The following is a 72,089-nucleotide window of genomic DNA, read 5'->3' as shown; positions in this document are numbered from 1 at the left end:
CAGAGCTGATCTTTCATAAGAAATACTGCAAAAATGACATACAACATCAAGGACAAAAAAAAAAAAAAAAAGAAAAAAAAAAAGAAAAGAGCAAGGAGCTATGCCAAAAGGCTTTGGTATACACATTATGAGGACTTTCACTGTGTAACAGCTTTCCTTCACTGCTGGCTTTCATATTTTGATGAAGTAGCACTTTGTCCTTATTATCCGTGAGATTAGGTTTGTGAGACATTCATAGCTGAAGTCTGCAGACCAGAGCATTCAAGATTTTCTGTGGGACTGATTCTGCACCAGGAAAATTGATGTGAATTTTATTGCTGGCTTCTCAGGACATCTGATGCTTTTATCTTAGAAAATGTTCATATAAAACAAAGTTTAAAGTATTTTTGATATTACACTTTATTGTCCTAATATACTAAAAGAAATGAAATGTGCCGGTGTTAGGATAGGCTTAGATGTATATTAGACTGTCTAAAATTGTAGCCTTTGAACAGTAGCCTGCAAGTTGCAGGCAACAGTAGCAACAAGTGGCAAGAAAAACTAATCTTTAAAAACACATTTATATTTATTGAAGGAGAGGTTATTTGTGCTGGTAACATATCAGACACTTTTAGAATATGAGAAGAAAACTAGTGAAACATTCTCTGAATACTACTGAAATACAAAAGGCCTGGCCCAACTCCTTCGTTCCTCCTTCCCTGAGCAAGAAATAGCAATAAATAACAATGAAAGTTTCTTTACTCTCCTAGTCAGAATATAGCTTTCCAGAGATATTTTGAAGTGGTATATACATTTGAAACACAAAATATTCGTCTCTTAATATTGATTGAAGAGTAACAGTACAAAAAGATATTTCCTCTAATTTTAGACACATTGTTCCCTGTTGTCAGCTGGTGCTTTTCTGCTGATTTCTGGGGAGATGGGTTGAGAAACCATTCCCTGGGCTATGCAAAATGGGCCAGGGTATTGCATTGTCTTCAGAGATCGTTCTTTTATTCCTGTCACTGCTTGTATTGTATTGTATTGTATTGTATTATATTATCTTTATTGTATTTATGATATTATATTTATTATATTTATTATATTTCTGGTGTTGCACCCATTAAAGTGTTATGGGCCAACTGAACAAGCACCAATAATACCAGTGTTTGTGACAATGATTCAATGATTAAAACCACAAATCTCTGTTTTGCTCTAAATTGCATTTAAAGGGCTCCTGCTGTGCATTAAAAAAAAAAAAAAAAAAAAAAAAGAGACTTGTCATGGTGACACAGAGCCACAGAACAGACCTTGCAATAGGTCCTTGCTGCGGCACTGAGTATGGGAAGGGCTGCAGGAGATGAGCAAGCAGGGCATCTGGAGCAGCAGCCCAGGGCTCCAGGGTTCCCTCAGGCACTGTCTGCCTGACTGTGCCTTGGCAGAGTTTCCCTAGGCCCTGCTCAGCTCCACCAGCCCTGACCTCTCTGGGCAGACACCATGGAAGAAAAGTGAAGTGTCAGCAGTCAGCTGGCTCTGGTCACTTTTAAGAAGTCCCTCTGTAGGCCACGGAGTTGGGTTTTATTGGCCGTGAGCGTCTACCGGTCATGCACCAGAAACCCCCTTAAAAGCCTTGATAAATATAAAATTTTGAGCAGCACTACAGAAATGCTGGCAAGTCATATTGAGACTGACTGTGTTTCAATGTGGAAAAATAAATGTTTGGAGATACTTATTCTTTACATGGAGAGCTTTGTTTTGAACCAGATACCCCTGAGATTCATTTCACATCCCAGGGTTTCCCACAGCCAATGCTCAGTCTCCTGATGAAGACAGTACATGATTAAGGGTCTCTTAAAATAAAAGAGGTTACAGGTATCACTCTTCATCTTTAGCATGCCCACATCTCTTGGGATACAGCTTCATGAAGATGATCTGAAGAGCAATCAGGTCCTTATAGAGCAAAAGGCTTTAAGCATGAAAAACTGAATCTGACTATTTTGATATTGTCCCTAGATACCTGCAATTTGCCAGAAACTCCCTAGATACAGTTATAATGGCCTCCAAAATGGATGCCATTATCAAACCCTGACAGGTTTCCAGTACTGAGCATGTTTAATTTTTCTCACATAAAGTATGTATGCCATTAAAGGAGCTCATGCCATTTTGTGATTGACAATGATATAGGACAAACCAGCACGCTTCACAAGAGCTCTGCCATGCTGTTGAGGACCAGAGTTCCAGCAATAACAACCATTTATTTTTCAGACTAAAAAAAATAAAAAAAAAACAAAAAAATAATCCAATTGCAATTAAAAAGAATGACATCAAGCAGTAAAATCCTTGTAAAGCCAGCATTAGGGAATTGCAGTGACAATGACAGGGTATTTTAGTCTGGGAAGGTTGCTTGGGCAGTATTGATAATGCTCCTTGCTAACGTAAGCAAACCCCAAGTGACAAAACCAGACTGAATTCACCCAAATTAGAAGCAGGTGGCACTCCGTGGACTTCATTCTCTAAACCAGACTACATCTGTCTCGGCTCATCTCTCATAATAAGGCTGGATATTGCTGACAGGTCATTTTATGCCCCAATCTTTCTACGTGCAGAAGACCCCCTCTTTCTGTATGCATAAACATCCTTATAAAAGTCAAGAGAATTATCCTGGCCAAGTTCTCTGGTAGGTTTGACTTTATTTCCCTGAATCACAGTACAGCATCAGAATTAGCTCCTAGGTTTACTGAACCCTGAATTGCATGCTGGGCTCAACATCAACCCAAACCATCCCAGCAGCCACCAGTCAGAGTACCACCGCCTCCTGTGTTGCTCTATTATCTTCAGTTCTCTAAGGCAGGTGTTTCCATCTAAGTGTTTGTGATCTGTGGAGAGGTTAAAGCAAGCTAATGCAATCTGGTTCCAGTTCAACAGAGCTTGTAAGCACATAGCTTAATTTGATTGGAGTCCCTGGAACTATTACACCATGTGTTATTAACCATGTGCTTACGTGCTTTGCTACGCTGAGAAAGGACTTCCCAATTTTGTATACTGCTAGTAGACGGTAGCACTGTCTAGACAATGCCCAAAGCAACCACTGCTTTTCAGTAGCTGTTTAGTGGGAGACTTGCTTCCTCCGTATGTTTTGTGATGAGACTTTCCCTGAATGTTGCAGTGATCCCAAGAGCCCAGAATGCACAGGATTTGCACAAATTGTATCACTGGATCCTGCAGTCCCAAGCCCTCTGCTTTGCCATTTCTGATGGAAGAAATTTCAGAGGAGGCTAATTATATAGCAATTTCAACCAGCCAGCTAAGCTGAATACCTTTTTCTGTTCTGTATTGCACAGCACAACTGAGCTGAGTTAGCACAAGTCTGTGTTGCCTAGATGTTCTTATCAGCTGGGTCAGTTGCTTACTTTTCTCTGCCCCACAATGCCAAAACTAAAGATGGTGAATCCTCTAGTCCATGGATCTGCCCAAGGACTGCTCTACCTTTTTATCTTGTTTTCAGTTTTCAATTATTCCATGCATAAAAAAATGATTGGGAAATAGCAGCAGTGGAAGAGCTGTTCTTGTATCATTACAGGACATTCCTTCATGCTGAGCCCTGATGGGCCTTGTTACACACTTAGTAGGTGTTCTTCATCATGGGTGCCTTGACAGCATCATGAATGCCTCCTCATGAATGCCTACAATGAGGCAAGCAGGTGTTACTGTGACATATGCACCTCCGATGAACGTTCAGATTAACAAAGCATAAAAATTACAACAGTTCCTTGAAACCTGCCACAGGCTTTTACACTATTAAACCCTAATACTGGAGTCTTTCCATGGAAAACAGTTTTTTTTTTTTTTTTTTTTTTTTTTTTCAAGAGAGTAGATGTTAACATTACAGATTAAAACATAACAAAGTCATAAATCTCCATCAGAAAACTGATTGAGCTTTGATCATAGAGCTGTTGTGCTAGAACACTGTCCTGTAAACTGGAAGAGAGAGTGATATAGTTTTCAAAAGCAATAGTTATAGCATTTGGGAAAAGCAGTGTATTTTTTCTCTTCAATGTACCAGAAAGTGAACATTTCAGTGTGCATTTCTTGGTTGCTTGTGCCATTTCAAAAGAGCAATTAAAATTAAAGGAACATATGACTTTATTTTGTCCTCAAATGAGATTCCTGTAGTCCTCTGGTGTAATGCAGCAGGGCATAACAAACAAAATCTTGTAAGCCATTTATCTAAGAATGGTGTTATATGAAATCAAAGAAAGTTTATTCTAGCCATGTGTGCTGGTGCTGGACATAGGGTGCATATGAGAATGTCTAATACCCATAATTAAACTCACATGGTTCAGCACAAAAATGGAAAGTGTAGAAAAACTCTGGATATTTTGCTACCCTTTGGATGTTGTTTCTGATTCAGATTTGTCCCTGACATTGACCTACCTAGATTTTTGATGAATGTGTCACTCATTTTCAGTAGAAACAAAAGCCTATAAAGCTTTACTCTTATGTCAGCACAACAGTTGCCTCCCAAAGCAGGTGAAATATAGCACATAAAAATGAACCAGGGTGTGTCAATGTGTGTGCACTTTTGTATGCGTGTGTACACAGAGGTGCACTACAGACTGCTAAGTGATTCTTTGCAGGAGGATCACACAGTTCACTTGGAAGGGCAAGCTCTTGTTTATGCCTGATTTGGAAGGATAAGGCTAGGAGAAAAATGAAGGAAACAATGCTGGAATATATGAATTTCAGAATTATAGAAAGTCGGGTAACTAAAATTAAATTACACACCTTTGAATTGATGCAGATAGGCTCCGTTTCCAAGAGGCTTTTTGCAGATGCTGCAAACCTATGGGAGTAGGAGAACTGGAGCAGACACAGGAAGAAAAAAAAAAAAAGCAAACGGGTCTCTGTGTCAGGTCCACGACATTTAGATTCCAGCAACCCCTTTGCAAGAGATCTTGCACCAACAGCAAAGTGTAACATAGGGGAGTGGGAGGGTTTCTCCTATTATTTAAAAAGCAAATCCTAAGGTGGTTTGGTTCCAGTCTGAGTCAGCCAGATCAAGGTAACATAGTACACAGGGCAATCAGGAGTAATCATTGAATCATAGATCGTTTAGGTTGGAAAAGACCCCTAAGATCACCTAGTCCAACCTTTACCCTAGCACTGCCAAGTCCACCATTAAACCACGTCACTAAGCTCCACATCCACACATTTTTTGAAAACCTCCAGGGATGGTGATTCAGCTGCTTACCTGGACAGCCTCTTCCAATACTTCACAACCCTTTCAGTGAAGATATTTTCCTAATATCCATCCTAAACCTCCCCTGTTGCAACTTAAGGCTGTTTCCTTTAGAAGAAAAAGGCCAATGGGATTTTGGCTATAGTTTGCTCTTTTAAAATGGGAGAAAAATGAGAACTGCCTTTTCTTCAGTGTGTTTTCTGCTGGAAGTAGCTGAGACTGGGAGGAGTCTCAGGAGGGGAGATGTCTTCAGGAAAAGCAAATGGTTTCCATTGCATGTCTTGAAGGAACAATGAAATGAGAATAGTTCCTTTTCAATTTCCTTGCCACAAGAGAAAGACGAAACAAAACCAAAACACAATAAAACCAACAACAAACCAACAAAAATAACACTAGGGTAAGCGAAAAGGGTACAGAGAAAACATCATTTGGCTTTCTCATGGCAAATTTTGCATCTTTGAATTTGCAATCGGCTCATGCTGCAGCTGGAGCTGCCCCGGGCGCGGGGCGGTTCGGGGCGGGATCCGGAGGCTTTCCCGAGCCGATGCCTCCCCCTAGCGGGCTGCGCCGCCCTGGGGCCCGCGGCCGATGCTTCCCAAGGCGCAGCTGGAATATATTAAATAATAATAATAATAATAATAAATTAATTAATTAAAAAAATAAATTAAATTAAAAAAAAAGGGGGGGGGATGCTACGCCCTGATCTCCAGGCAAACCCTCAGAGGCTTACGCATGCAGACTTAGCAGAAACAGCACTTCTTTCTTTCTTTCTGTTTTCCTTTGCCTCGTGCATTCTTGCATGTATTTGCAGATCTATTCGATTGTGCCTCCCGCTGCTAGGATATGCCGGTGTCATAACAACTGCTGGCACAAGCAAAGAGCTCTTGTCAGAGGCAAGCAGTGTGGGATATCCAACTGTAGGGCTGCTGTAGTGTCTAATTAGAGGTCTCTCTAAACAAACACGCTCTCCCTTCAAACCTAACACCCACCAGGCACTGGCTGTCCCACGTAGCTTGCTGAAGAAAGATCCTTGTGTAAGATGTAAGAGCTTTCCCATGAGATCATGTTGTCATTGGTTTCAGACGCTAAAAAGCCCTGCAAAAGCTGTCCTGCAGACCCATCTTGGTGTTATCTTGAGTAGTTCTTACGATAAAGAAATTCTCCCTTTGGTACAAAGGCGTAAGAAGGAAAGCAGCCTGGAGCTGGTCTGAGATCTCAAACACAGGTTTAAATCATGGGACCTCATTTGGTCAAAGCTACAAAAGCAGATCATATCCACACCCTGCCAACGATATTTTTTGTGTGTGTGTTGATTTGGGCAATGTCTTCGTTGCTGGGACATTACCTCTATGCCCAGACATCTCTGAGATGCTGAACTGGGGTCTCGTGTCCTCACCTGGAGAACAGGTAGGATTATACCTCCCTGCTCTGCTTGCGTGTACAGGAAGAGTGAGAGGACTCAGCTGGTGTGAGACTGGAGCTGTGAAAATTGCTGTGACAAAACCTTGAACATCACAGACTGAAGTATCTCCATAAGCAAATGCACACCCTACCCTAGCCCTGGCTACCTCCTCCCTCTCCCAGAGACCACAATAGGTGAGTTTGCACTACAATGGAGGGTTTACGTTTTCCTAATTCACCTGAGCAAAGATGATCCATGCCCATTATCTGAGAACCTAGACTAAGCACAAATTTTGCTCAGCTACTATTTGTATATAAGTTGGATGTACCTATTCCAACATCTGGCAGTGCTGCCCATTTCTGTGAAGAAATCTGCTTTATCCCCTTGCTCAGCTGGTTCATCTCTCTTTCATCTGTCAGGGTAATGACAAAGCAGAGACTGCACAACAAGCACCAACAGAAGGACGTGCACCATGAAAAGCCTCCAGTGATGATGCTACAATCCTTAACTCTTAATCTCTTCTAGTGGTCAATTCACTGTGCACAGTACCCAGCCTGAACCAGTGATCCAAAACCCATCTGTTTATAACAGAAATTTTCCTAGTGGTCCTACACACATCCTCCTTGCCTCTCAAAATCCAAGAAAAGAGAAACAACCTGTTCTTCACTCACTCACCCTGTGCTGCCATAGGTTCAAGGCCACCAAATTCAGTACAGGGGCGCTGGTGCCACCTGGTCAAATGAGCATATGGTGAGATTTGGAGCCTCTAAGGACATCTCCTGCATATCAGTCACATGTCAGAGTTTGGCTGACCCACTGCTAGGGTTGCAACAAGGGTCTTTGTAGTACTCCCTCACAGAGGGCACTCTCTAGGGCCCCTCCTAACAGACCATGTGTGCCCTCTTAGAGTTTGACCCTAATGGGCTCTTGATGACCACTCACCCCTCAATTAAACTTTCCATGGAAAGGTAGAGCAGGAGCTCCTGAGGCTTCATCTCATGAGCAAGACCTATCTGTAAAGTTCTTCACAATCTCCCTGTAGTAACAGCACCCAGCTTTCCATTTCTAGCTCCTAGCAGGTTGCTGGCCTTGAACAGCACAATGTGGCAGGGTGATAGGAAACAAATGAGTGTTAGTACAAATAGTCTGGAGGATATAGCCATGGGCACTAGAAAGACCTGTTAGCATTTTACACTGTTATTTTTCCCCAGGAGTAAATTTAGCCCAAATGTAATGTAAGAAGGGTAAGAAGGCAGCACAGAAATAACTCCAGAGCAAACAAACTCCTGCTTGCCAGTGCTGAAAATGCTCCAGGAGTGTGGAGGCTCTTCTCAGAGAGTTTATTGCTTAGCATAGGCAATAACGATTTATTTCAGTGTCTTCACAGTTAGGTATAATAGCCAAACAGAGGTATGGAAGACCCAAGCTGACACTCTGGTTGAAATCTATTGCTCTACCTAATCATTGTATAACCAGTCACGGCTAAACAAGAAATCACCAGTGTGGCTATAAATTATGTATTTGCATAAATAAATAAACAGGCAGTCTTACATATTCAGTTTTCCCATTGCATTATGTAGTTTCCATGAGATGCTTTTTGGGGCTTCTGAATATTGTTTCTCAAGCTCCCAAATCTTCAATGACATCAGGATCATTAGCTTTCCAGCAGGTTAAAAAGCACCAACATTTTGTTTTTCTGAGTCCAGAGAATATTTGTGTGCAGTTGGGCTAGATCAGTTTTAGAGAAAGGGATCCAAACTACATGGAAGAGGAAAGATTTTGGATGTAAGACAGAAGAGATGCCCTGGACATCTGCGGTCATGAAATAACCAAGTATCCTCGTTTACAAAGATAGGAGGACTCACCACAGTGTTCTGGGCACTGCCCAGTACTGTCTCCCAAACCAAAAGCTCTCCTGCAGCTTTATTGTAGTGCATGGTTAAAAAGCACCTGCTTTCCAGCCCACTGTGGACATAATTATTGCCATATATTCTCCTTTGTAACATGCTTTGGTATCTTTGGAGAACAAAAGAAAAAATAAATGTATACAAAATATGATGTTTATCCATAGATTTCATATTTTCTGGATGAACAGAGGGAACAGCAGATAACATGAAGCTTTGCTATATGAACCTTTACATTTTGTTTCCTCCATCTCAGTCTCTTTGGTGTTTGTGGTGCTTTCCATTTCTTCTGTTGCTTCACAGAGTGGACAAAGCAGACTCTGACAATTTGTGATTCCTTTTACATGTTCATTGCAGCAAAGTGCTTTCAGCTCAGGCATGCCTCTCTTGATTTCAGGGAAGGATAAGCAAAGGTAAGGGCATCTGCACTAGGGACTGACTCACTCCTTCCAATTTTACTCTGAATACTTGTAAGAGTTCATTTACTTACATTGAATGTGGGCCTGTAACCATCTACTCACCTTGGAAATGGCCGTTTGCCACAATTTATACCTACAGAGTGAAGCATATGGCTGTTTTTCCCATCTTCTTTCAAATTTGTTGTATGAGAGTGCCAGGACCTGCACTTGTGGAAACACAAAATAGCAGGAGAGAAAGGGAGGCTGGAGAGATCAACATTAAAAAGATATAGCGAAAGAATTAAAGACTTGGCAAATCTGTCCAGTTCACAGATGCTTTTTGTGGCGGAGCTTCAGGACCAAGCACAAATGTTTTAGTTCCTCTTCAGTGCAATCAGCTGCATGTTTTCTAATGTCCTTATGCCAGACATTCTCCTTTTCCCCTCCTTCCCCCTAGGCACACTAACATAGCCTGTGATCAGTGATAAATTCTGCAGAGGACAGGGCCCGGTTGCCCATCACACAAGTTCAATCTGAATGTCTAGTTCCTGCTGCCTCACATCCACCTCAGTCCAGGAGACAGCCAATACCTTCCACAAGTGTTGTATCACCACTTTCTGCCTATCCTCTTGAATTCTGTCATCTTATGCCAAAAGAGCATTCAATGGCCAATCAATGACAAAAACTAAAAGAAGGCCTCAGGTCAGCTTTTCAGCTTCATCACATCATATCTTCCTGATGAACCTCCCCAGTGCCAGCCATTTACTTTACAGATCACTTTAGCTCTCACCTGTCTCAACTTCTTTCACAGCTCCTTCCAGTTGGGGCTGATCATCAAATGAGACTGATTAACCTTCAGCCCGTGGAGTAGACCATCTGCAATAAACATTACCATGTTCATATGGCCAACACAAAGCACCTCTACACTTACTGCGTCAGATGCCACTACTTGTTGGGGTTCTTGGTCACTACCTTGCACTCAACTGACTAAGCAGGGAACTTCAATTGTTAGTACTTCTGCTGGTACCTTGAGCCCCAGCTTGGCTACAGTCTCTGACTGGAACCACTTACATGACATGACTTATATACCCCACTGAAATAGAGAATTTGGTATAAATGAAAAGCACAAAACCATAAAACAACAGAAAGCCCATATCACATTTATCAGTCTGATAGAAACCAGTCTTAAGTGATAAACATTTCATTTAATACTGTCTCCCATAAGATCCTCCTAGAGAAGCTGATGAAGTGTGGGACAGATGAGCAGATAGTGAGGTGGTCTGGCTAAACTGATTGCTCTAGAGTGTGGTGATCAGTGGAACAAAGTCTAGTCGGAGCCAGTTAAATGTTGCACACCTCAGGTATTTATACCAGGTCCCATCCTATTCGACACCTTCATTAATATTCTGGATGAAATGTGCCCTCAACAAGTTGGTTGATGATACAGAACTGGGGGGAGTGGTTGATACATCAGATGGGTCATGCTTCTATCCACAGGGACATGGACAGGCTGGAGAAAAGGGCTGGCAGGAACCTCCTGAAGTTCAGTAGGGGAAAGTGTAAAGTCCTGAAGGTGGAAAGGAACAACCCCAGGCACCAGCACCTGCTGGGGCCACCCAGCTGGAAGGCAGATTGGCAGAATATTCTCTGGGGGTACAGGTAGACACCAGGCTGAACATGAGCCAGCAATGTGCCCTTGTGGCAAAGAAGGCTAATGGTATCCTGGAGTGCTCGAGCAGGGGTTAGAGCGGGTGACTTCCAGAGCTCCCTTCCAGCTCCAACCATCCTGTGATCCTGTGAAACCTGGCTCCTCTTTGTAAGAGTGTAATCCTAAAATGACTTCTTCAAAGGAATAATTTATAACTCTGAGAGCAGACATAATGGAAGTTTCTCACACACCTGCCATGTTAAAATCTTGCAGGTTCAGAACCTTAGTCTCAGCTAGTACCAGTCAGCATCACACCTCTATAGGCAAGCCTAGTCAATGTCACCTAGAGCTGGTCCGGTGACTCTTCTCAGGTGGGTGCTCTATTTTTTCCCATTAACTCCCTATTCCTTTGTGTTCATACAGTTTTCTTCTTAACAGCATTTGAGAAGGGACAGGGTGAATTCCTCACCTCTGGTTCCTCATACATTGGTTACTCCTTCCAGATTGTCCTGTCAGGTAGATTTAAATAAGATGCACCAAAGAGAAAGCTATATTTTATAGTTTCATTTTATATTTTATTGATCCACGTGTTCAGTGACTACATAAACATTTGGGCAAAGTCAGTCAGAGATTTTTTTTTTTTCTATTTTTGTCCCTTTTCTTTGTAATCCAAGTCATGCATGTGCAATAAGGGTTAGGAATGTAATTTCATTCCTAATGAAGCTTGAAATTATTGGTGGTGTCCACTGAAGAATTAATAGTGGACATTGATCCAATTTGTGAAGTTTAGACATTTTTAGTTCAGCAATTCATTAGCAACAATTAGCATACAGCATGCGGGACATCAGGCATTCTTCATTAAAGCAACCAGTTAACTTTCTGTATAGCCTGCCTAACAAACTATCTTAGTGTGCAGTTCTGACAGCACATGTGGGGAATGGCCTGAGTCTAAATATAAACCAACAGAGCTGAGGAGGAGAGAGCATGCACAACAACCTGACCCTGCATTAATTAGAGCATTGCTACGTAACTGCCACATTACTCGATGAGGACAACATCTAATCCAGGTCATCCAGGGTATGTCCTTCCCTGTCCTGTTGTCCTGGTTTCAGTTAGGACAGAGTTAATTTTCCTCCTAGTAGCTGGTAGAGCGCTATGTTTTGGATTAGGATGAGAAGAGCGCTGATAACATGCTGATGTTTTAATTGTTGCAGAGCAGTGCTTACACCAAGCCAAGGACTTTTCAGCCTCTCTCTGTCCTGCTAGCGAGCAGGCTAGGGATGCAGCAGGAGCTGGGAGGGGACAGACCCAGGACAGCTGACCCAAACTGGCCAAAGGGGTATTCCATACCATCTGACGTCATGCTGAACAATATATAGGGGTGGCTAGCCGGGGTGGGGGGGGCCAGCTGCTCGGGGATAGGCTGGGCATCGGTCAATGGGTGGTGAGCAATTGCATTGTGCATCACTTATTTCGTACACATTATTATTATTAATACTATTATTATTATTATTATTATTATTATTATTATTATTATTATTATTATTGCTATTATTTTTCCTGTCTTAATAAACTGTCTTTATCTCAACTCACAGGCTTCACTTTCCCGTTTCTCTCCCCCATCCTGGAGAGGGAGGGGGGAGGGTGAGCGAATGGCTGTGTGGTGTTTGGCTGCCAGCCGGGCTAAACCACAACACCTGTTCTTCTTCATGTTTGACTCTCATGAGGCATTAAGTCACCCCAGAGACATCCTGAGACTTAATGATTGGGGACTCCTGGCTGTGCCTTGACCTTCAGCAGGGACATTTCTCAAACTCTCAGGTCAGCACAGCCCAATTTTTATGCCCTATCTGCCTGAAACTAAGAATACAACAGGACTCAGAACATCTTCAGTTCAACAGCTCTTTGCAGAAGTCTTTCAACAGCGCTGAAGCATCTGAGATGGGTGCACAGGCTTATGTACCCATGCTTTTTCTAAATTCTTCCCCAGCAGGATCTGTTTCTTCACCCAGGCCCTACACTTTGCTGTCCTCTTGCATGAACAACTTACAGCTGGAAGCATAGAACTGAATTTTGTTTCATAGCATATTTATTCTCAGGTACATAGTATATTGATTTAGCATAGCCTAGCCTACTTAGCTGACCACCACTGTGCGGTGAAGTGACCATGAAATATATGTTAGAAAAATGCCCATTTTTTATGCTTACTCCTCGTAACCCCAAATAGAGCTCTTCACACAAAACAAACACTGCTGAAAACCTTAAAACGTGAGGTTAGACCGCACAGATAACACCACACACTAAACACAGAATTCTGTGGGAAAATTTTCCCTGTTCCCTCCCCGAGGGAGCCACTAACCTCTCACAGCAATGAAAGCTAAACAGGCAGAAGTGGCCAAGGAGCTTCCAGTGCATGACCACAGTTTTTTTTTCCAAACCTCTCTCCATCCCCTTGCCTCCCTCCACTCACATCTCACATCCCTCCCTGGGCTACTCAGCACTGCCACAGCTGGAGTTTGGCCATGTCTGTCCCCCTGCCCAGACCCCTGGTGAGCACCTTCACTCCAGCCAGACATGGCTAACAGCTTTTTCTCTGCAGCATCCATGCTCCTGGAGGATCAGCTAGTGGGAGTGTACATCATGACATCAGCCTAAACTATCCCTAGACATTCTCTATCAACATTAAACATGCTGTACAGGGTTTTTCTTGGAGCACACCAAAGTGGTAAAATAATATCCAAAGTGGAAGCAATCTGTCACCTGCTATTCAAGTTTTGTTGTTGTTGGTGGTGGTGGTTTGTGTTTTTTTTTTTTTTTTTTTAAATCTGTGGGAATTAAATGTTCAATTACAATAGAGTGGGGCTGTGTCAGTGATATTGGAGGTTGGTCAGGCACAGTGTTTGAGAAAACATTCTGATGCAGGGTACCCCTGGCAATGGTCTACATGGTATGCAGGACTAAGAAATGCCATCTGAGTGGCTTTTGATGTCTCTAAAGAGCACTGTCCAGGAGGATCCACAAGAACACAGGTTCCCATAGACTTCCCAAGGAAAAAAAAAAATCATCAAGTTTTTAAAGTTATAAAAACTGTGAAGTTTTTGTGGTATTAGAAGTTAAGATACGTTTTGAAAGAGATTATGGCATTTTGTGTTTAACTATTGTTTATCTGATGTGGTTCTGTGCAAGAACTCACTTGGGAAAGGAGTTTGACTATGTTAACAGTATTATTTTTTTTTTTAGGAAAAAAGCAAACAAACAACAACAACAACAAACAAACAACGTTTTATGTCCATTAATGTCTAAAATCTCAATTTGAGTTTAAATATCCTGTGTTGTTAAAGATCTGGTACAGCTCTGGAGTTCTGCTTTTCAGGCAGGCAGCCATGTGTGAAAAATTATGCCATTGCCTTTACAGAACTATTTCTGAAGCTTTCAAAGAATCACACTCTATCTCCTGAAAACTTGCAATAAAAGATGCCGGGCAGCAAAGTATATCCCAGCAGCAGAAAGTTGCAGGATGTTTAAAAGCCTCATTATACAACCCCGTTCCTCATCCATCAGCCAAGGGGCTGAGTGCTGGAGCATGCCTTTCACAGCTGAGAAGTGACCCATTGGGAAAGCAAATGCCTCAGTTTTTCCAGCCAGTTGGTCAGGAGCAGCATGGGACCCTGCAGCAGCCCACTCAGCATCTGGGTACCACAGGATGCAGCTCCCCAAAACCCAGCTTGGCTGCTTTCCCACGTGGCACGGAGGCAGAGCACACAGGGCATCCCACAAGCTGCCCTCCCATATGGGATGGTGCCATCCTTGCTCCCAGCTTACTCAGCTAATTGCATCCCTAAGGCCATTTAAAGGAGTCTGCTCAGCAGAAGTGGAGATGGCATAATGTGTCCCTGGTCCAGGTTGCAAACACAAACTATGACCACATCTGTGCTGTCCTGGGGAGCCCAGAACTGGACCCGGCACTCCAGGGGTGGTCTCACCAGGGCTGAGCAGAGGGGAAGGATCACTTCCCTCCACCCACTGGCAACACTTTGCCCAATGCAGCCCAGGATACCGTTAGCCTTCTTTGCCACAAGGGCACATTTCTGGCTCATGCTCAGCTTGGTGTCCACCAGGAACACCAGGTCCTTTTCTGCCAATCTGCTTTCCAAATGGATGGCCCCCAGCATATTCCCAGAGAGTGAGAATCAAAATCAAGTTGAGACCAAAATCTTGATCCTTTGCTTTCCTGGAGTGCATATTTTGTTTTCAATTTACTGCTTTTAAAAAGAAGCAAGCTGACTCTGAAAAAAAAAATAAAAAAAATAAAAAAATAAAAAATACAGGAGTTACAGTTTACTTCTTCGGAGGCATCAGACTAAACAAAGCAGGCATTTGCTTTGCATGTCTGCCCCTAGGCAAGTGGGGGAATCCCCCTTTGTGGAACATGACTGATCACCCACCAAACGCAAGTTACAGCACACAGACTGATAGGTCAAGGACCAAGACAAGGAGAGAACGAGGTGGTGAATGACAACCCATGACTGGATAACTCTTTATTTTCACTGCTTTGGCTTAGATAGCTTCCTTGCTCCTATTTAATAACAATGGTCTAACCGCCAAGATTTTTATTCATACTCTGGACATTGAACAGCTGATTCAGGATGACCACAGGAATGTTATTCTTCTTAGCCTGTGAGGTATCTGTCATCTGCTATTCAAGGTTTGTTACAAGGAGCAGCTACAGCCCCTGATATTAATTCTATAGGTTAAACTGAACCAGCTTATGGTTTTATCTTTGGTTAGCTACATATAAGTCACCAGTGTCTCAGCTGAGATGGTGGCTGTCACACAAGCACATATTCTATTGTATTTCTCTCTCCAGATACAACTGAGATTGAAAATTCCCTCAGAAAGGTCATGATGCTGGCTAAATCTTTATAAAGACAACTCCTTTCTGGTATGTTTAACAGTATGAAGTCTGTCACATTCCTGCTCACTCCTGTATTTTCAAAATGTCTCAGCTGCATGACACTGAAGCCAAGGAGATGAGCATCATTATTTCAATTAAAAACTTATGTGGAAGACCAGCAATGTCCTCTGCTGCTGCTGGTGAAATCTGCAACCTCAGAAAGCTTGTTCCATGCCTGTGAATCTTAGCACTCGCTGGATTTAAATAGAAACAAAGGTGAAGCTCCACCTCCTGCTCACTTCTCCCAGCAGCACTTCTGCTACACCTGTGTTACAGCCCGCACCCTAAACACAGGAGCACCCCGAGGAAGGGAGCCTGGTGGCTGTGAGAGCTGCCCCCCAGGTTTACACAAGGCTTCTGAGGCTTTGGGACAGGAGTCCCCTGGTACCATGGGGTTCAAACCAGTGCAACAGCCCTTCCGTGGGCAGTGTCTGTGGGCTGGGGGTGTACAGCCTGGAGAAGAGAAGGCTTTGGGGAGACCTCATTGCAGCTTTTCAATGCTTAAAGGGGGCTTATAAAAAAGATGGAGAGCAACTTTTTGCTCAGTCAGATAGTGATAGGACAAGGAGGAATGATTTTGAACTAAAAGAGGGGAGATTTAGATCAGATGTTAGGAGAAAATTCTTCACTGTGAGGGAGGTGAGGTGCTGGCACAGGCTGCCCAGAGAAGCTGTGGATGCCCCATCCCTGGAGGTGCTCAAGGCCAGGCTGGATGGGGCTTTGGGCAGTCTGGTCTGGTGGGAGGTGTCCCTGCCCATGGCAGGGGGGTGGAGCTGGGTGGGCTTTAAGGTCCCTTCCAACCCAAACCAGTCTGTGATTCTATGATTCTATTAATGTCAGCATTGGTTTGTCTACTACCCAGCCCCATGGCCTTATATTCCCACAAACCCACACCACATCTTGACCTCCACCGTCATGGCGGTGCCCAGGGGAAGAAGCATGGGATGTTGCAGGACTGGCTCTGACAGGATCTGTCTATCCAGGATACACAAGGAGTAGATAAAGGACAAGGAGATAAGTGAACACAGTGAGGCAGCCAATGTCCAGATGGCCTGGGGACCTGTTCTTGCTGCAGTCCCTGGGAGATAACTTGCTGTTTGTTTTGCCAGCTGTGTCTGTCCCTGTCTGGAAAGCAACACCTGCTTTATAGTACCTGTCTTATAATGCCAACATAGTGCATTAAGTGGATCTTGCAAAACATATTTGCAAATCTTTTATAAATATTCCATATGTCATTCGGCCTGTGACTTGGTCTAGAAAGAAAGAAGGAAAGCATTTATTATGACTGAGTATTAGAACAAGTACTGTAGATCGATGTGGAAGGAGATCCATATTTTTACTTGTCATAAAACATCTTGTTTCCAGAAGCTTGATCCTGAGGGTGCCATAAGTTTCTGTATAAGTGATTACACTTGGGCAGAAATCATAATTGCATTACTGGAAATGCTGTATTTTTGTACCAGCTGCCTCAAGCTTGAATATAGAGAAACAGGAATAAAGAAAGCCACACTTGAAAGCTCAGGATTTCTCTTCTAAGAGGCATGCCAAATATCTGGGTTGTTACTACAACTGCTGCATTCTCCACAGGGGCATATAACTGAGACAGAAAGCAAGTACTGACAGTTCTTGTGACTCCCCCAAAGATTTTGTGTTTTCTATACTTTGTCTTTAAAGCTTCAGATTCCAGGTTCTTATGATTGTATGAAAATCTCAGACTGTGCTATTTTTAAAGAAGACAACAATGCAGAAGAAACAATAGAAATGCCTCTTTTCTTTCTGGGGTTTTCCTTTTTTTTTTTTTTTTTTTTTTTCCTCCTAATTCTCATCAGTTTTAAGCCCATTCCATGACTTTGTAGGTCCTATCGGATGGTGCTTGGACATATGCAGTCTAGAGTCCTGGAAACTTTGTGAGAATGAAGCCACATGTACCCAAAGATTCAGGGGCAACTGCTGCCCGAGTGGTTCTGTTGTGCCACCTGCCCACATCTCTGCTCATCAGGCTTCATCCATCAAATAATCTTTGTACTAGGAACAACAGAGATGCCTTTACAGCAAAACCCTTTCCTTGTTCTCAGCCTCGCCTTCATGGGTAGGTAGCTGGAGGGTGACTGCAAAGCCACGAGGAGAACATTTCTTTCAGCTAACAAATTGTCAGAGGGGCTGGAGCGGCAGGGCAAGGAGAACATCACTTTCACGGGTAGTTAGGCTTCAGAAACGCTTCCAACAATCCTTCCAGAGTACTGATGAAGAAGAGGCACGAGCAGATGCAGAGTATCTGCATGAGAGGTGAGGTGACCCTCCTCGTCCCCAGCCTGCAGCCTGACCAAACCCGGTGCTGGGAGCTGTAAAGCCTCTGGAAGTAAACGTGGAGACAGGCTCCTGTGAGAACAACCACCTCTGTGTAATATCTCAGCATTTTATATCCCAGCTTATTCAGATGGAGCATGGCAAAAGATGCATGAAAATGGAAAATAATAGGGGAGAACTATTGCGTTTACAAGCCTCAAAGGCTGGAATTACCATGAAATCCGACTTTGTGGAAGTTCAAACAGGTTCATCAGAAGTGTTTCACCCCCCCGCACTGGAGCTGCACATCTGCTTTTGCAACAGAAGCTGTGAGCGTGGCAGTCACACCAGCAGCCACAGGTTGTCTCTGCATCAGGCCTGTTCTGACAGTAAATAAAAGACTATGCCATGAACTGTGTATGCCAAATTATACAAGGAAAAGTGTCACCTTATGGCACTGCATCAATTAAATCACAGCTTTGTATCACCAGTATGACGATTAGATTTTAGCCTTGCCTGTGCAGTTCCCAAGACATTGGGCTTGCTTCAGAAATAAGGAAGGGTAAGAAAAATACATTTTTCTTGCTTGCCTACCTTTGCAGTAAGTGTTGCAGGCACCTAGTTGCTATTCATGATAATGAGAAAAAAGTTCAGCTAAATGCTGCATTAGTTGTTCTAAAAAAAGCTCCACAGCTGCTAACAAAAAATCAGAAATAATGTCTTTTAGGAAACGAAATTATCAGTTAATCAAATGTTTAACAGGTACTCCAAGATTTTGAAGTTTTCTATTTTCATGCCACCACAGCTGCAATCCTAGACAAGGGAAAAGCATCCTAGCTTTTTTTTTCTTTTTTTTTTTTTTTTTTTTTTAAATAGGTCTTCAAAAATACCTGCTGCCTTCTGGAACAGATTTCTGCTAGATAGCCAGAAAACACATTTGTTAACTCTTTAAGTATTCTGTTAGTTAATGCATTGGCTTATATATAATGAGCTTTTCTTTTTTTTTTTGAATTAGCGTTTTAATTTTTAAAGGCATTGTCAGCTTCTGATGTAATGAATTGTGGAAGTGATCTTAGTACATGGACATCGTTTACTCTATATTACTTCTGTCTAATGTGTGTTCGAACCCAAGGCTTTTTGTGTGCTTGTGTGTGTACATATACACATACACAAAAAAATTTATGTGCGTGCAGTCCCTCTGCTACAGGGATCTGGGAATGAGGATGAGATTTTGGCTGCAGTCATCACTGCCAAGTGTTTGCTAGACATAATCTTATCTGACAGATTTTGACAGGCTGATGGTTTGCAACTATCAAAACACAGGTAAAACTAGAAGCATGGAAGTTGTACAGTTACCTGAGTCATCCGTATATCTCAAACTAAAAAACAATCCTACTTGATATATTTAGACAAACATGGTACGGGCTCAATAAGAAATTTCCCAGAGGAAGCACAATAAAGCCAGCAAATATCCCGTGGGGATAATAAATCGGGAAATTTTTCTCTTGGGATCTCAGCACTCCCCTTTCCACTCTCAGCCGTGCTGAAGAAGCACCAAGTGCCCCAGAATGTAAGCAGCAGCCTTGAGCCTGCCTCTTGAGCTCCTGCACCTCATCGTTCTGTATTCCTAAAGTCGGCAGGGAACCCGGAGGCAGCGTCCCTACAGGCTGTGCAGGGACTCCTGGGGTCACTGCTGTTTCCCTCCCCATTTTTAATGATGCTGGAAGGAAAGGTCTTATTTTCCTGGAGGATCTCTATTTTTTTTGCAAGAATGTATTTATATTGCCGACCAATGTCACACATTTACCTGCAAGTACAATTCAGGAGGGATAAATTGTGCTTACAAAATATACCCCTCTCTCTGAAATGTAGAGACAGCCTCATGTCTTCCTGGTAGACAGGTGAGGTCAGGTGAGATGGGTTGTGCTGGGTCACTCTCTCTTATTTGCCTGGACACTGAAAGAGGCTTTTGATTATGGGTGTCCTAGAAATAAAGCAGTAATGCCTTTTCACATACAGGGTGGTTGAAATTGTTTAGTGCATCCAGGCACTTAAGCAAAGTCATGCAGGCTGGAGATGCAAGGCAAGGCCACAGCAAAGTGCCAGAGATGCAGTCCACTGGAGGACTGTCCCTACTCTGACCCGATGGCTGAATGGCCAGGTCAGTAGCAGGTTTCCTGAGAGCCAGAGGCTCAGCCAAGGATGGGATGGGGGAAGCAGGGAGGCAGCATGAGCAGGCGATGGAGGAGGGAGAAGCTGCAAGGAAACCGCATCCATCCTTGCACGTGGGAATGGCCCCTCTGCTTGAGCTGCCCAGTGCAGCCAGCCCTTATTCGTCTGGCCTGGGCAGACAGAGTGACACCCCAACAAGTCCATCCATACCTGTTTCCTGGCATTGGATCACTGCAAGGCGCTTCCCAAATCATCGCCCCGTGCTGCTCCACCCAAGCAGCTGTTTGCTCTCAGACCGCTTTAATGTCAGCTCTGCATCTGCGCTGACCACTGGCTGCAGCAAGGGGGATAACCAAAGCTTGTGTAACAAGGATTTCCTATATCGTTGCTTAGTCCTGGATAATATATGCACGCACACACACACACCTAAAAAGCATATGCACATAATCTATGTGTTTAACTCCATAAGTATATAAATTACATGACAAAATAGATGAACAGCCATTCTTTTTCTGTGGAAAATAAGATAAAAAAGACCAGAGGAGTCCTGATAGGAGAATATTTAATAGATGGGATTATTTGCAATCAGATTAGTCACCAGGGGATCTGAATGTGGTCAGCACACCTCAGACAAAACAAGGAGCTTGAGGAGATGGCAAGCATGGACTAGAAAAGCATACCTACTGCAATGCAAATAGCATGGCTCTCTCACAAAGTTGCTGTTCAAACAGGCACAGAAAAAAAAAATGTAATAAACTGTTCTGGGAGTGGCTCACACTAATACAAGTGTCATAGCCCACTAATACACAAAAATCATACACCCAAAGATGTATTGTAATTTTCTTCTGTGCCTTTCCTAAAGGAATCTCCTGTCAACAGCTGTTCCATTATCATGTGAGCATTTTCTCAGGAAAAGTTTGTAAATGGGTATTCTCTCCTTAGGAAAACATTTGAAAGAGGAGGTAAAATTCTCCTTTGAAGAGATTCAGTGATTTACTATTGTGTAACTTTCAATGCTTGCAAACAATGTTCTGCAGGTAAAAAGTTCAGGCAGATATAAAACTTCATGTATGTGATAATTCAGCAGTTCAAAGTACGCACTTTCACGCTAAGAGGAAACATGCCAAATTGTTTATTGTTATGGGCTCATTTTAATCTCTATAGTATTAAAGATAGAGAAAATAAAAACTGCCAGAAGGCAAAATCCAGAGGGCACCACCTAAGATATATGCTTATCAAGCATTGTACAAGTGATATGCAGAAATTGTCTTTACGATGATGTTGCCTTACTTGAGGCAAGCTGCTCAAGGGTTTGAAGGGTTTGGCACCCCAAATTGCTAGATGTTCATGAGGCTTCAGGAACCAGGCTCAGGGCCCCTGGCCTCTCCTCTGATGCACGCATGCTGGTGGACCAGGCACAACCTCCAGTCTGCAGCAGACCCCAAAGCAGCACCTGCCCTGAAAAAAAAAAAAAAAAGTGCCTGTTGACTCAAGGCAAATGCACAAGAGAAGATGCTCTGAATCACTCCTCATGGCCAGATGCCTCTGTTTCCAAACCCTAGGATCAGGTGGACAGAGGTTTTCGCCGTGAGAAGCGGCCCCAGCAGGCACTGCTGATGGAGCCATCCCCATGCCTGTCCAGATTGGGTGGCCTTTTGTCTCCTGCAGAACTGAGCAAAAAGTAGATGTACATTCCCATATGTGGTTTTCCTTCAGTCTTCTTTTCACGTGTAAGATGAGTGTTGATCATCTTTTCTCTTCACAGGTGTAAGATGACAGTTGATCTACTGATGATGCTTATATCTTATAAGATATGGTATACAAGAAAGAAAATCATTTTTACAGCTACTTAACAAACACCCAAAAATATTTAGAAGATTACACTAAGACTGCCCTTTTGCTTCAACAATTAAGGAAAGAGACAACAGGCGATGCATTTTCCTAGTGACCCAGGAGCAGAAGGTGCCTGTGAAGCTGCCCACTGATGCACCCCACATTTCCAGCCCTGCAGACAGATGTGCAGCTTCATGTCCTGGTTGCACAGAGTGACAGCAAAGCATTAGCTGCCCTGACCAGGCACCTGGTACCACAAGTACTGCACTACACACCTGTGCTAAAGAGAGAAGCAGCATATAAATAAAGTGGCCTCCTGCTGCTGCTGTTCATTAGGCTTGTATCTGTGCATGGCGTTTGAACTTTGAATTCCTTTTTGAATTGAACCTTGATTCCTTTGCCCTCTGTACCCTAAAAGACCCTCTGAGGCCCTGCAGACTCACACTGCTTGCTGTCTAGAGTTGCATGCAGCAGGGCATCAGCACAGCTGCATGCGCATTTATTAATCAAGATTTGTGCAGCCAGGCAATGCCATTCACCTTCTCGGATGATCTTTTTGGAAGCTGGCAGCTGAGAAACTATGTGAAGTGGCAATGTCAGTGGCTACCCATCATAGGACACAGTCAGGTTTTTGTTCTTTCACAGGAAACATGTTGCCAGGCTTGCCTTAAACAGAGATTCAATTCAGTATTATTATTATTTATTTATTTTTCCTATTTTACAGCCATATCTGAGACACTTCTTCTCTAAAGCAGTCAAAAAGTTTAATAGTTTACCAGATGGCATGAAGCAAAGCAATTAACAATATTCTAGATCAAGTTTTGATATCACCAGATAAGTGATAGTGACTATTGTAAGTACTGCTGAGGTCAAATGTTTTACAACAGAGGACAATAAAAATTACTGTCAATTCTTTTTATTTTAACCTTAACCATTTTTTTTTCACAATTGTCAGTAACGAAATCTGTTAATTTGTTGCTTTGGTCAATTACTAGTAATTTATTTAAATTTGAGTAATTATTCCGGGCACAAAGATGCACTTCTCTAAGTTAGTCTTATGCATGAGCACATTGCAATTTCCAGGGCCTGCTTTAACACCCAAAATTATTGTTTGCAAGGTTAAAACGGTTTTAGGATCAGAGATTCTCTGTTTGGGTTTGCAAAAAGGAAAACATGTAATTGACATTATTTATTCAATATAGAAATGTGAATCCTCTGGTCACACTAGAAAGAGTGCTCAATCCACAGGGTAACTTCCAGTCAAGGACTTGTCAGAAAAGCTGAAATGAACCTTTCTGTCCTTCGTAGTTCAGCTGCCTGACAGAGATGGGAAAACGTGTCTGTGTGCTGGATTTCCACCTGATGGTACTTAGGGCTGGGTCCAACTGCAAAGTGCCCAGGGTCACTGCACAGACAGAGGAGAAAGGGCTGAAACCTCCCAAACCCCTGCAGTGAGTTTGCTTCTTGAAAGGCAGTGAAGGTTTTGTGTATACAGTGAATTCCTCACTAATGTAAAAGGGAGACAAATCTCTCCACGCCAGCTGCCTACATCCCATACAGGATTTGCAGAGGAGAAGAGTCTTTAACTATTTCTGGATGCTTTCAATATGTTTCCAACTCTGTTTTACCTGATAGGAGGTGAAAAGACATAACTAACTTCTCTGACCTACTTCTAGCAAAGGTTTTTGATGTGTTTTGTTGTTGTTGTTGTTGTATCAAAAGCTGGAGTTCAATGGCTCTAACTGGATACTTTATTCTGGCTGGTGTTTCTAGCAGGCTTTTCCTTACTCTCAGATCAGATTTTATTGTACTTATTTGCTTTTTAACTGTCTCCACTAATGGTCTTCTCTGATCTCCCAATATCTCTCTAATGGCTGCTCTGCTTCTAAAATCCTGTTCAGACTGCAGTCAGGTTCTGTGATCTCTAACCAACTCTCATGCTTCAAATGTACTATCATATTCAGATTGTAGTTATATCTTATGTGAGCTTTGATCTAATCTTGAATTACACCAGCAATCCACGAGCTGTGTACGAACTACTTTTCTATGGAGCTGGTAATCAGAGGAACGTTTTCTTAGTATCACTGAAAGTGCATTGTAAAACCTGATGCATAAAAATGATCTGATAGCGTGGTGGTGGTGAAGGGCACACAAAGAAACTTGATAACAGCTGTGGCAGTGTACAGTATAGCCTGTTTCATGTGCTTTAACGAATGTGAGCAAAGTTCAGATCCTCACATAAAGCCGTATCTACTAGCTGGTGCGTACATTGTGTAATACCAACACTCACCCCTCCAAAGGTCAGGAAGCACTTACAATGCATATGGTATCTGACGTGTGAGTCTAGGCAAATCAGCAGGGTCCGCAAAACTAAGTATGGAATTAAGTCAATTTACTATGCCCTCAGAAACAGAGCAGTATGAGTTTGGTACACCTAAAACGTACAGGTTAAATGTTAAACCCACGTCTGGTTTAACATCTCTCCTCATTTCCAGAGGCAAAGGCTGCACTACCACAGCTGCTCCTTGCCATCACCTACGCACCCGATGGGGTCTTTGCATGCATTTTGGTCAAAACCCTTGTAGATATCACCTGCTGGCAGCTATTTGGGCAGCTCCTTTCAGATGCAATCGAATGTTCCAAGCCACTTGCAGTGCCACTTCGCCTCTATTTTGCTCCTTCTCTTGTGCAATAAAAGCACTACAGCTGCTACCTTGTCAGCTCCTCTCTTGCGGAGGTAAGCAGAAGTTGCTCCAGCAGCCTGAGCACAGTCTGGAGCCCTGAAAGCGTTGGTAGAACTAAATATCCTGATGCATTTATTTAATTTCAGCTTGTTGAAAGCATTTCAGAGCTCCTTTTACTTGAAAGCAAACAAAGACATGCATATATATTTGAGATCCCTATTTCTACAACCAGTGAACATATTTTATCTTGTAGTTATTAAAATAAAATACCTTTATAGGAAAATGAGTCATGAAGATAAATTAGAGAGAGGAAGAAAGGCTTCATGTCTGTCTTAACACCAGCAGTTGAACTAACATCCATAATTAAAGACTAAGGTTAGAGAGCTAAAGAGATTAAAAATGAGCTTCCAACGTAATGTTTTTAGTTACACATACTAACTTTAACTTGAATCGCTTCTATTTGTGCAGTTAGCATGAGTCATATATCTGAAATTACATTTCTCTCACATCTTATATTAAAAAAACACGTGGGAATTGTAAATTTTTAAAGGCATCAATAATACTTTGAGATCTGCTAGTACAGCCCCCGCCAGATGTTTATCGAGAGGTTGTCTGAAATCTGTTGGTGCCACTATAATGGAATGTAGCTAGGTATTAAATAAAGATACCTAAAAATAGTTGCTTTCTTTCAGAAAAGCTGTAAATAGGAGGGGGCTGAGTCCTCACAAAGAAAAATGAGCTTATCACACTTCATCTACTTCTTCCCAAAGTACTGTGTACACGTCTTTTAATACTAAGAAGCAGATTATCCTTGCTCTGCCTGCAGCCACATCAAAGAACTACTTCTTTGTGTGAGAGCTGCTTGGGAATATCGGAGTTCTCCCAATATACAGAGATTTTAGCTTTGTTTCACCCACTGGTGCAGCCTGCCCAGTGCTCATAATATGTTTCTTAAATTTTCAAGATCTACATCACTTAAAAATATTTGAAAATTTTGAAACTTATACAAAGAGGAAAATTTGGTACTGTTAAAAGATCAGACACAGACACAGATTTCTAGGTTGGAAGAGACCTCAAGATCATCGAGTCCAACCTCCGACCTAACACTAAGCACTCCACTAAACCATATCGCTAAGCTCTACATCTAAACATCTTTTAAAGACCTCCAGGGATGGTGACTCCACCACCTCCCTGGGCAGCCCATTCCAATGCTTAATAACCCTTTCGGTAAAGAAGTACTTCCTAACATCCAACCTAAAACTCCCCTGTCGCAACTTTCGCCCATTCCCCCTCGTCCTGTCACCAGGCACGTGGGAGAACAGACCAATCCCCACCTCACTACAGCCTCCTTTAAGGTAACTGTAGAGAGCGATAAGGTCGCCCCTGAGCCTCCTCATCTCCAGGCTGAACAAGCCCAGCTCCCTCAGCCGCTCCTCGTAAGACTTGTTCTCCAGACCCCTCACCAGCTTGGTCGCCCTTCTCTGGACTCGCTCGAGCACGTCCATGTCCTTCCTGTAGCGAGGGGCCCAAAACTGAACACAGTACTCAAGGTGCGGCCTCACCAGAGCCGAGTACAGGGGCACAATCACTTCCCTAGACCTGCTGGCCACACTGCTTCTTATACAAGCCAGGATGCTGTTGGCCTTCTTGGCCACCTGAGCACACTGCTGGCTCATATTCAGCCGACTATCAACCAATACTCCCAGGTCCTTCTCGGCCAGGCAGCTTTCCAACCACTCATCGCCCAGCCTGTAACTCTGCTTGGGGTTGTTGCGCCCCAGGTGCAGGACCCGGCACTTGGCCTTGTTGAACTTCATACAGTTGATCTCAGCCCATCGCTCCAGCCTATCCAGATCCTCCTGCAGAGCCTTCCTGCCCTCGAGCAGATCGACACACGCACTTAGCTTGGTGTCATCTGCAAACTTACTGAGGGTGCACTGGACGCCCTCATCCAGATCATCGATAAAGATATTAAAGAGGACCGGCCCCAGTACCGAGCCCTGGGGGACACCACTTGTGACCAGCCTCCAACCAGATTTGACTCCATTCACCACAACTCTCTGGGCCCGGCTATCCAGCCAGTTTCTAACCCAGCGAAGCGTACGCCAGTCCAAGCCCCGCGCAGCCAGTTTCTTGAGGAGAATGTTGTGGGGAACGGTGTCAAAAGCCTTACTGAGGTCAAGGTAAACCACATCCACAGCCTTTCCCTCATCCACCAAGCGCGTCACTTTGTCACAGAAGGAGATCAGGTTCGTCAAGCAGGACCTGCCTTTCGTAAACCCATGCTGACTGGGCCTGATCGCCTGCTTGCCCTGCAAGTGCCGCGTGATGACCCTCAAGATAATCTGCTCCATGAGCTTTCCTGGCACTGAGGTCAAACTGACAGGCCTATAGTTCCCCGGGTCTGCCCTCCGGCCCTTCTTATAGATGGGTGTCACATTGGCTAGCCGCCAGTCAACTGGGACCTCCCCCAATAGCCAGAACTGCCGATAAATGATGGAAAGCGGCTCGGCCAGCTCCTCTGCCAGTTCTTTCAGTACCCTCGGGTGCATCCCATCGGGCCCCATCGACTTGCGCACATCCAAGCTCCTTAGCAGGTCGCCAACCATTTCCTCATGAATAGCGAAGGCCACATCCTGCTCCCCATCCCCTTCCGCCAGCTCAGGGCACTGGGTGTCCAGAGAACAACCGGTATTGCCGCTAAAGACTGAGGCAAAGGCGGCATTAAGCACCTCAGCCTTTTCCTCATCCTTAGTAACCAGGTTTCCCCTCGCATCCAGTAAAGGATGGAGATTCTCCTTAGTCCTCCGTTTCGCATTGATATATTTGTAAAAGGATTTTTTGTTGTCTTTAACGGCAGTAGCCAGGTTGAGCTCCAGATGAGCTTTGGCCTTTCTAATTTTCTCCCTGCACAGCCTCGCTACATCCTTGTAGTCCTCCTCAGTGGCCTGCCCTTTTTTCCAAAGATTATAAACCCTCTTTTTCCTGCTAAGCATAAGCCGCAACTCTCTGTTGAGCCAGGCCGGTCTTCTTCCACGCCGGCTCGTCTTTGGGCACATGGGGACGGACCGCTCCTGTGCCGTTAAGATTTCCTTCTTGAGGAGCGCCCAGCCTTCCTGGACTCCTCTGCCCTTCAGAACCGCCTCCCAAGGGACTCGGCCAACCAGCGTCCTGAGCAGCTCAAAGTCAGCCCTCCAGAAGTCCAATACAGCAGTTTTACTGGTCCCCTTCCTGGCCTCGCCAACAATAGAGAACTCTACCATTTCGTGGTCACTCTGTCCAAGATGGTTTCCGACCACCACATCTCCCACCAGTCCTTCTCTGTTTGTGAAGAGAAGGTCTAGCGGGGCACCACCCCTGGTAGGTTCACTGACCAGCTGCATCAGGAAGCTATCTCCCACACTCTCCAGAAACCTCCTAGACTGCTTTCTCTGTGCCGTGTTGTGTTTCCAGGATATATCCGGGAAGTTGAAGTCCCCCACGAGGACAAGCGCCGACGATTTTGCAACTTCTGTCAGTTGCCTATAAAACTCCTCATCCGTCTCCTCATCCTGGTTCGGCGGTCTATAACAGACCCCCACCAGGACGCTACCCTTGCCGGCCTTCCCGCGGATCCTAACCCACAGGGATTCAACCTCATCATTCCCAGCCTGGAGTTCCACAACATCAAAAGATTCTCTAATGTAGAGAGCCACGCCACCACCCCTTCTGTGCTGCCTGTCCCTCCTGAAGAGCCGATAGCCAGGCATTGCAGCACTCCAGTCGTGAGAGCGGTCCCACCACGTCTCCGTGATGGCAACCAAGTCGTAGCCCTCCTGCTGCACAATGGCTTCCAGCTCCTCCTGTTTGTTACCCATGCTGCGTGCATTAGTGTAGATGCACTTCAGCTGGGCCATCGCCTTCTTCCCCAGCCTAGCCATTGTTTCCCCCGGCACGGCTCCAACAAGCCTTCTTTGAGCCCCGTCCCCCTTCTTGCCTAGTTTAAAGCTCTCTCTATGAGCCCCGCCAGCTCCTGGCCTAGGATCCGTTTTCCCCTTGGAGATAGGGACCCGTCTGGGGCCATCAGGCCAGGTGCCGAGTAAAGCTCCCCATGGTGAAAAAAAACAAAATTTCTGTGCTGGCACCAGCCTCTGAGCCACCTATTAACCACGTGAGCTTTCCGTGTCCTCTCCGTGCCTCTCCCTTCCCCCGTAGGGATAGACGAAAACACCACCTGCACTCCCGCTCCCTCCACCAATCGTCCCAGCCCCCTATAGTCCTGTTTGATAGCCTTCAGGCTTCTCTTTTCAAGATCATCACTGCCAGCCTGGACTATCAAAAGCGGGTAATAGTCAGAGGGGCGAACCAGGTTTGGAAGCTTCCTGGTAACGTCTCTGACCCTGGCCCCAGGGAGGCAGCAGACTTCCCTATGCGTGGGGTCAGGCCGACAAATAGGGCCCTCCGTTCCCCTGAGGAGGGAGTCGCCCACAACAATCACCCTTCTCTCTTTCTTGGTGGAGGCAGTCCTGAGGCGTGGAGCCAACTTCCTCACCTCAGGCATCCTCCTGGGTAGGCTTCCTACCTCGTCCTCACCCACCGGTCTCTCAAGCTCCAGGGCCTCAAACCTATTGTTCAAGGGCACCTGGGAAGGCAGCGCCGGAAGGGGAGGGCATCTCCTGCGAGGTCGAGAAGGGACCTGTCTCCATTCCTCCTCAACTCGGAGGTCCCCTCCCTCTGCCCGATGGCAACAGGGCAGGGGGTCCACCCCCCTTTGGGGCATCTCACCCTGGTCCCTCTCCCTCCGGTCCTGCAGGGAGTCACTCCACCAGTCTATCTCCCGCTCGCACTCCCTGATATCCCTCAACCTCTGCACCTCCTCCTTGAGTTCTGCCACCATGCGGACCAGGTCGTCCACCTGCTCGCACCTCACGCAAGCAGTCCCCCTGCCTCCCGCCGATGGCAGCAAGAGGCTCAGACACTCCCCGCATCCGGAGACCTGAACTGCCGCATGTTTGGACGGGCAGTCGGTCTGGGCGTGTACTGACTTCCTAGAGAAAGCACCGTGCCTGGTGGAGACCATTGTAGCCCAGCTGACGGGAGAGCGCCCTTACAGGAGGTGTCCCTATGGGCGGGTGTGAGCGCTACGCCCTTCCTGCCCGCCCTGCCTCGCTAACTGCCACGTCACTCCCTGTTTGCCCGCCCTGGTCGCCGCGCTCCTGGTCGCTCGCGCTCCCTAAGGGCTGCCTTTGAACGGCCGGGGGGAGGAGCTGTCGCTGACGCTGCTGGCTCCGCCTACGCCTCGTCAGCCTCCCTCACGAGGGCTGCCGGTGCGTGGCGGCTCCCTCACGTAGGCTCGATGCCCGAAAAATAGCCCTGCCTGTCCCGATCCCGCGCTCCGCTGCAGCACGCGTCTGCCCCGGAGCCGGTCGCCTCGGCAAGTCAATAACCACCTTAGTCAGACTGTATAACCATTCAGGAAGGTTACTTTTACATTTTTTAATAAGATAATTCATTTACTTTCCAAACTATTTTTTGAATCTTGGTGCCTCATATGCCTAGGTATGTTGTATTATAAAATGAAACGTGGATTTGGAAATATTTTACAAAATGAAGTTATTGATGGTATCCTCTCACAGAAAGAAAACATATATTTGACTCTGTTGGCTAAAAATACCTAAAAACTGTAACTTTAAATCACACTTTTGTGAAGACAAATTATCTTTTGGTGGCCTGAGGTAGTGAAACTTTATCCAGTGAGTATGTAAGAGTTTTCTTTGGGGGAACAGCAAACTTCATTGTGTGTGGCTGATGGCATTCCCCTGTAGGGTATATGTCTCAGTTTGTATTTTGTTATTCTGTTTCCTCTGTTGTAGAGTAGCACTTTGAAATTTGGATGAATGTTTTAAATCTAATCTAGTAGATTTACTTAGGGACATCAAAGTCAACCTTTTCTTCATGGCTTTAAGAAAATTCCTGACATCCAGTCCCCTATTCTCCCCAACCCCACAAAAAGTTTCCAGGCCCTCAAATGCAGCACAGCTGCATGAATGATTCATTCTGCATCCAGCACTGCAGCAGGGACCAAGATCCCTGGAACAGTGCAGGAGATGGAAAGCAAATAATTAGGTCTAGTACAGATCTGTCACCAAAGAGCAGAAGCCTTGCCAGAGGTGAGGGCTGGCTAGAAGCCTCCCTTTCCCCATAGCCCTGTGGGCTCCTCCATGTCCCACTGCCACCACCTTGCACTTGGGACAGGCAGTGCACCAGAAGGTCTGCTGGGTGCTCAGGAATTGAGGGAGTGGGAAACATGAGTCAAGGAGAGGGTGAGCACTGAATTTTTAATGCCTGCATTTATTCTTCAGAAGGTTATGACTATAAGGTAAAAAGAACTAATCAAATGTTAATAACCACGAGCGATGATAAATTGCTTCAAGATGCTTATTCATTGATTAAAGCATAGTGTGGTGCCTGAAATAGAGCTAGCCAGGAAGCATAAAGCCCCCATAATTGCTGAAAACATGCCAATAAAAATGAATAATGATGAATAAACATCACAGTCATCTTTGTGTACAAAAGCATTTTTCATACCAGTTAAGACTATTTTACCATATGAGATTGGTGATTGTTTCCTGATAGCTTTGAATATATGCCTGAGTAAGAAAGTGGACTTGAAAAGCTAAGGATATACATCACAGTCAATAAAAATGTTCATTAATACTCTACAACACCATTCACAGCTTGATTCTTACCAATTTTTACCAACCTCTAACACAATCTCTTTGCAAACTCCCTCTTGAGGTTACTCCAGTTGATCTACTTGGGAACATGTTTTCCCTCCTGCTTTCATAAATCCCTTGGATAGACTTTGGTCTGGGGTTGTTTATTTGGATTTTTATTTGTTTCAGAGGAAAGTGCTCAAAAGCTTGAAGCATTTTATAGAGCGTCATTTCCTTTACTTTCCTACTCACATTGTACAGCATTGTATATTTACACGTGCTATATTAACATTCATCATTTCTGTTACTGATAAAATCCTTGGAAAAAAAAATAACAAATGACTCCGTAAACATCACTAGCACTGTAATCTAAGAACACAAATCTAGTGTGATATTATCTAAGATACTGTTCCAAAATGGAAAACTGTCCTTACAAAATACAGTCTCACCTACAGCTAAGGCTCGAAGTTACCACATATCCATGCATGTTGGTGCCCAGCTAATGGGCTCTCATCAGAACTACAAAGTCTGATGTATGGAAGAGTTTGGGTTATTTTTTGCAGTTTTTCATGTTCCAGTTTGATGTCATCCAGAGAACGAACCATATAAGTGCCAGAATGAAAATGTGTGTAAATGTAGACTTAGGTGAATTGAGTTTTGCAAAAGGCTCTCATACTCTCTTGAGTTCATCTTTGTGCCTGCAGAACAGACTGTTAATCAACACAGATCATGAGTTAATGGCAAAAATTTGAGCTGGTGGTAATACTTAAGATGACAAGTTCTAGGATATTTCAGCTAACTCTGTTGATGTTGATAAGACACAGGAATTACATGGCTTTAGAAGTAGCTTAGTGTTGGTAATTATGATCTTAATGATAATTAGTATTCTAGTGATAATGCATTTTTTGCCTTATTGCACTAAGGTTCTTTGTATTTACCTGTCAAATGACATTCATAAAACAAATAAAGTAATTATTTGAAGAATATTTGAAGAAAGGCACAAATTACATGGTGCAAGTGAATGTAGAATAGAGAATGTTTTCTATTTAGACAAAATCAATTTATCTTAATGCCAGCATATTTTTTTTTTTTTTTGTGAAAGTCTGTGTTCCAGTATTCAAATGCATTGGCAAAATAGAACAGCAGTGAAATCAGGAAGAAATACACACTATGTATGTCTTCTCCAATGTTTATGACTGATTTTACTCATCTCTTGAGGTACCAAGAAGATGGAAAAATAACACTTGCCTGTGACTACTGATGGCATGACCTGAGAAGTTTGACTTCTGTGCATGAGTAGGCAAGACACACTTAGTACAACAAAGAACTCAATGACAACATTTATCTTTGGATATTTTTCTTCCTGATGTTTGACCAAGAAATTAATGCATCTTGGCTCATTCTTACATGAATGTTTTTTCGTTGTTGACATAGCTGTGATGTCAAGTGAAAGCCTTGCTTTGGTTGTTCCACTGTACTTCTCAGCACCTTTTTTTTTTTTTTTTCCTGGTGAATGTGAAAAATCTGTGTCAGTCTTGTGACTTTATATACCTTCACATTAACAATCAAACACATTCTGCAAACTCAGTAAATTATTACTACAACTCATTTACTGCAGCACACAGAAGTAAACTAGACAGATTGCTGGGATACGATTTCAGCAACAGTAGTTTCCTATACTCACCCTCTGGAGTTGCACCCTGTTTGTTGTTGTTGTTGTTGTCGTTTGGTTTGGTTTTGTGGTGCATAAGGAATAGGGCCCATTGGTGAGCATTTCTTTATTGTTAATCTCTCTGATCTGAACAACAATTAACTTATTTCCTAATCAAATTTTATCAGGTTGGAATAAAATATCCTTTACTGTAAAGTTTTCAATTAATTTGTTTCCCATTGATTTCTGACCTCTTCCAGATTTATCTTTGAAAATGTGGTCATAAAATTTCTGAAAGGAGGATCACTCTCAGTATGACACATCACCTGCTTCCTCTCCTGCTTCTTGCGTTTTCAGCAGATCCTTAGCAAACCCTGATGGACCCTGCTGTCAGATTGGCAAGATACACTTGATCATCTCCCATTGGGGTCATCCTGGTCTCAGGCAAGGCTTCAGCATCTACTTCTTTTGTTTTGCTTTGCTTTGCTTGTTTGCTTGTTTTTTCTTTGCTTTGCTTCATTTTGTTTTCAAATCCTAGATGTCTGCAGATCTACATATGTCGAGGTAGAAGTATTCAAAGGTCTCTATTATAGAGATGCTAAGTGCTTAGCAGATAGGCAGTTCTGACAGCAATTGCCATTCTTGGAGGCTGCTAATGCCTGAGGTAAATGCTGGTTGCCCCTTAGATAGGTTTTTCAATCTTTACTCCAAGGGTTGAGGCAACCCTGTCATGTGTATTTCATACTTTGATGTCAGCTCTCATCATTAGAGCTGCTCTAGGTAAATCCACTCGAAACTCTATTGCTCTTTAACAAGCCTGTTGCAGCTTCATTTAGCAACAGCGAATTTTTGCCAAGCTCATCTATCAGGTAATTATCTAGACACACAGAAGTTTCCTATTGTAATTGAAGAGGATGTTTTTGTTACTTTCCACCAAACTTGGCTTCTGGATTATGAGGGAGGTGCCTCTTGGCGATGCTTATTGTTTGGTAGATTGCCTGCGACCTGCTCAGTGGGGCCAGCAGAGTTGCAAGAGGAGGTGTCCTTGCCAATCTCAAGAAGCAAAGGCATTTTTCCCAATAAGCACAACCAACTGTTGATGCATTACATTTTCTGTTTCGGAATATACATGTTGGGCTGTCCCCTTTTAGCTCGCCTTGGTAGGCAAGCAGCAGCAATGTCAGTGATGATGAACTCCTGTGTCAGCAGATGGTTTCCCCGAGAGCAGTAGGGGCTTTGCTGTTTGCTGGCTTTGCTACAGCATCTGCCACTTGCGTGTCTGTAGCAAGCGCACCAAACTCAACTAGCCCTGCACAACTACCTGACTTTCCCAAGTACCTGCTTTTATTTTGGAAGGAGATTTATTATTCTGCCTCCCATATTCTTGATGCCCACGGGTCGGGGAGGGGCTGGCCCCGCCTTGAGGGCGGTGCGTTGGGGCGGTGCGGCCGTGCGCTCCCCGCGGAGCCGGAGCCGGAGCCGGAGCCGGCGGCGCGGGGCGGGATGGAGGCGGCGGGGCCGGGCGGCAGCGGAGTGGCCGGGAGCTGCGACGTGGTGGTGGTCGGGGCCGGCATCTCAGGTGGGCACGGTGGGCGCTGAGCCCCGGCAGCGCTGCCCCGTGGGTGCCCGCCGGGGGCTCCGGGTGCAGGGAGGGGGATAAATGAAGGGGGAATATTCCGCGTGGGGGCGCGGGGGGCGTCCGCTCGTCGGGGAGAGACCCTAGGGAAAAGTGGCTTAGGGGTGCAGGGTGGCAGTTGTGCGTCCCGAGGTGGATAGTGTGGTTCTTTCGGGTGTTTTTGGGTAGCTCTCGGGGTACTGGGGTTTGTGTCCCGCTGATAAATACGGCAAAAAGGCGTCGGGGAGTACCTGTAAAGGCAGGCTGGGCTCTGGTGCCCTGAGACGAGCTGCTCTCTAGACAGCCAAGTTCCCCAAGTGCGACGGGCTCTTCGCACTTTGCCAGGATGGTACATCCCAGAATACTCCCCAGATCTACTTTAACCCTGGTCCTCGTGCTTAAAAGAGAAGTCATTTCTCTTAGGGCACCCAATGGTACTGCAGGTGAGCCTGTTGCACAGTTGGGGAAAATCCGTGTTTGGTTCGTCCATCGGATAGATGCCGTGTTAGCAGCTTTGGGCAGGTTTCAGGGAGTCCTGACTTCACTAATGATTCAGAAAAAGTGAGTTATGTGACTGAGTGACTTCACTAATAATGCAAGCGTTACTGCTATTGCTTTAGATGAAATTAGTTTTTGTTAGATTTGAGGAGTTGGAGGTTTCCTTTCCTTAACCTGCAATGAATTAATGCACAAAACAGGATGTTGCTTACTTAATTACATTTTTCAATTTCACAAAACAATTATTTTTTTTCCTAATAATTATTTAAAAATGCAATAATGTATAAAATAATCTGTAGTATCCTCAAACAGAAGGAAAGGGTTTAGGCCCGAGGTTGGCTTGCTTTTTGGTTTTACCAGATGCCTGGGTATTCTCCTGCTAGCACAAGTCATTTGGTCTTCATCCTTAAGGTTCCTGTAAAGCACACGGTTCCCTTAGGGAATTACTGCCCATGCTGTGTGCAGCTGATAGTGATGTGATATTATAATGGTTTCTAAGGCTCCAAGAAGCCCTTTGTCCTCAGAGGGCACCGTGCTCCTCTGACTTTCTGATCTATTAGTAGTATTTTGGAAATTGTGTTGGGCATTTCATAGTGGTATCTTGACTCACTAGTATGAGCATCAGTAAGTTACTTCAGAACACTTATTCCTTGGATTGAAGCCTACTGTCAAGTCTAAAATGGAGCCAAGCAGGAAATTTCAAGGCGTTGAAGTCCCTGAAAATTTGATGGTGGCATTAGGAGGACAAATCACAGCACTCTGGGGATACAGGAACATTTTTCTTGCCAGTGGAAACCCTTAATGTCATGCCAGTGGAAACCCTTAATGTCATGCCAGTGGCATAGAAATTGGTGTTTACCTCTTACGAATTAGAACAGACACCATTTTAAGTAAACAGCCTTAGAAAAATGAACAATAAATGCCTTATTTCATAATTAATCCATCTTTAATATGCAGTACCATTCATAGCTGTGCACAGTAATTCCTGATAGCTCTTGGTCTGTTTTGCCTTGCACACAGCTTCTCTGCCGCTACTGTTTCTATACCAAGATGCCTACACCTCAGCTACATAAGAAGTGCTGATTTCTAGTCCTATCTTTTTTTTTCTAGAATTTTTGTTCTAGTGAAATAAATAGTAAAGCATGCTCCAGTATGGGCAAGGTTTCTGCCTCTGTGGCTCTGTGATCCCAGTCTTGACTTGCTGCTGCTTATTCCTCTGAAGATACATTTGCAGTTGCTTCATCTAATAAAATTACTGTATCTTCTGCTTCTGTTATATCTTAAATGCACATTACCCAATGCTTACAAGAAAGGATAGAAAATGTCGGGATAAGCCAGTTCTTTAATAGAAATACATGAAATGTGTATGAGGGATAAGCAGGCTGCTTGTTATATTGGGTGAGCTTCCCAGCGATGAGATTGTGGCTTTTAAAAATGTTTGTACAGTGCCGAGCAAAATGAAGCTCAGGTCCTGACTGGCACCTCTGGAGGTATCTGTTCCTTGGAGCAAGGAACAGTCTTGAGAGCCAGTTTCTGTACAGCTGAATGCATTATTCTTGCCCATCCTCCTGGACTCTGTACACACATATCTGTATGCGGCCAGTGACAGGGGCACTGAATCGATTGCCTGTAGGAAAGCACAAGCTGGGGACCAGGGAAGCTTCTGCACAGAGTACTTCACTTCTTGCAAGAAGTTTGCTCTGGTGGCCTCTACCACTGAGATCTTTCTGCCATACTCTGTGGAGTCATGTTCAAACTGTCCAGACTGCCTGAGCAAGTATGTTTGGACCCCAACAGGGAGGGAGCTGCAGAGCTTGGGCTAAATTCCCCTTTTTACATGGGCATGCACATTAAGTGTGGATGGTGGCCAGGAAGAGCCCCAGGAACATGTTTGTGTCATGCTTAATGGATAGTGTCTCCCTAATACAGTTAATGGTAATGACAACATTTTATTCTCAAGCATCTTAAATAAACTGATACCTGAAATTAAAGACTTTCCTCGTACCCATGGGAATTTCCTATGCATATGCCTCAAACCTTGTTCCGATTTTGTGTTTATAGGATTTTCTAGTGAACTGAAGTTGCTGTTCAGTTTTGGATGAATTTCACAGTTTGCTCACACCTTTTGGTTTAGGCTGTCGTTCCTTCATTTGCCAGGAAGCAAGCTGACAGCACATGGCACACCATGGACACATCCGATTAATTGGCAGGGTTGTAACCCTGACATCCCGTCAGACAGTCCTCTGCCACTTTGGTTAAGGGGTCACATCAGCTGGACTAGTAGATGGTCATCCTCTGTGTGGACTAACTACTGTATTGACGGTTTCCAGAAGTTGTCCCTTTATGCAGCAAGTCACTGTCACACCTGACACATTGTCCCCATCCTAGCTCCCCTACTTGTTCCCCAAGCTAAAGCAAAAATTACAAGGAATTCATATTTCGGCTCCATACCCCTAGGATGGAGCACACTCCGTTGCTTTGACGTATGAGGTACGTTGTAAGGAGCTCCAGCATGCTCACTCACTCCTTGGGGTCTGCATGTTAAGGGCTGGACAGCACTGAGTGCTCCAAGAGCTTTTAGCGAACACTCAGATATTTCAGCTTTTAAGATCTAGAAAATGACCACAGCGTACATGTGATTTGTAATTCCTCAAAGTTTTCTAACTAACTTTATTGGGGCATATTTTCCCGTGGATAACAAAATGTGCTGTGTTGACTCAAAGGCTACCTCCTTGCCAAATTTCAAGTTGCTGCTAGAACTTCCAAAACAGGAAAACAAACAAACAAGATTTCAAAACCATACAAGAATGTTTGTTCCTAGAGATTTAGGAATAGCCAGCCAATTTTTACCAAGATTTTCCAGAAAGAAAAAAAAATAAAAGAATCAGCATGAGAACCACACCCTGAAAATTCAAGCTTAAATAGTTCAATATTTGGCAAAAAAAAGGGTCTAAGCAAAATATTCCAACTTTTTCAGTGGGAAGTTTGAGGTATATTCATACGCCAGCCTCTCTTCACACATGAATTTTAGACACTGGAAGCCCAGTTTATCAAAAAAAAACGCATGGAGGATGAAGATTGATTGTCTCCGTAATGCAAACCAGATATGTCAGATATGGACAAATATAGAAAGGAGCAGGCAAGTCCAAGGGAACTTGTATGCAGATATGTTTTGGAAGAATTTTCAGCACATTGTGTTATGAGAACAAGGCACAAGGGAAACACAGCTCTAATTGAAGCTTGTACTGAGGACGGTCACTCTTTGACATGGATAGTTCTTATCTCCGAACAAAAACACATTTGTTCGTAGCTAGAAACAAGAAGATCTCATGGCTAAAGAAAACAGATGCTTAGATTTGCCAGCCACATGCAGGAAACAGCAGTGTTTTCTGTTGCACTTAAGGAGAAGTCCAAGGGCCACAAACTGTAGGAGAAGCTGGGATGTAAAAATGATAGTAATTAGTCTTTATATTGAAGTAAAGCATACGATATGCCATTAGTTTGGTTATTTTTTCCCCTCCATGGAAGAGCGCTTTGCCTTGGCATCTCCTGCTCCACACTTTGTGATTGACAACCTTACTGCCTGAGCTACCTACGCGTTGGCTGTGGTCTCTGAGTGAAATACCGAATAACGAGGAGATGCAGATTTTTCCTTCCTTGCTATAGTGGCAGCACAACTTGTCTTGTATACTGCTCTGTTTATTTTGACAGCATGCCAACCTGCTGGTGGGTGGTGGTGTCAGATAAACTGTCAAACGCACAGTTACTGGTAGAAGATATAATCAGCTACACCTGTGTAAATCTGGAGTAGTTTCCCATAGATTTTTTTTTCTAACACTATTTCTACGTTTACCCAGAATTTGACCTGTAGGAATGCAGTAGCTGTCCCCTAAGACATGTCCTGTGTTTCTCTCTTTATGTGGACCCTGTGCTGGGCTCTGGCTTGTTGGTCTTCTGCCACTTTCTGTATCTAACAGGAAAGCCAGCAGTTGGTGATAATATTGTCACTTGGTGCTAGAAATCCCTATAAGCCAGGTTTTTGGATGCAGAGATAAACAGCAATGTTTCAAAAGGCTCTCAGTTCCCCATGTACTGCTAGCAAGCTGAATGTCATTACGTGAAGAATTTACTGCAGGAACAAATCAATCAGACCCCCACGTAAAGTGTTAAGGGCGTTATAGACAATACTTGCAAATAAGCAGAAATGCCAGTTTACACTCCCTCTTTGTTTATAACATGTTCCAATGTTTTGCTACCAAAGATACAAAATCTTCTGACCATGGGGCAATGGGGCCTGGCTTTTTGTTTGTTTTTTTTGTTAAGACACTCCTTTGTGTTATGCTCCATAATAGATTTTTAGTTTTGGCCCAAACATAGTTGGGATATGTTCCTTATATAGCCAAATATTATTTTCTTCATCTTCCTTCACATTCTTCATATGGTTTTCTATGGTAAATGCATCATTTATGAACATCACCTAACCCAGGTGGTAACCTGAGTCGTCACAGCTGGTTCTGTTACTGAATAAAGCATGTGCTGGTTTAGTTTCTGGTAAAAAATAATACATACACCACTGTGATTCGTTGGTTAGCAAATTCAGAGTTCCTAGGAGAGCACTGTAAATCTATGGATCCTCCTTGAGGAGCAGATTTTGCACCATGCCTCCAGCTTAGCTGGAAGTTGTTGAAAGGTGGGGAAGAATATTCCTGTTAGCTAGGTAGCTCTGAAGTCTTAAGAGTATTATTTACTCCAGTGAGCAAAAGAAATAGCCAAGTCGTTAGGGCGTATCTCAAAATATCACAGTACAATGAGGATAGGGGTGGGACAGGTGTTGTGTCCTTCCCAGGAACACCAATGCTGATGTTCTTGGTATTTGTAGTAATGATGTTGTTCGTAGGGTCACAGCAATATTTTTTTTCACAAACTTATTTATCTGATGATCACCGTTTAACTGATAAGAATTTATTCTGCATGCTGATCAATACACTTAGCAATAGTTAGAAAATGTGCATAAATTCCTTAGATGTTTCCATAAGCCAAGTAGTATTAAGCCATCAGCTTAATAACTGTTTAATTGGTGCTACTCATTTTCGTATGTAAGGTGAAGGAGCATGCTCCTATTTTAACTCCATGCTTGTACTACTTAACTTTTTTCTGCTTTTATTTGGGATTACAGAGGAAGTTATGCTGGGCCGAGGTGTTTACTGCAGCAGGCTTTGGACTTAAAAATCATAGTGGGTGTGTACGTAGGAGTGGAATTGTCCTCCAAATACAATTCCCTCTTCATGTCCACTGTGTTTCTGTTAACACTGTCTGTGAAAAACTGTCTTTGTACCCTCCAGGACAAGGTTTGCATCTGTTTAAAGCATTTATACAGTAGTGCCATTGAAACCAGTTAGAGTGGCTTGCTCTCATTCAGCAATGTACTCTGTAACAGAAAATATTTGGTCTTTTTTTGGTTGAAATCTTAGATCAATCAACTGGACTATGTTTGATGGGGGGAAGAAAGATATATACAAAAATGTTTATCTGGAAATGACAAACTAAATAAATGCACCATCATCCCCAGTGTCAACTGCACTATGACAGGGATTATGAAACAACGCATGGAAAGACAAAACAGTTTCTGACATTCAGAAAGTTAGTGTTGTTATGGTATTAGGCAACACTGAAAGGAGAAATTAATATAGACATGTGATCAGTGCTGTGCATTCTTGCTGTTCTGTGCAAATTTAAGGTATGTAATTTAATTAGTAAGTTCTTTTGTTTGTTTTCAGTGGGAAATTTAGGCCTTTCAAACTTTTAGTCTAAATAGGAAACCGGTTCCTTCGTTGTCAGCCTTCTGTGTGGTGTTGTCCATTAGTGACTTCTCTGGAGCCAGTCTGATGTAACTGAGTACATTCTGACTATATTTTAAAACTTACTTGAGTCCCACAGTACGCTAAAAAATGAATGAAAGCAAAATCTTGTAGGGGAGAAGTAGAAGAAAAGAAAGGAACGGAGATTTTACTCTACAGTCATGATAGAAATGTTTTGTATCTTTTATTGGCAGGTTCATGTTTACTTGGCAAAGAGACTTCTACTCTAATGAGAAATGATACTGAGGTGACCATTGCCAGATTTAATTACTCAATTGTACTTGGGAAAAGTTTCATTTTCCATCAGTGGAACAGTGAAAAACAATCACAGCGTTAGCATGTCATTACAGTGGAACTTTAGTGAGGATATATTGACAATTGCCTTACTTTACTGATGTATGTTAGAATAATGAGTGAAAAAGTTTAAAAATCATTCTGCTGTTAAGATCAAAAAAATGTTGAGACATTCCATAAAGATTTTGTCCTTACATGATTCAATTAAAGATTGCTAGAACAGCACAATAATGGGCTTGTAGACTTTCATATAATGTAATTGTCTCACTTTATGTATAGTAGGGTGGATTACCAAGAATTTTAAGGAGGAATGTCATATTAGGTTGGTTATGGTAACATTGGATTCGTAACACCCCAACATTGGATGCATAAAAAGCAAATGCACTTTTTATAAGAAGCTAGCATCTAATACATCCAGAAAAACAGCAGACAGTTACCTTTTCTGTAGTAACTGTTAATTTTCTCTGTCATTATTTTAGTGTGCTCAATGGGACACATATGTAGAGGGCCTCAGTTTGAAGGTAAATGTCCCTGAAAAATGAAGCTTCTCTAATATGTTGAAACGCCTTGTGAACTCAGTAGTACTTTTCAGACTTTGTACCCATAGCATGATCTTCACCACCAGCTATACGAGTGTCCAGAGGTACTGTAACAGTTTTGCAAGGCTGTGCTGTAATGCAACTAATCTCACCGTCACTCAGGCTGCAGCTAATCCAGATAGAGTTTGCAGTGAAAAGTCATGACTTTTCATTGAGAAGACAGTGCCTGGTGGGAGACACACTGTGCTGTCCAGGATATCTGTGATGGAGCAGAGCACCCATGGCTCCTGTTCATACATAACGCAGGTGGGCCAGTCTTCAGTTCAAATATTTAATTGTTGCTCAGGTGATGCAAGTAATCTGAAGAGAATGGGGGCCAGAATCTAAAACTTCTGGGCCTGCTGTTGTGATAGTCAGAAACGTTCTCTGTCTGGTGTGGTGGTACTTTTGTGTTTTCCGATTGTCACTACTTCCCTTCATCGCCCCTCGTTACCCTGCATGGGTACTGACCTTGCACGTTTTGGAGATGTTGAGCATCCATCATATAAAAAGTGCTGTCTCTTGGAAAGATGCTGGTGATTTTTGCTTCCCATCATGGTGTATCAGTGAATCTGTTTGATGTACTGGATTTAGAGGGCAGATTTTGAAAAATAGAATTACTATACTTTACCATACTATCATGTTTCCAATAAGGTAACTTTTTTTTTTTTTTTTTAACTCCCACCATTTGTGCTACAGTATCTGTTTATATGTGCTGTATCAACCCTGGTATTAAGGCAACTTGGAATTATTCTCATAAATGCTTCTCTTATAAATGCCTCCCTATTTCGTAGGGAAACACTCCCCATACCATGTGGCTCGGCTGAGAGTCAAGCTCAAGTCTCTTAAGCCCCAGTTTTGTTCTCTACCTGTAGGGCTGAACTTTTGTATCCTTTAAGATATAGGCACACTATGTTGTATTTTCCATCTGGCTACATACAAAACCCGGTATTCTTCAGTATTACTGAGTTTCGGCCATGATGTATGCCTGGTACTCTGCAGATTGGCATAAATTCATCTTAAATTCTTCTTTTTTAAAAAAAAAAAAACAAAAACAAAAACAAAAAAAACCTGTGCATCCAATGTTTTGATGCACTTGAAACCACTTTGCTTGATAGGATTATGACAATTTTCTGAAATGAAAGCAGCAGCAGTATGATCTGCGACAGCAGCAATTGCGGGCCCTTAACAGCACTGCAGAATCAATTGGAGAAGAGCTTTCTTGTACAGCGTCTTCAGACAGAGGGAGCTTGGTATGAGATTGCCATAGAAACCCTTGTGGAGGATGTATAAGTCATCTTGCTTTGTTTATTCTGATCTAATAACAAGTGAATTTCTCCAGCCAGATACTTCAAATGAGGCATGGTTTTGGCAGGCTCTTTTCATCTTACTTAGGCAGACAGTATTTCTAACTCATAGAAGGAGAGTGGTATGTGGAAGGAACATGGCCAGTGATCTGGGTGGCTTGCAGCTTTATCTCTAGGCCACACTCGAAGGAGGTGGAGGACACAGTGAGGCACAACACCAGGCTCAGATACTGGAAGCCACGGTGTGGATGGGAAGGTGAGGAGGACATCTCCAAGCATGGTGTGATGGGAGGGGACAGGCTGTGAACCTGTGTGAGGTGGCAGTGATAGGCATGTCTGTGCTGCTGGCCTACAGGCATACACAAATGCATCATGAAATACCTTGCTTGAGTCCTGGCTGTGGCGTGAGATGTCATAGCCCATTGCTCGGCGTGGCCTGGTGTGCCATGGTTGTAGGACAAGGTGGATATCCACAGTGTGACAGGATATTGTGGCTGTTTTCAGAGCACATGTGTAGCAGGGGGGCACAGAAATCTATTTTGAGGCTAATTATGCCCATGTATCAAAAGCACACGGGCTTTGTGACCTGTGGGATGCTTAAGACATGCTTGTGGAAGCATCTCTACCCAGTACACTTTGGTTCAAACCAGAATGGAGCTGAAAAGTTCAACATACAGCTTCATGTAGATACTCTGTGTGTGTGTTCTTGCTAGTCTTCCATTTTCAAACAAAATTGTATCTAGGCTTTAAACAAATAATTGCATAGTAACAATTTTCAGTGGACATATTTTGCTTGTCCCCTCCTATTTCTGCCCAACACCCATCCCCTGCCTTTTTTGGTGGTTTTATTCTATTGGGAAAACAAAACTATTTTCATCTTATATTGCTCTTTTTTTTTTTTTGTATAAATATGCATAATTTTAAATTCGACCTTCCAGGTCTTATCTTTAACTTTAAGATCTGTAATGTTAGGAAGATCAAAACAATAACCACCTCTCTTTATGCTGTATCATTGACCTTTCAAGTTTTGTAAACCTGAATTTACAAATTGGCACTGTTTTTTTCTCAGTCAGGCCCTCTGTCAATTGACGTTATGTCATTGCTGTCCTGGTGTATCTCTTGCCCTTTCCTCTATAGCTCTGAAGCCTTTTTTTTGATCAGTCTATAGTGACACTTGGGTTCAACAATAATGAATCTAAAAATCTGTATGGCTGGAGTGCAAGAAGTACAGTTTAAGATGCAAACAGAATAGAGAACGTCAGTCATATTACCGCATGTTGTTCATTCCTTAGCTGCCCTTCTTTATTAGAACACGTGATTTAATTAAGGTACAAACCAGCATTAAGGTTAACTTCCAATCCAGTCCAGTGAAACTATTATTCTTCCTAAACAAGCTGTGGCATGGATATTGCTATTGTATATAGCACAAAATGAGAGATAAGGTTATCAGTCTTTGACACTAATGGGTTTAGAGAATTATACAATCCTTTCTTCAAACCTAGGACAGATTTTTTTCCACTTCGTGTTACTTACTACATGTATTTTCAGAAGACGTAATATCTATTCAATATCTATCTATTTAAACTTTCTTATAAGAGAATTATCATTCATGTTTGAGTGTCCAATGGTATTTACAAAGAACAGAGAAATTCCACCTTGTGTTTTGTATATGTAGGAAATCCACGTTTTTGTGACATTTTTTTTCTCATAAGAAAGTATGTGTTCATAAGAAAATGCTGTAGTTTGTGTTTCCAACATTATAGGCTTGTGTTTTCTATGATTATGTTGAGGATGAGAACACTCATCAAAAGGATTAAAGAATTAACTATAACTAACTGTGTTGTCTGTAGTCTTTCATGCAGAAAAAAAGTCAAAAGCCATTGAAAGAAATTAGAACAAGGATGTTCATTCCTACTGAGAAATGGCTAGAATTTTTAAAATTTCAAACATTAAATAGATGTAAGAATTAAGTACGCTTTTACTCCAGCAACAGCCCAAAGAATATGATAAAAGGACATGAAGTCATCTTTTGGTGAGCACTGAAATCATATATATCATTTTTGTCAGTGTAAGACAGAACTTCCTCTGTTCTGGTTTCTAGTGAGTGCTGTTCAACTTCCACATTAAAAGTTCATGTGCACAGAAGTTTATGGGCTACTCTGTATTGTCCTCAGAATAAATGAGTACACTTAACACTGCGCGGCACCTTAGAATGATTCTTCTCATTTGACCTTTTAAGACTTGCATTCTTTGTGGGTTCATGAACGGTTGCTTTTAATCACATTTTGAAGTAGTGTAATAAACATGAATATAATATTATTATTCCTTACTGCAGGGTATCTTGGAAGTTCTGATCAATAAGACTGGCTTTTGTATACTTAAGGAGGGGAAACAACTCCAGAGAAACAATGCTTCAGTGCCAAATTGGCCTGCAGGACAATGGGATAATCTGATTTCACAAACTCATGATTGCTCTTTACAATTTCATTTCGTATTTGTCAAAAGTAAAGAGGACTCCTGTCCTATTGAATTTTCAGTTTTCTCTAGTGTTTCCATCACAAAGTCCCATAATTAGATGATTTTTGCTGAGACGGTAATTCCTTTTATAAAGTATCTATATACAGGCTATTTGATTGCCATGGTCAAACTCCATTGCTTAAAATTAATCTTGACAGTGAGGCAGACTTTCTTTCTGCATATGAATGAAGACAATGGGTGGCAATAAAGTGGAGAGTTGAGGAGTGAGAGAAGAAATCGGAAGCCTACTTTGCTGTATTTAGTATATTATTATTTCTGTCACTTTAGCCATGCAAGCCCCTCAAGGTGGATTCTACCTTTTCTCTGCACTGCATAAATGAAGAATAAGATGCATGCTCTTAATAACCAAGATTTTGCTTTCTTTAAAATGCCAAAATGCTAGCCCAAAGGAGGAAACTTCAGTCTGTGGAATGCTATTTATGCAGATGCAACTAGGCAGCAGTCACATGATTTCTGTGATAAGGAACCATGAAAAGTTTCAGAATTCTCTCAGGAGTTTTTGAAAACAGTATTAAAATCTCTGACCATGAAGCTTTGGTTCAGTTTTTGAGCATTGTGATTGATTGCTGCCACTTGCTTTAAAGCGCTCTTTCTCTTTTTCTGTTAGGTTTGTCAGCTGCCAAGTTGCTGTCTGAGTCTGGGCTAAGTGTGGTGGTTCTTGAAGCCCGGAACAGAGTTGGAGGAAGGACATTCACTATCAGGGTAAGTGCTTCCTTAAAGATCATCTAGTCTACTCCCCTGACATGGGCAGGGACATCTTTCACTAGATCAGGTTGCCCAAAGCCCCATCCAACCTGACCTGGAACACTTCCAGGGATGGGCATGCACGCCTTCTCTGGGCAACCTGTGCCAGTGCCTCACCACCCTCACAGTAAAGAATTTATCTTTATATCTAATCTAAATCTTCAGATGTCCTATCAGTACACATCCTGGTAAAGAGTCCTCCCCATCTTCCTTATAAGCCCACCTTTAAGTATTGAAAGGCTGCACTAAGGTCTCCCTGGATCCTTCTCTTCATGCTGAACAACCCCATCTCTCTCAGCATGTCTTCATAGGAGAGGTGCTCCAGCCCTCTGATGATCTTCATTGCCCTCCCCTGGATCCACTCCAACAGGTCCATGTCTTTCATGTGCTGGTGTCCCCAGAGCTGAACGCAGCACTCCAGGTGGGGTCTCACGAGAGCAGAGTAGAGGGGCAGAATCACCTCCCTCAGTCTGCTGGCCATGCTGCTTTTGATATGACCCAGGATACGGTTGGCTTTCTGGGCTGCAAGCATGCACTGCTGTCTCATGTCCAATTTCTTCATCTGTGAGTATCCCCAGGTCTTTCTCTGCAGGGCTGCTCTGAAGCCATTCATCCCCCAGTCTGTGTGGATAGCAGAGTTGCCCTGACCCAAGTGCAGGGCCTTGCACTGGCCTTGTTCAAGTCCATGAGGTTCACATGGGCCCACCTCTCAAGCCCATCTAGGTCCCTCTGGATGGCATCCCTTCTTACCATATCAACTGCACCACTCAGCTTGGTGTTGTCCACAAACTTGCTGAGGTTGCACCCAATCTATGCAAATCGATGTTTTTAATAAAGATATTAAACATTACCAGTCCCATTATGGAACATACTGGAGAAAATCCAACAAAGGGCCACCACTAAAATGATGCCATTAAAAAGACAATGAAAGAAACAATGAGTCACCTGAGGCACAGGGTAATGTAATACAGATATTCCCTCTGCTTCCTAGCCTAGAAATGGGAGAGATTTAAATTAAGTCAGATGCCATTGCTTGGTAACCAGAGATAAACAGGGGTGTTTTAGTAGAAATCATTGTACGTGAGATATAAACAGCATTCCTCTGTGATACTGAAAATGCCTAGCTTGAACTGCTCACTATAAACAGTGTTAAAAAGTTAGCTATCTGCACAAGTGTTACTGTCTTGGGCAATCAGCCTGCTTGTAATAGTATGTGTCTCAAACTTGCTTTCTTTCCACTTTCCAAGTGAGCATGATGCTGGTCTGAGTGGTGTGTGGGGTTTCTTTGCTGGCGGGCGTGGCTGGATGCTGATAGCCCAAGTGCAGCGGGCTGGACCCAGGGTGTGCCCTGCTGGAAAGGAGCTTACTCCCTTTGAATACTGCATTGCTGTGCTCAGCATTTACAGTATTAAATCTAAGCAGGTATCTGCAGAGACAGGGAAAACAAGCATTGGTGCTGGAGATGGTTTCAACTTGAGAAGGGTTTTGTGAAGACAAGAAAACTATCGTGAGCTCTGAGAAAGTGGTGTTAGATTTTTAACCAAGGTATTTAGTTGGATATTTCTTCATATTTGCGTGTCTTTTGTGTGACTACAAAGCCAAAACTGGTAAGTATAGGGAGATTTAAACAAGAGTTAGACTCACATGCAGTGGAGTGAAGACACCGTGATCTCTTGTGTCTGTTGTTGCGGAGTTCAGCACTGCCTACGTTTAGGCCAGTCAGAATGCTTTGTCTCCGTTCACTTGGATGCAGTGCTATTCACCATGGAATAATTCTTCCTAATTCTAGGTATTTACATTGAGGAGTTTCACACAGAGTTCTTGATTCCTGTGTTATTTCTTTTGACAGAATAAGCAAGTTAATTACGTAGATGTTGGTGGAGCATATGTGGGACCTACCCAAAATCGGATTCTCCGTCTAGCAAAGGAGCTGGGTATTGAGACCTATAAAGTGAATATAGATGGCTATGCCATCCATTACAAGGGGGTAAGTGTTACATCTTTCATGTTCAGACACCTAAACATAACACTAAATTTTGGAAACTGCTGGCAGTCATTCAAGGGGTTTCATTTAGAGCTCACTTTTGGGAATTCAGGAAGCACCTGTTTGAAGTGTTGTTACTCTGTTACAATTTATTGGCAATTAGATCAATGATCCTTGTTTTCTTTTGAAAAGTCCTAAAAAATGAGAAAATTCTAGTTCTGAAATACAAGCCCAATCTAAATACAGAAAAAAATATAATTCTGTTGGATAATATTAAATTACAACATTAGACAACAGTATTATGGGACCAGCCTGGAGTATTACAAAGTACTTGGTCCACTTATGTAGCTAGCTTCACATGAGATCCCAGTCCCTTACAGTGCGATTCATCTTGCTAAAAATTGGATGTCTAGAAGTTGGAAATTGGATTTGAGACTTGTTGAGATTCTCTAGCTAATGGTAAGGAACAGGCACCTCCCAAGGCTCACCATAAACTTTGTGTCTGAGATGTGGCGCAGAGGGAGCTCAGACAGCTGCTTCTGAGTAGACAACTAGCATGCAAGTGGCTATGTGGTGGATCCTTAACTGATTTAATTTTTATCATCTTTCTGCTTTTCTTTTTTTTTTTTTTTACTATAATTAGAACAATGTGCTCATGCTGGATGGTTTTATGATCTGGTTCTAAGTAATTTCTCTTTACTGTGAAGATTCATACCATGCTTGTAAAATAGTCGCATCTTAAATAATTGCATAGCTTCTCCACAATACTCAAAAAATAAACTGCACCACCTGGTGTAAAATTGGTGTGGTTCTACAGCAAGGGAGCTGGGCTGATTTTACCAGCTGTATGTTTGGCCCACTGTATTTAATTTAAGCTCAAACATGGAACTGTTAGCTTCTTAAAAGGCACTTATCTTCTGTGTGTTAAATAAAAGGCTCTAATGGGTTACATGAATTTGAGCCCTTAATCCATTTTGACAGTGAAGCTACAGCTTTTTTTGTCCCTTATTACATTATGCATGTCCTTGCTAATGACCATGTAATTTCGTAAGTTTTCTTTGAAGTGGAAGCATGTTCCTAAGCAAGAGGCAGAATTACGAGCTGTTCAGCTGGATCACAGGCTGTGGATCAATTCTAGATTTGGCATTGTGGTCTTGCTGAGCAAACCAGTATCCTCAAAGGAGGCATAGTTGTTGGAACAGGGGATCAGCAAAGGGACTCCCTTAAGCACTGAATAAATAATAATTATGCTTTTACTGCAGTCGGTTTCATTCTTCCCACATTATTTTCCCATGGATTACAGGCCTTTTGTTTTCCATTATTTCCCTAAGGTTTTTCACTGCTTTTTCTCCTTACTCTTTCCTTGAGAATTCATGTAGTCAGCGTGTCCTTTGTTTTAAGGATCTGTTGCTAAGTCCTCTTTTAAATCCCACTTCTTCTTGGAACCTATTGAAAACAAACCGTGCAGCCCAGGCTGTTGGCTAGGTTGATGAGTGTTCAGTGATCTTAAGGACTTGTACATTTTGCCTGCCTGCTACATACTGTTGTCATACTTTGGCGGTGTCCAGGTGGAGATATGTGCTTTCCTGGCTATATGTGCACCTCTCATATTCATTAGAGGCACTTTGGAACCAGAAGTAGTATTTTCTAGGTGATAAAAGATGTGTTAGTGAAGAAATTGTTTGATATTAAAGGACTGTCACTCCAGAAATTAAATATTAATCTAGAATAGGGACGTGTTCAGCTTCTTGGACACTGTTGGCTGTGGGCCAGCTGCTGCCTTTCAAGTTTGAAGAGTGTGACTGAAAACTTCTCCTCTCGTGTCTCATTCGCTGTTTCTGCCCCTTAGCGGCTGTCTGGCACTGTGGAGCCAGGGGCAGACAGGAAGGTCTCATCCCAAGGGCATATCTCTGAACTCTGTGACTCCGCAGCAGTTTTGCCGGATGTGAGAGGGAGAGTTGTGTTGAGGAATGGCTAAACATGGCTTTAGATGTTGTTGTGATAGTCGTTCATTCAATTGTATGCAATCCCCAGCATCTCCAGATTAAGAGATTTTTGGTCATTTGTTTACCAGCCTGGTCTGGCTCAGTTTGGCTCTTTCTGCAGGTTTTCAGGATACAGCTCGGGCTGGGTTAGAAGAAAGTGGGGAAGCCTTATCCTACAAGCGGAAGCAGCCAAGGGAAAGTGGAAATCCCCTGGGGGATTTCATGAGCTGCTCTGCTCTGAAAGGAATTTTTCCCATATGTATGTGCAAAAATCCCACATGCGGCATGCTTTAGAAATTGTATTGCTTCGTGTGGGCAGGTTTCTTCTGTAGTCACAGTTTATTTGAAGATTGAAATATGTAATTGTTTATCTTTTTTTTGTCTGTCTGTTCATTCTCTCCCATTGGTTAACATGGAAACATGGACTGCTTTGATATCAATCAGGAACTTGTTTGTATCCTGTCATGGTAAATCTGTAACTTCTAACTGTAGATTTTCTTGCGAGCCCCAGACTTTCTTTCCAGCCTGATTGCTCCGTGGCTGCTCTCCCATAGATCATAAACAGCATTTCTGGACTAAGAAAAGGCAAATGTGCAGCAGTTGTCCCTTTCCAGAGGGGCAGATAGCTTTTTATTTTTACAGAGGTCCTTGAAGCTCACGCCGTGCTCCATTTTCACTTTCTCTTTAGCAGAAGACATTAGAAAATAAAGGCATTCATGCCTTGGTGTAGTATTAAACTTCTCGAATAACTGCAGTCCTCTAGTGCTTGGCTGCAGCACTCAGCTCCAGTGTACATACCACTAGTAAATAAGAACTGGTTTTGCTTATTTGTTTGCATGCCATTTTCAGAGCAAGGCAACACAAGACAAAAGAATTTTCATACACAGTGCTTCACATTTGCCATCTAGCCTTCTATTTCCTTCCGTTAGCCTTAACATTAGGAGGTTAGCGTGCAGCAGATAAGTCTGTGCAGATCACTGTAAATCTGTAGTTCAGACACGGGAACTGCAGGCAGTCCCTGGCACTGCAAAGCTTGCAAGGTTAGGAAGCACTGAGCAGGGAGGGATGCGTGCCGGAGGGCTCACACCGTAAGGAGCTGTTGCTCCAGCTGGGCATGTTGTGCATGGCCCAAGGGCTAGAGCAGTCCTGCTTTTGGGGCACAAGAACTGCTCCTGTGCTCCTGACTCATAGTTTCAGCACAGGGGGCAGGAGCCACGTTTGCTTTTCTCCAGCTGGCAAAATTGTCTGTTCTTGGCGTGGTGTCACAGCTTGGGCTGTGTTCCTGTGGTGATGACTACAAGATGCAACTTAGCCCTGGGCGGAGAGATGGACCTTGCAGAGCACGGCATCTCTCTGCGGCCTTCTTTCTAGCCATTGAACTGTGATGCCTGGGCATATCATTTCCTTTGGATTGGTGTGGTGTAGCTAATCCGGGCAGGCAGCAGGACGCAAATCAGAGGTCCACAGGAAAGCGTTCAACATGCCAGGAAATGGAAGAAAAATTAGATAAACTCTGTGGGTCAGCCAAGCAGCCTTGTGTTAGCTTGCGAACAAAGCCAGGAGTAAACTCTGTGGGTCAGCCAAGCAGCCTTGTGTTAGCTTGCGAACAAAGCCAGGAGGTTATTTGCCTTTTAGTTAAGAAAACAGTAGTTGTTAACTAATCCACCCAGAACATTATAAACTTGTTTAAAAATGGACTATTGCAAGATCTTGCCTGCCTGCAGTGAGCTTCTCTGTGAAGCATGCAGCCAGAGCTCCTTTGCCTCGTAGGGAGCCAATATTAAAAACCAATGAATAATTTACCAGCCCCATGTCAGCTGGGCTGGATTTAGTCCCTTCTGTGGAAATACTTGTGCAAGAGAGAGGGCTGAAAAACTGATATGACTAAGGCAGTCAGTCTGTCCAGTGGACAACGGGGACTTCTCTGCTGGAATTTCTTAGATTGGGATTTTTGTCTGATCTGATCCAGACCCCTGCACAAGGAGATACCGTGCCTATGAACTATTTCAGGCTATATAAATTCTGTCTTAGCCACTTCCAGGTCTGCTGGCATTGTATTTTTCAAGGGTTTCCTTCCCTTGGTCTTGAATCTTACTAAAATTATGGTTTTTACATGCAGAAAAGAGCAGTAAGTAATGCTGGTTTAGACTGTATTCATCATCATTAGGAAATTGGTAGTTCTGAGTGGTTAAAATACATTTTCCCATTGATCCTCCTGGGCTATGCCATTGACCAAAGAAGTGGGAGTATTTTTTATCATAAGTTTTCTTGATGAGTTCTCAACAGATTGTGGTCATGCTGATTTAAAGCTAGCACAGTGCTGGAAAATTTGGAGGAAGACGTGAGGCAGCCAGGCAGTGGGCAGGTTCTCCCTGCCTCAGCAGGGAAAAATCTGCCGCAATCAGGATAGTCTGGGAGTTTCTGAACCTGGAGCTGTTTAACATGGTAGAGTAAATACTGGGAGCTGGAAAAATGTTTTGGCGCAAACCCCATCACAGAGTTACTGAGAGATATTTTCTTGGGCTGATGTTTTGGGCTGATGTAGGTTTGGCTGGGGAAAAAAAAAAAAAAGAAGGAGGAGGAGAGGAGCCTTAGAAGAAATTACTTTGTTTGACTTTCTATTAAAATAAGTGCTGATTTTTTTTTTTTTTTTTTTGAGTTAAGTAAGCCAAGGACAGGAGAGGTGTTTTCAAGTTACACCCCTCAGTTCCAGCACAGTCACCCTTTCAACAAGCTACACGGACAGAGGTCTTACTGAGAAAAGTTTTTTAAACTGAAGAAAATAGCCTTGAACTGAGGGCTTATCTTTTCCCTTACAATATCGCCGTCACAAGACCTCAGTAATAACTCATCTTCACCTGTTAGGTGGCCTGACACTACTGCACCTCGTCTCTGCTTAAGGGCAGGATTATTAGTTTTAAAGCGCATAAAGGAAGACACATTGTTGGCACCTGCATCCCTGACCAGAATAAGAAGGGTAGTAATAAATAAGCTCTGAAGGAGTGGTATGCGATGATCTTTTTGAGAAACAAAATGTTGTGCAATAAGAAGAAAAATATTAATGATGTATTACAGCTTTGCGTGAAGATTACCATGCTTGATACAACATCAGTTTATGACAGTAAAAGCTGCAAGCAAGCAGTTTATCACTCTGCATGCATTTTTTTTGGTCTGCTCTCCTAAGGCTGAACGCACAGTGAAGAAATGGCAGTGAGAAATGCTGCTCCAGGAAAAGGAAGAGGCAGTATCCTGCAGAGGATTCCCTTGCTTGTAGTTTGTAGGAGCATTTTCTCTGTTCTTGCCATGGCAGGATTGTGTTTTGCACGCACACGTGCACCTAGAGAAGGATGGAGCAACCTCCCCCTCCAATTTACATATACCCAGAAACCCAGAGGCAACCAACCACTTCCAGAGTCCTCCTGGTGACTTGAACAGAAAATTCAACATCTGTTGAAAATTAAAAACAAACCTTTAAGCTCTTGTCTCTGAATGTGGGATCACAGCCTTGTGCTTTGCTCAGCCCAGAGGTTGCTGTGCCTAGAGCACACTGGAGAGCGTGTTTGGTGCTGCCGTCTGTGAGGATGGGGAGTTCAGTATTCTGTCTGAGTTTCACCTTGCATCTTTTATTTTCTTACCATCTTTGCAGAAGAATGTTCTGAAGAATACCAGAAAGCTGTACACATACACAGTTATCATTGTATCAATTATCAAGCTGTACACGCATACACAATTAACAGTGGGGAAGACTGATAAATCATCTCACACCGAGTGTGGGGATGGCACTGTCAGCTCCAGCTTCATTTCCCCCTGCCCCTGGGTCTGCACCTCATGCACTTGCAGCACTGCAGCATCTTGCTTGGCCTGTGAATCCTACCCGTGGGTGCAGCATGGTGTATGCATTGCACTAAAAAATGTGTTACACATGGCATAGCACCACAGCTCCTACCTGCCATGGTCCAGCTCGTTCACTGCATCCTGGCACATGGCCTCGTGCAAACTTTTGACACACCTGGAAAAGCAAACATGTAAGATGTCTGATGAGAAATTTGCCATTGACTTACACGGGGGAAAGTTCAAAGCAATTTAATAAGAGAAAATGTTGCCCACTTGTCCAGTCCTCTTTCAGATTAAAGTTATCAGAAAGAACCAGCTGCTGTTAGATTGTCTCACTTATCTCTATATCACAGGATTATCTGCAAACAGTCTCTATTCCTGTTGCATCTATGTGTCATACACACTGTAATTATTGGTACTATTTTTACAATTGTGCAGAATTTTCTTTCTGCAGCCAAAAACTTTCTTTTTGGCGAAATGTTTTTTTGCAGGCTAATTTTCTCTCAAGGCACTTGGAACAATAAAGAGGTATATATTTTTTTAAAGGTGCTACATATCATAAGGGCACCTAGATAGTCTAAAAATCTAAAATGCATGCAATTTTAAACCCATGCAAATTTTAGGATGCACATTAGAGCAGGCAGGTGAACATTACATTCATTCATATATAATAAAGAATACTTAGGAACAAGGAATATCACCTTGGCCATTGCTTGAGTCTCCTTAGCCCAGAAGTTGACAGAATCTGCTCAGAACAAATGCACTCTCCCACCCCAAATGAAAAACCAACAGCGTTAATGTCAGACGAACTGTCATTTTTTTTCCTTCATACTTAGATTCGTGCATTCCATTGCTTATACGTGTATACAGGGAAGAAAAAAAAAAAAAGGCTTGAATTTAGGTCTTTTGGGCCAGAAGTTTGACCATGTGATGACTTTGGGAATTCTCTGTTCTTGACTAATGCAGGTATGCTCTGTTGTTTCAGTTGCTTGTGTTGTTGTTTTAGGGAAAGTCACGCCACTTCGTGGGTATTCGCCCTTCAACATGGAATCCCTTCGTTTATCTGGATTACAATAACTTCTGGAGGACCATGGACAAATTTGGAAAAGAGGTAGGTTCTGTAAATTGCACCTATTTCCTATAGAGCTCATGTCACCATAAGTAAATCTGTGTTGGTTATATTTTTCTTCTCTGGCAGGCTGTAGAAAGATTTTTTCCCCTTCCCCTGCTCAAGCCTTTTAGAGGATGGATGGGTCATCTTTGTAGCTTGCCAAGCTGAGCTCTGATTTGTCTTTGGAGTAATTTTATTTCTAAAATTCTTAAATAGCAAATGCCTCAAAAATTCAAGTAGTACAACTTCAGATCTCTCTGTGTACAAAAAGTAGCCCCTGGGGATTCATGCTGGGACCTGGCAATGATAAAGCGATGAATAATTTATTGGATAATTTGCCTCTGTCTCTAGATTCCTCTTGAAGCACCATGGGATGCTCCACATGCTGAAGAGTGGGACAAAATGACCATGAAAGAACTAATAAATAAGACTTGCTGGACCAAGTACGTAACTCTTCATTCATTCTGAAATCCAAATGCAAAATGACAGTGGGTCCCTAGCAAATTCTGGAGTACAGCTGCATGAAGCCTTCTTGTGGAGAGCTTTCTCATGTTCCAATTGAGTTCAGATGGGGCATACTCAGATCTCTGTTGAGCCAAGTACCCGTGGCAAGGAGGGACAGCAAAAACCTTGCGGAGTCCAAACGAGCCCGAGAAGTTAGAAATGTCTCTAGTTGATGAAATGTAGTTCATATCAACAAAGGCAATGAAGGTAACATGTGACAGATAGTGACAGAGTAGAAAAAATAAATGTACTGTGGACAGTACATTGAATGCATTTACAGTTCACACTGCTTTAACACACTGTATCCCAGGTAAAGCAAGGCAAGTAATTGTTCCTTTTTATTCAGTGCTATGGAGGAAATAAAAAGAATAGTTTTTCTTAGTGTGACAAAAAAAAGGGGGACTGGAAAATTATGACAGACTCAAAGAGGAAATAAATTACTAGATGTTTGGAGAAAGTCTTCATAGAGGGGTTGAGAAGCGTCACTGTGTGACATGAAGTCTTGTGGGAAAATTCCTGTGGTCTTCAGTGCAGTTAGTGTTTCAGCTATGCGGGGGCTAGCAGAAAAGATTAGGGTATGAACACCTACTTTGAGCATACGTACAGATCACAGTGGCATAAACCAGTAGCTATTTCTTCCAGTAGCTAAGTCGTCTGAAGCATTTTTGAGTACTTAAGGGTGTGCCATCCACAAAGCATAAAGAAGTAGTTATAAGTGACTTGAGCTGGCTAAGTTTTATTATCATCAGTTATTTTCGTGCCTTTGAGCCCCCTTCACAGACCACATACCCACAGAGTAAAATGCTGTACAAGCACGAGAGAAATGTATGGCATCTCACCCAAAGTGCTTAAGTTTAGGATGAGAGACAGCAGATATACAAAGGCAATGAGAGAGCAGTAGATGTTTGAGATGAGATTGATCTTTGTGAGGGACTGTTGTTAGGCGCTGGCTGAGGGCATGTGGATGACAGGGTAGGACACAGTGCTTGTGTGGGCTGGCAGATGTGATTAAAGATGCTGTAGAAACCTGAGCTTTGCCTCTGCAGGCCCACATACACAGGAGTGACAGTGTGCGCTCTTCTCACCGTATTTCCACTTAATTCAGGTGAGAACATGCCTTTCCTCCTCTGTAGGAGAAGCAGCACAAATTATGTCCTCTGACTCTTGGCCATGTTATCTCCTACATAATTATAGTGTGTCTGCTTTAACCCTTGGAGAGAAAGAAGGCCTTCTTGTTGCCCTTCACCTCCCTTGCTGGTTTGTGCCTGGCTAGGAGCTTCGTCTTCATCCCTGCTGGCCTTTTGCCACGCTTGCTCATTGCAGAGCACCGTCCTTCTGCTCCCAGGAGGCTGTCCTTGAGTGCTAGCCAGCTCTGCTGGGCCCCTTTGCCCTACAGGGTAGTTTCCCATGGGATTCTGCCAAGCGGGTCCTTGAGGAAGCTAAAATCCACTCTTCCAAAGTTCAGGGTTGTAACTCTGCTGTTTGTCTTACTCCTCTCAGGATCTTAGACTCCACAGTCTCATGCTCACTGCAGCCAAGGGTGCCCTTCACCTTTGCATTATCCAACAGGTCTTTCTCATCTGTGAGCATCAGGTCCAATAAAATGTCTCCCCTAGTTTTCAGCATCAGGGCCCAAGGTGATATATTGCTTAAAAAATGTGCAGTGTATTTTATATGCCCAGTATATGAATAGAAAAAGGAACAATGTTCAGTATGGGGCAACAACAGCTGGAAATACTCTTTTCTTCATTTCCTTTTTCAATAAATTCTATTTATTAGACAAAGAGAAGCATGCTCATGCTAACACCTGTATCCCTGCTTGCTGTGCTGGCCCCTGTGCTTCTTTGTACTTCTCCCTTGCATTCAGCGTCTTATTTGTTTGGCGGTGCTCTGTTTGCCTTTTCATGCTGACTGTGGTTTAGCACTGTGCTTGCAGCTTCCTAACCAAAACTTTCCATTTGAAAGGATTTTGCTGGGTTAAATCTTACTCCGGCTCCATGTGATACAATATACAGCAGTTTGGACTTTCTCTTGCTCTCTGATGCACTGCAGTTTTCTTTACAATAAATTTCATGAGCTATTTCTCTGCAAACTCAGTCACTTTGAGCTACCCTTTCTGTTCCAAGTGCACTGGCTCTTCCTTTTCTAGTTTTTACTGTTCCTCTTAGTCAGGAAGTCAGTAAAGTATAAGCAAAACCAGGCTTATAGTGATCTCTGTGGGAACATGTTTATCTGCAAGACTGCTTCTGCTGCTGGTGGCTTTCTGGCACTCCAGTTTTAATGGACACACTCAACCGAAACACGTTCAAAAAGCCATTTTAAATCTTCAAGCCAAACCAGATTTTTCTAAACATAGTTAAAAGCGGTACCACCCTAAATGGAAAAGCTTTTTTACGACATTTTCTGTATGACTTGGGTCAAGATTGCAATGTAAGAGTAATTTGTCACATGCCACGGACCAGCCTCTACTAATCCTGGAGACTCTTCATATTTCTCAAGCTACAGCAGTTTGGCATCTCAGTGCTTTCAGGACTGTTACAGAGGGCTGTTGTGTGCATGATGTTTTCATATTCTTACTAATGAAATAGAGGTGACTGGACTTCATGCCTAGGGAAATTAGGTTATAAAAGTTTAAAAGTTATATATTTTAGCCTGGACAACTGGCAAAGTTGCTTCCTTTAGGAGATGGTTATAAATCCATGTGGTTTTATGAAGCTTCATCTGAATCAAAGACCTTTTGCTGTCTTTGCAAAATAATCTCAATTCTTTTACTAATATGTAGCTACAGATGAAACAAATGTTCATAGATAGCAATGTCCTCATCTCCTGCTGGTGTTACTCTGTTTATGTTCAGAGGATTTACTTCAGTAGACAACTGGTCCTCTCCCTATATTTGTGGCATTAATTGACATTTTGATTTTTCTGGGTTACTTATGGTGTCTGATTCTTGGTCTTACAAAAGCACTGTTATACCAGAGATGGGAAATGTCTTAGCAGTGTGGCTAGTTGAGTCCCTGAGGACCAATCAGACCTTGGAAATGATGTGCCTGATGAGCTCCCCGTGGAGGGGAAATGCAGAAGAGGTTTGCTAACAGGTTACCAAATGCATTCTCCTGTTGAGAAAAATATTTGTTTTGATGAAAGGAATGGCAACTGGGAAAGTATTTAAAGAAATAACTAAGGTAAAATCAGTGGGATTTCAAACTCCATGGGTAAATGCTTTGGGAGGAAGGGAGGGAGGCGCTGATATAACCGTTGAAACAATCAAGCTCCAGGCTAACAAATGAGGCAAATATAAATCATTTTGGCTTCTCTGACTGTGGGGTAGCAGCCCTTATCGAGAATAATAAAGAAAAAATAATGAAAGCAATCAGGAAGTCGCATTTGTTCAGTACCTGTTTCTGCTCCTGTGTTTCATGCAGAGCCGGTAAAGAATTTGCTACCCTCTTTGTGAATGTCAACGTCACATCTGAGCCGCATGAAGTCTCTGCTCTCTGGTTCCTGTGGTATGTGAGGCAGTGTGGGGGCACAGCCAGGATATTCTCTGTCACCAACGGGGGACAGGTACAAAATGTCTCCTATTTTTCCCCCTCTTGAAACCATAAAGAGCAAGTGGAGTGTTGTACCCGCCAAACTCCTGTAATTAATGAAAGGAGAACAAAACACCAAGTTTATGGGGCACCAAAGACAGTTATGTTCTCATGGGGCTGAACGGCCCTCTCAGCTAACTCTGTGTAATGAGGAATTTCATTAGCTAGGCTGTGGGATAAATTGGGACAATTTAATTAATTTTTCTGTCCTGTGTTCACTTCAGCACAGTTCTTTTGTTGCAGATTTGTTCCCCCCCCACACACACTTTGTGTGCCAATTTGTTTTCTATGGGATACTTACCACATCTGAATGTTTTCAACAGTTCAAAGCAATTGTGCTTCAGACTGAAATACTGATTTATTCATTTTTTGTGGAAGTCTCTAATTGCCAAGTTGGAAGTAGGAAGCAAAAGACCCTTCCTTCTTGAGACAGCTCACACGGCAGCACGTTTTTTGAGTTACTTGAGTCTGTTCCTCACCTTGATCGTGGCAGACAGCTGGTTGCCTGCAGAGCCTCGTTTTTCATCTGATTGTTCTGGATGAAATTTCAGAAAAGGGAAGAGGGGGGCTGTCAAAATAACTTGTATATTGGGGTAGGAATAGACAACCATGTGTCAGGAAGGCTGGAAGCAGAGCTAGTGCTGCCCTCAGGTAGGAGTAAAACCCAAGAGCCTTCCTCCTTAGGGGCCTCTCAGCCACAGTTGCTGTCCCATGTCAGCAGCTGCTAGATGTGGTAAGGATTAAAAATAAAACGAATACCCTTAGCTAGACAAGACATGGAGAGGGGAAAGCTAGGCTGAGAAGAGTGCTTCCTTTTCTTTGTGCCTGGATGTGTCAGGCTGCCTTGGTTGCTGCCTTCCTTCCCTCTCCCTGATCAAAATCAGCTGAGCAAAAGTATTTCTGACTTAGCAGCCATGACGAGTCTTATAAAACTTCTTCAGGCAGTCATTTCAGTCTTTCAGCAGAAGAATTTGTGGCTCCTTTCCTCCCTGCCAGTACCAGCATCTTCTATGTAAAGTGAGCTGCTTGATAGAGCAATGGCGGCTGGCGGATAAAAGAGGGCTAGTGCTTCCAATGGGCCTCTGCACAGACATCACAAAAAATATGTGTCACAAATTGTGCTTTTTCCAGACATCACTGTCTCTGTGTCATCCCAGGGACAGATAAAGCTCATTGCCTGCTGCACTCAAGGCCAGACTCATTTAAAGACCTGTCTTACTTATGAGCTTGAGAAGGCTTTAGCTGTACAGATGCAGGCTGGTATCTTTGTCACACATGAGGGTTTTGATAGCACAGCGATGGGTAAAATACTAAAAACTTCTTTTTAATGAGGTGATTTGTTTATTCTAGCTAAAATATCTGCATTATACTTCTTTATTCTGCAGGCTTCATGAGCCTTTAAGCCAGCTAATTGAGAAAGCCATTGTAAAAATGTCTCAGCTATCAATCTCCATTGAGGTTCAGGCTTCTGTCTTAGCTCTTCTGAAAGTCTGGGCTACTTTATGCATCCTTAGCACTTGCAGATTTGTCTTGGAGTTTCTTGATTATGAGCAGGAGTCATGTTCAATGTCATTGCGATTAATGCTTGTGAATTTTTGTTTATTTTTTTTTCTGTTTGTTTTTTAGGAGAGGAAGTTTATTGGGGGTTCTGGTCAGATATCGGAGAAAATGAAGGATCGCCTTGAAGGCAAAGTTAAACTGGAGAGACCTGTGGTCCGTATTGATCAGACAGGTGATAATGTCATTGTGGAGACTCTAAACCATGAAATATATGAGGTAATTTGATTAAAATAAAAGTAGAGTATGCATTTAGTGGGTGAATACATCTGCTGTAGCTCTTAGCCAGATGTAATCAGGAAGTACCTATTTGTGTGTGTCTATTTCTCAGACTGTCCGGACAGTCTGTGAAACCTGCTTTGCAGATTTATTTATGGCTGGGTCACATCTTGGTGTTCTGCTAATTGGTCATTAGTCTGCTTTGTCTATCTGACCTTTTTCTGTGATTATGTAGTTTTACATTTTAGTTCCTCATTGAGACTGTTTCAGATAAAGAAAAATAAGGTTCCTGTTTGTATCAAAGTTTGTGGTTTGCAGGGAAAAAAAAAAAAAAGGGGCAACATTTCAAACCCAGTTAGTAAGATTTGTGAGGTCAGCTTGTCACAAGTTAGGAAAGGCCAGGGCTCAGCCCCATCCCATGCAGTGACAGCAGCTCCCTTCTGAACACAGAGCTAAGCCTGCTGTGGGGGCGAGGAGGGTTTGCGGGGCTCAGTCACCGCCTGCAAGATCCTTGTCTCACCAGCTGCAGTGTTCAGAGGATATTTAAAGAAAGTTAGCAGAAAGGGAAGGGGCTGTTTGGCAGAGGAACATGTCTGAGGATGTCCTGAGGAGGGGCTCTCTCCCTCCCCCAGGGATTATTAACCACGGAGTCAAACCACAGGCTTCTTCCTCTGTGCCGGCTGAGCCCAGTCGGAGCAGATGGGCTTCCTGCACTCAGTGGCCCTGCCAGCATCAGCACTCCTTGGAGCAGCAGTGAGTGCAGTGATTCAGTGTCAGCCTGAACCCTGAAGCAGAGCATCCTTCGTCACTCTGGTCAGATACAGATCTGTAGGAGGAATGGAGCATGTTCAGGAAAGCTGAAATCACCACCAGTGTTGCCTGTCTGGAAGTAGAATACTGGGAACATGCATTGAAGTGATATTTTTTTTTAATAATAAAAAAAAAAGGGTCATATTTTCTTGGGAATAGTAAAAGACACTTCTACCTATGCTGTAAGATCTTTCTTGTCCCACTCCCTGACCTGTCTCCAGCCAAGTTTCATCTCTAGTCCTGTAGCGTCCAGAAAGCTATCAGGAATCACATAATCACAAAATAACGTATTTTCCCTTTCTTCTTTTTCTGAAATGGCAGAATTCTTCTGACCAGCTGGAAATATCTGTGTAGGAAAGCCAAGTAGGAAAGTCAGGGGTGAGAAAGTTGTTAATGACGGATAAGAGCATCTTTCAAATGTGTCCTGCAGGGCAACCTAAGTGTGAGGCAGTGCCTTGTCTCTGCTGACAGTGGTTTACTTTTCAGGGCAAGTATGTGATCAGTGCTATCCCTCCTATCCTGACAACGAAGATCCATTACAACCCAGAACTGCCACCAAAGAGAAACCAGTTAATTCAGCGTTTGCCTATGGGGTCTGTCATAAAATGCATGGTGTACTACAAGGAAGCCTTCTGGGAGAAGAAAGGTATGTGGGGGAAACGAAGGACTTGGGAACCCAGTGCTATGCTAATTTTGAAGCTCTGCTGTCAGGAAATAAATCCGGGGGGACGGGGGCATTAAATGTGCAAAACACCCAAAACTAAACAGAAATAGAAAAGCAAAAGGTAACTCTCCCTGAGAAGGCGAGCTCTTTGTCCAAGCTTAAGTATACACCTTTTCCCAAAGCAGAGTTCAAACCCCAGCAGGATCCCAAGTCTCAGAGCTGCCAGCTGATGACTGATAGAAGAAGCCAGGTTTCCCTGGGAAGTATTGCTGAAAACTGTGAGGCCACCTGCAATGCACAGAAACAGCAGCCATGCAGCAGCAAGTCCCTCCTTCTCCCTGCAGAGACAGAGTTAGGGCAGCCAGAGGGAATTTACAGCAGACGACAGTGAGAGCTTTGGGTGTGAGACCTTTCCCTGTTTTTAATCCTCTGTTCTACAGACTTGATATCTCAGAGGAATGGGAAAAGTAGGTTAGCTTTTTGTTTAACTCAAGATATTTTTCCAGGTACTGCAACATCACATTTTTCTCAGCTTTAACTGTTAAAGAATGATCAAAAAATCAGTTACCATTTCTAGAGCTATTTGCATGAACAGGTTAATTTCCACTTCCTATATAATGCCACCGAAAGTTGCACTGGGTGAGAATATTTCTTAATCGAAAGAATATAATTTTGCATGTTTCAGGGCATAAGCCAGCTACCAAATGGGATTAGAAAGAAATGTAGGTAGGTTTATATCTATGCTATCTGTGCAGGATTTTTTGCGTGTTCATCTGAAACATGTAGGTGGTGCCAGGGATGTGATACTAGATTAGATTGCCCATGTTTCTGCTGCATTACTGTTACTGGACACCATTTATGACAGTCGTATCATCAACAAAATCAATACAGAGTGTATATTTGAGCCCACAGTGACCAGATATAATTACATCGGGTTTTGTTGCTGCTCTTGTTGTTCTAACCAAAGTTACTTATGGAATGAACCATCGTAGTTCTTGCTAGATCAATTTATTTTTAATGCTTACTGAGTCCAATATAGAAAGCCACAGGGACTTGCAACAAGACACAAAAATTCCTTACTAAGTAGTAATGGAATTTAAAAACCACTTTTATAAGTCCATGTACAAAATTTCCCAGAGTCAGAGGGAAGAGAGGAAAGACTGTTACAGACTTGTAGTTATTATTGGTGACCAAGGAATTACTGTGCAATTCCTTGTATTGATAGTTTTCCCAGTTCACTGCTGTCAGTAGTAGTGATTATCAACAGGTCTCTCTGACAATTATTTTGCCTTTTTTTCCCCTTAGGTTGCAGTGCTTCTCTCTTCATTGAGGATGAAGAATGCCCAATTGGAATAACCATAGATGACACAAAACCAGATGGATCTTTTCCTGCCGTTATGGGGTTAGGAGCTTCTAGCCCATACTTACAGATATGCATTCCTTTTTGTATAAAGGAGTGAGAGGAGGAGGAGGAAGAGGGGAAATGGACAGATCCTATCAGTGGTGCCCACTCCCACAGCCCTAGTAGAGGGTGGAGAGTACTTCTGACAGCCCCCTTGTGCCTCTCTAGTCCACATAAGCTTTTATGTGAAATTTGTGCTACAAATAGCCTGATACAAAGGTGATCGTTGGGAAGGGGTTGCTGGATTCACCTTTGCTCATTTGAAGCATTCAGACAGTGTTTTGCTGCCGAGTAGACTTAGAAATAAATCCTTTACTTACCTAGTTTTATGAGAGTCTTTTGAGCCTGTATTCTGCTTATGTCAGGACCTTGTATTTAGCAAAATGAAAATGCAATTGTCCAAGACATCATCGTTTGCATCCTCTCCCCATCTAGCTGAGGAGGGACAAAGAATATCAGCTTGTGGTTACGTTAGGCAGCAGCTGTTCAATGAGGAAATCGGAATTCCAAAGAAATTACCAAATATTGGAGCTGGAGTTTGGACAAACAGATGAGAAAATGTGTAGCAGCATTTATTGGCTTTTAAAAATGAAGTTAAGCCAATATGAACAAACAATCTTTACAAATGTTTCCACTGTAATCTGAGGGGAACCTGCCAAAAAAGGCCAATATAAATGTCAAGCAACTATTTGTGAAGTATTTGGCAAGGAGAGCACGCTACGTCTACCAAACTGTACATGCTTATGGGCATATTCAAGGCTTAAAAACTTCCGTCCTGCAAGTGGTAAACCTCCTCCAAATGGCAAATCGTTTCTTGCTTTCTCCTTGTGGATTTCTCCTTGCAACTTCACTCTGAAAGAGTGCAGGAAGCTAATTCATCCCTGGGGTATCTCTACTGAGGTCAGAGGAACTAATCACCAGATTTGCTTCTTTCATGCTGAGTAAAAATCAGGCACAGTTCTTACAGGACTGGTCCATGGTGTTGTGCAGTGTTTGTCAGAGCAGCAGGCTACCAGCACGTATTAACACCGAGTAGCATGGGCAGTGGTATGGCCAGCTGCCTGTGAGACATCAAAAGCACAAGAAAACTCAGGGTCTCAGCCTTTTTGGATAAGAACTAGGTGTAAGAAGGGAGTCGGTGCAGGCTAGTTTGTTGAATGCAGGGTATCCCACAGGGGCCTTACACCCGTCCGTCCTATAGTTATTTAGGGATTAGATATGAAAAACTGTCAGACCCATTACATGCCATTAAAATGCTTTGTCCATCTTTTTTAGCGTCATTTCAAGCAAGATGTTGCAAATCAGCTGGAGTGTTAACACTGTGTGATATTTATATGCCATATTTTTCTTTTCAGTTTCATCCTTACCAGAAAGGCTGTTAAACTGGCCAGTCTCACTAAGGAAGAGAGGTAAGAGTTCAGAAATTGTAAATATTTTAGATACAAATCGGTTGTCTGGAATGCTTCCCCATAGGCATGTATGTGGGTTTGTGTGTGTGTGTATGTAAATACTAACATACTCAGTGCAACTACAAGTGTTGGAAATCGGGGTGAAAATTTAGCTTTTAGCATAAACAGGCCAAGACACTAACACCGATATCCATGCAGTTATGGTTATTTCTGAGTTTCAAAGTCCTGCCTGCTCTTCCATTTTATGATTTATTAGCTCTGCATGTGCATTGATAAGACTTTCATCAAGACGTTGCCAGGCTGCACCCCACTGAATGATGCTTCATCCCAGGGAGAGATGGAGCACTGACACTCATAGTTTTGGGTTTCCTTCACATTCGGACTGGGCAACAAAATTCTTAAACCTCCATGCTTACAACAGTGTGGTTGCTCTGTTAGTCTGTGGCATGAACAAACAGTACTTTCTAAATGTGATTTTAGTATACATGCAAGTGAAAGAGGAGTTCTGCTTAGGAATGTGAGTAGCATTCTCCAGCTCATATTTTGTTCTCAGGTATAGTAAATCTGTAAGGATTTCATTGATTTATATTATTTCTCTTCTGGTCTTACATCAGTGAACAGGAGAATGAATTGGCTCCGCATCCTAAAATAACTGCACAGAGATTTATGTTTTTAGAGCTCATTGCCAAAATTGGCCTTCATTTCCCATTCCAGGGTCCATTCTGTATATCACAGTTATGCTTCAGCATTTGAATATGCACCCTAAGATAAGAACTGGAAATCAGACTTAAAAGCAAAGCAAAAAACCACTTTCTTTCCAATGTGTTGCAATATGTATTTATTTATTTTTAATAACAAGAGCAATAGCTTAGAGGTTTTTTCCACTTTTTTTTTTCCCTGAATATTTTTGTTCTCATACAGGAAGAAGAAAATCTGCGAGGCTTATGCCAAGGCAATGGAGATGGAAGAGGCATTACATGTAAGACATGAATATTTGTTTTCACCTTTGTTGTATGGTAACGTTGCTACTTCGTTCTGGAGGATGAAGCCAAATTGCCTGGGACCTAAAATTGTATGTTGTGCCATAGAACCTGTACACCAGAGGTAAGGGCAGCAGCATCTAGTACAGGAAGAAAAGACCTGGGAGTCTCACTCTTTGCAAGAAAAGGAAAGGCAGTGAATGGTTTAATTTGTCCTGCATTTCTCTGTGGGAGGATAGAGCTTCTCTAGAAGTGCAAATGTTTGTTTGGTGTTAATGGATAGCATTAATCAGATGATATGACATTGTACCCTTAACCTGTTTTTTCCATCTTCAAAGGAAATTTGTTTTTTTCTTTCTTTTATTTCCAGTTTCTTTGCCACTGTTTCACTCTCTAATGTTTGCTAATACTTACAGCCAGTGCATTATGAAGAAAAGAACTGGACCATGGAACAATATTCAGGGGGTTGTTACACAGCCTACTTCCCACCTGGCATAATGTATTCGTACGGAAGGTAAAACAGAGAACGCTTTGCTTTCTAGTTTGCATTTCTTAGCTCATTTACAATGATGCACTTTGTGCAACAAACTTAGGACATATGTAGCCCTCTGGGGGAACTCCAACCCTCTTTCCGCTCCCCTGCACCCCAGCTAATAAGAGTCTTGCTTTCGACTTTAATGAGAGCAGTTTCTTTTGTGATATTCAAGAAAACAAAGCACAGTCACAAGGGGACCTGCTACAGCTACAAAACCTTTCCCCACAAGTCAGGCTACTTAGAGTATTTGCCACTATGCAGTATTTGCGTGTTTTCATTATATCATTTAATGCTTTCCGAGGTCTTGAAGACATGCATCTTGGACACAGGAGGAATCTCCACTGACTGTGTAGGTGGAGCATTGGGTTCTGGCAAAGCCCATAGAGTCAAATAACCAGGGGAAGACAAAACCCTTACATGAAAACTCATTCTCTCCTCCTGCCCAGCAAAGCCTCCCATGCCCTCCCCACACAGAACTGCTGTATTCCTAAAGGAGCATGTTCAATAATACCTATTAATATGTGGTGTATCACTGAAAAGCTTGTGGAAAGCACAGTTCAGCACCTATTGGGAACAACCAGACAGATCACGTATCGAAAACCAAAGAGCAAGCCAATCATGTAGCATATGACAGCGTGAGCTCTTCAGCATGTTCTCCTCAGACTGTCTATCATGGAGCTACACCCTGCCTCTGTGCCAAGATGTGAATTGGGAAGCAGTCATCCCATGCACAGACTTTTTTGTATCAATTAAACTGAAAGCTTGGGTAGTAATGGGTGAGGTCTCCGGCCTGCAGTTGGATGGGAACTGTTAGAGCAAGCATGTCCCTCCCTGGGAAAGGCAGCTCACTTCCTGTGGCTGTGTTGACCAGGATCCTTGTGCAGCTTTGCCCAGCTGAGGGGCTGGTTTATACCACCCTACAGGGCCAGATGCAAATCCCTGAATGCAGATGCCTTCATCTGCCAGCCTCTTTTGGCAAGCAGCCAGGCAAGTCCACCACCCTGAAGAGAAGCTGGTATTGGTGACCCCTCGCTGAGAAAACATCATTCGCATCCCATTGTAATGGCAGGATAACAAAAAAGCTGCCATGCAGAACACATAAACCTATCAGCTGCACTGCATTTCTGGAGGCCGTTAAGATTATCCCTTATCCCAGCACTAAAATGAGGCTCGTATTATTTTGCACAGAAGCTGATTTACGCCTTGGATTTTCTTTCTCAGATCTTGTGTCTGCGTACAGAGGCAGGTGGGTGGTTTTGCAGGGACAACTTGTTGCACTGTGCTCCCCAGCCCTGGTCCGCAGGGATTCTGGAGAAACCAAGTTGAGTGCTCCATCAAAGCCAATGAATTGCTTTAAGAAGGATCATCGCCTTCTTATTACTTGTCATCTGACATTCTCCATTTGTTTTGAAGGATCATTCGCCAGCCAGTTGACAGAATCTACTTTGCTGGCACGGAGACGGCTACCCAATGGAGCGGGTACATGGAGGGGGCCGTACAGGCAGGAGAGAGAGCAGCCAGAGAGGTACAGACTGTTGGCATGGATCATCTCTTTTAAAAGGCTAAAAAGAATTAAGTACAGCTTGGAGGGTCTCATTTGGTGTATCACACACTGTAATTGGGCTGGGGCTTCTAGAACTGGTGAGGAAAAATCCTGGAAAGGAAAGTGAGCCAAAGGCTTTCTTTTTTTAACTTCAAAAACTGTTTAAACTTTACTTTGTTTGTTATTGAATAAAGTGCAGCCAAAATCTCACAAGAAACTGAACATCACACACTATGTTGCTGCACTAGAGACTTAAAACAAAGCTCAAGCTATATACCTCATGTCCCGATGGACAAACCCTCCAAACTGATGCAGCCCTTAGATATTCCACCACAATTTCTATCACATTAATCACATTAAAAAAAAAATAAAAAATTCAGTCATTACAAATGTGTGCAGTTATTTCCTGTGCAGCAATCTGGAAATCTGAGCATTATTCAGATTTTTGATCTGTCCCTTCTGCTTCTCCTTTCACCAGAGAGTATAGTGAGCTCGGCTTTATGAATCCATAACGGGTGGCTCTGATAATGTCTAAATCTCAGAATGACACACATTGGGCTGGGTTCCCAGTCACAGTAAAATCTCTTTACAACTGTCTGGACGGAGGGGAAAAAAGCATCTTTAAAGGGTATACATTACAATTAAAACTGCTGTATGGCAGAGCCACAGGGTTGTTAAATAATGGAAAATCAGCCCCTTGCTTCCCTTTGACAGAGTATCAAATTCACCTTATAATCTTCATTGCTTGCTCTGTTTCAAGTAACCTAATTTCTCATTTCTTTTCTCTGTGCCTGTGAGCAGCTGTTACAAAGTTAGCTGTCTCTTCTGGAGACATTAATTTGCCCCCAAGAACCTCCATGATTTTTACAACCAGTCTATTGTCAAAAAAACCTTGATGAACTTTGTATGTTCTGAGTGTAGCCAAGAGATAACTTCGTAATAGTATGCTTTGAAAGCCCGGGACTTGAGTATCTCCTCTTTCTAGTTTGGAAGCATTGTTCCCAACAGGCTTTGTGTCCCGAGCACGTGGCACTGTGCTATTTCTCAAATGTCATGTGAAAAAGCATTTTTACTTGTACTCAGGAAGAGAAATAAACATCTGGAAAAGCTGTAGTTCTTTGGATTTCTGTGTGTAGGCCTGCCTTTTACACACAGGGTGAAAGACTGTGAAACTGTCCTTGTGTTCTTAAAACATTGGTTAGGCACACACATAGCCATTTGATAACCAGCTATCATATTTTTAGGCAAACTATCAAAACTCCCTCCTTCTCTCTTTGCTGATATAAGCAGACAAATCGCTATATGTTTTCTGGTTCAATGCACTTTCAGCTAGTCATAGTTATGCTTTTTCTCAGTGTCAGCTTGCTCTGACTTGCTGTCTTTTTCCAAAACAGAAAGTAGTTGGTGTGGTTTTTCACATGTGGTACCAACATTTTTAATTCTAGATTTTACACCGTATGGGGAAGATCCCTGAAAATGAAATTTGGATGCCAGAGCCAGAGTCAAAGGTGAGTGACTTTCTCGTTGTCACCAGAAGAGTGAACCCCCTGGTTGGGCTGCGGTCCCTGTGATGGTGGTTCCTGTGGGACCTGTCCCTCTACAAGATTTTAATTACCTCTTGTGCTGACAGTATTCATTTTTTCAACTTGTCCAAGGTATATTGTTACCTCTGGTTAAGGGGTGGATGACTAAGACCCATAGGTAGCTCCACATTGACTGTCCTGTGGCTTTACGGGCCAACACAAAACACGTGTTTCACGACCATGACCCACCTTCCCCCACCTTATGCGGCCTTCAGGAAAATCTTGTGATCTCCCCAGCCTAGTGAGAGACATTTACTGCATCCCCTCACACAGTGAGGGAGAGCCTGTGGTCATACAAATTCCTCTCTCCTCCAGGATGTCCCATCCCGACCATTTACCACCACCTTCTGGGAGAGGAACCTGCCGTCTGCGCCGGGACTGCTCTGTCTGCTTGGGAATACTGTTTTTTTCACCTCTGTGGCTGCTGCAGGGCTGTTTGCCTATAAAAAGGGACTATTAATTCGAAATTAGTGTGGACTAAATGTCCAGTTGAAGCTGCGTACTTACTCTTCATCCCATTTACCAGATGAGGGTTATTTTTGGAGAGAAGCGGGCTGGAAAGGGCAAAAGGTATTCTCCTTGTGATTTTCTTTTTAGTGTCATAATTAATGCATTAAATCTACTGCAATTGCTACCAGCAAAACAAACTTAAATCAACTGTGGGGGTATTTTTTAAATTTGCCTTTTCCTTGTCCATTTGTTTTGATTGGACCCGTTAATATCAATGTTATATTCCTAACATAGGTAAGGCAAAATGCAGATTGGACCTTTTCCGAAAAGCAAAGAGGTTTTGGATCATGCATTCATTTCCACTTGCTGCTCTATTTTTTGCCACACGAGTTAATAAGTACTCTTATGTATTCACCTCAGTTAGTGTCTCAGAATATTTGAGGTTACTTCTGTAGCATCCTTGCTGCACGCAAGAGATTAGCATGCCAATCAGACATAGAATTGCTAAATTAATTTCCAAAGGCATTTGATTAATTATTAATCATCACAATTGAAACTTAACTGTGAGCGGGATGAAAGGAGATAATTAGCATGAAGTAGATCGCTGAATAGTGAGAGGAGAAGCACGGGTGGACTTTGTTCCACCTGCTGCTGAACGAGTAACTATGCTTTATGGTCGCAGAAGGTGCGTAGGGCAGTGAGCCTCACGCTGCTGCAGTTCTTCCACAGAGCAGCTCTCAGTCGCTTCCTGGCCCAAGTGCATTCGACCCAGGCTGGCCCCTGACTGTTAATTCACTTCTCTCCACTTTAGCAAAGTTGAAGCCCCTCTGACTTGCAGCAGATGCTGGCTGTTATTTTCAGAACATCAGCAGTTTCCTGGCTCCCTGTCAATTCGCTGTCCCTCATTTTGCTCATACTCCATACTGCCTTCCTACAATAAGGAGAAATATATTTGGGGCTTGAATTACTGCCTTGTAAATTACAGTAATTGGATGCATCTGCCTGTTCCGCTCTTATTATGTACATGACACACTTAAAATAATCAGTTTAGTGTTAACTGAAGTCTAGAATATGTTTCACAACGTACCGTCATTATGCGGTCTTTTTGCCATGAAATGTGACCATTGTATGTGTCCATGGACTCAATTGTCATTCAACATCAGTGAAATGTGCCTTTCAATTGTCCTGAAACCTTGATAAGAGGATCTCTTCTATAAACTTTTCTTCATATTCTTTCTCTTGTGTCATTTTTTGTGAGTTCGTGCAAGGTGGTGTTTCTCTGCACCTGTGTTAAATCATAGGGCATATCACATACAGCAGCCAACAAACCCTTGCTCTGCTCAATGTGGTCTGTATGTGTACACAAAAGTTTACACAAAACAGACCTACCTACCCAGCAAGATGACTTCACTCCTGCTCACCTCTTCAACTACATTCGTATATCCTCTCACTTTTTTTGTACAAAAGCTTTGCAGACCCCGTAATTCAGTGCAGACCAATCTCAGTCTATGTGCTGGCGGGCTTAACAACAGAAGCTCTTCCCAGAGGGAAGGACAACTTCAGGTGGCCCCTTGTCATCAGGCTCTTCTCAGATGTGAGCAGGTGCTCAGAGTGTCAGAGTCAAGCACAACACATAAAAGGTACAGCTGGTA

The 72,089-nt window shown here is 43.0% G+C and overlaps 1 protein-coding gene across 1 annotated transcript; it reads left to right on the top strand.

Annotated features, from left to right (window-relative positions):
* Nucleotides 1-34,249: 34,249 nt before the first annotated feature.
* Nucleotides 34,250-71,670, top strand: LOC121064182 (amine oxidase [flavin-containing] A-like). Its single transcript, XM_040545493.1, has 15 exons — nt 34,250-34,424; nt 46,141-46,235; nt 48,127-48,264; nt 55,087-55,191; nt 55,543-55,634; nt 59,118-59,259; nt 60,912-61,061; nt 62,358-62,517; nt 63,841-63,937; nt 65,293-65,346; nt 66,268-66,325; nt 66,743-66,840; nt 68,275-68,386; nt 69,850-69,912; nt 70,303-71,670. The coding sequence occupies exons 1-15, from the start codon at nt 34,349-34,351 to the stop codon at nt 70,456-70,458; spliced, it is 1,596 nt and encodes a 531-aa protein (XP_040401427.1). The 5' UTR covers nt 34,250-34,348; the 3' UTR covers nt 70,459-71,670.
* Nucleotides 71,671-72,089: the final 419 nt, after the last annotated feature.

This window comes from Cygnus olor, chromosome 1 (assembly GCF_009769625.2).
Source record: "Cygnus olor isolate bCygOlo1 chromosome 1, bCygOlo1.pri.v2, whole genome shotgun sequence".
Taxonomy (NCBI): domain Eukaryota; kingdom Metazoa; phylum Chordata; class Aves; order Anseriformes; family Anatidae; genus Cygnus; species Cygnus olor.
Note: the sequence above shows the minus strand (reverse complement) of the source record. Positions and strands in the feature narration are given on the sequence as shown.

What these genes read in the sequence shown, in the direction of transcription:
- LOC121064182 (XM_040545493.1), top strand. Translation starts at nt 34,349, where the DNA reads ATGGAGGCGGCGGGGCCGGGCGGCAGCGGAGTGGCCGGGAGCTGCGAC. An exon ending in GAAGGACATTCACTATCAGG is followed by an intron (nt 46,236 to 48,126) that starts GTAAGTGCTTCC and finishes TTCTTTTGACAG; the next exon opens with AATAAGCAAGTTAATTACGT. An exon ending in GAGAGAGAGCAGCCAGAGAG is followed by an intron (nt 68,387 to 69,849) that starts GTACAGACTGTT and finishes TTTTAATTCTAG; the next exon opens with ATTTTACACCGTATGGGGAA.